This window comes from Triticum aestivum, chromosome 3A (assembly GCF_018294505.1).
Source record: "Triticum aestivum cultivar Chinese Spring chromosome 3A, IWGSC CS RefSeq v2.1, whole genome shotgun sequence".
NCBI lineage: Eukaryota > Viridiplantae > Streptophyta > Magnoliopsida > Poales > Poaceae > Triticum > Triticum aestivum.
Genome location: NC_057800.1, coordinates 126,947,416 through 127,019,504, shown reverse-complemented (window position 1 = coordinate 127,019,504; position 72,089 = coordinate 126,947,416). Strand labels below are relative to the sequence as shown.

The 72,089-nt window shown below is 47.1% G+C and overlaps 1 protein-coding gene across 1 annotated transcript; it reads right to left on the bottom strand.

Moving 5' to 3' along the window:
• Nucleotides 1–37,354: 37,354 nt before the first annotated feature.
• On the bottom strand, nucleotides 37,355–38,235 carry LOC123058116 (late embryogenesis abundant protein EMB564-like). Its single transcript, XM_044480939.1, has 2 exons — nucleotides 37,946–38,235; nucleotides 37,355–37,857 (listed from the first exon to the last, which is right to left on the bottom strand). Exons 1-2 carry the CDS (start codon nucleotides 38,157–38,159, stop codon nucleotides 37,727–37,729), a joined length of 345 nt encoding a protein of 114 aa, XP_044336874.1. The 5' UTR covers nucleotides 38,160–38,235; the 3' UTR covers nucleotides 37,355–37,726.
• Nucleotides 38,236–72,089: the final 33,854 nt, after the last annotated feature.

The window sequence follows — 72,089 nt, the reverse complement described above, 5'->3', positions numbered from 1 at the left end:
AGCTGGAAGGCTCGGGGGCTGGAGTCATATTAACTTCCCCACGAGGTGATAAGTTTTGTTATGTTCTCCGTTTAATGTTCCCTTGCACTAACAATGCAGCTGAATATGAGGCCCTGCTCCATGGTCTTAGGATGGCTAAGGAGATGAATTTAAGCCGGGTTAAATGCTTTGGTGACTCGGACCTGGTGGCTCAACAGGTGTCTGGCACTTGGGATTCCAAGGATCCACTCATGGCGTCGTATCAACGAGAGGTGGACATAGTAGCTGGTCATTTCAAGGGTTATCAGGTGGACCATATAGACCGGCAAAAAAATGAAGTGGCGGACGCTTTAAGTCGCTTAGGCTCTCAACATAAACCGGTGCCGCCTAATGTCTTCCTGGATGTGCTGCATAATCCATCCGTCAAGATACCTACAGAGGAGGATTTGGTTGTTCCTGATCCGGAGGCTCAATTGGTGGTGGCTCTTCATGTTATCCCGGATTGGACAATCCCATACCTGGCGTACATGAACCGGGGCGAGTTACCAGACGATGAAACTTTGGCCCGGCAGATAATCCAGCGATCCAAGTCAATGACCATTATCAATGGGGAGTTGCACCACTCTAGCGTAACAGGGGCGTTTCAGCGTTGTGTGTCTCCTCAAGAGGGCTGTGAGATTTTGCGTGAGATCCACGAAGGAGATTGTGGTCACCACGCCGGTTCAAAATCCTTGGTAGCTAAGGCATTCCATCATGGTTTTTACTGGTTGATGGGTCATGTTGATGCTGAGGATTTGGTAAAGAGATGTGACGGTTGTCAGAAGTTTGCACGCCGCGCCCATGTTCCGGCTCAAGAATTAAGGATGATTCCAATTACTTGGCCGTTTGCAACTTGGGGGCTGGATATGGTTGAGCCCTTTAAGATGTCCAAGGACAAGAAGACCCACCTGCTAGTGGCGGTTGATAAGTTTACCAAGTGGGTAGAGGCAGAGCCAGTCAGTAAGTGTGATGCTGCCACGGCAGTTCAATTCATCAAAAAGGTGATCTTCCATTTTGGTTTTCCACACAGCATCATCACTGATAATGGTACTAATCTGTCCAAGGGTGCTATGGAAGAATTTTGTCAACGTGAGCACATCCGGCTTGACGTATCATCAGTGGTTCACCCCCAATCTAATGGTCAAGCAGAGAGAGCCAATCAAGAGATTTTGAGAGGCATCAAGCCCCGGCTTATGGTTCCTTTAAAGCGGACGCCGGGCTGTTGGGTTGAGGAGTTACCTTCCATGTTATGGAGCATCAACACCACACCGAATAGATCTATGGATTACATGCCCTTCGTCATGGTTTACGGAGCAGAGGCGGTTCTCCCTAGTGACATCCGTCATAACTCGCCCCGTGTGGCGGCTTACGTTGAAGCTGATAATGAGAAAGCACGTCAGGACTCACTGGACCTGTTAGATGAGGAGCGTGACCTTGCAGCGGCACGTTCGGCGATTTATCAACAAGATCTGCGACGTTATCACAACCGTTGGGTTAAGACCAGAACTTTTCAAGAAGGTGATTTGGTGCTCCGGCTCATCCAGGATCAGATTGATATGCACAAGTTGTCCCCACCTTGGGAAGGACCTTTTGTGGTCAGCAAAAATCTGCACAACGGATCATACTACTGTCGGCATTCTGGGAACGGGGGTCCCCAGACTTGCCTGTCTGCGGCCTGCGGCGTGGCTCAAAGGGGGCCCAGCACGGCCCATCTTCATCAACACGGACCCAAGACCCTCGCGAGGGGCCAAGCCTCGCGGGGCGGATGACACGGAGCTTCCTCAGGCACGGCCTCATCAGGCTAGCTCGTGAGGAGGCGGAGAAATCAAGGCGGGGTACCTCACGAGGTGCCCGTGATGCAAGCCATGAAGACCAAGGGTGCCAGGCGGGCGCCAGCCCGCGCAGTCCTCCTTTCCTCTTTGGTGCAAAGGGAGCAAGCGCAGGCGAGAGCATCAAGCAAAGGCACCTGTTTCGGTGCAACGAGACCAAGACCAACCCAACGGTAGTGAGGAAGTCATTGTGGAGTCCAAGCCAGCGTCACCACCAGAGTCTTTGGCAGGCGAGGACCAACTTTAGTCAGGATAAGTGTACCCGATGTTCCCCTTCAAAATGGCCAATTGTTGGCGCCCTTCCCGCTCAATATTTGGAAAGAGGCCCAGGGCCTTTGCCTATAAATAGGACTAGCCACCCCTAGAGGAGGGGGGATGAGATGCGATCAGGTAGATGAGACCAGGGATAAGATCATAGCGGCAAGAGAGAGAGAGGGAAGGGTGACTGAACTCCTCCTAGCAGTTCATCCCCCCAGCCAAGAACAGACCCTCGCGAGGCTGTTCTTCCTTGTATTGCTCATCATCATCAGCCCAAGAGGCAATCCACCAAACCACACTGGAGTAGGGTATTACACCACAACGGTGGCCCGAACCAGTATAAACCCTGTGTCTCTTGTGTTGTTCTTTCCATAGCTTAGATCTTAGCGAGGCGGTGGGGTGCAGGTAGGTAGAAGGCGAAATCTCCACGCGCACCCCAGTGTTCGAACCTCAAGGGTCTGCCGGAACCCGAAACCTGACATTTGGCGCGCCAGGTAGGGGTGCACCGGAGTTTCCCCTTCCGCCACCACCACGACCTGCCCCGCGATGAGTAGCGCGTCGCCCGCTCCGGCCGCCGACGCCAACATGGGGGCCAGGGGGCTCCGAGCCCTGGCCCCAGCTCTGCAACGAGTACGGTGGCCGGACAAGTTCAAGCCAACGACGCCGCCGCGCTACGGCGGCGCGATTGGTCCGCTGGCCTTCTTGCTGGCGTACAAGGAGGCCATCCTCGAAACCGGAGGTGATGATAGGGTCATGGCCAACTGGCTTCCCATGGCCCTGACCGGCGCTCCGCGCGCATGGCTGCTCCACCTACCGGTAGCCTCCGTGGCCTCTTGGGAGGAGCTCCGCGGCCTCTTCCTCGCCCACCATGCTACACCAACACCCCCGGTCGTCGAGGCCCTCCTGGGCGGCTCGCAGGAGCCGCCTACAAGTCACCACATCAAGCCGTTCATCCGCCGGGTCAGCACCGCTTCCACGCGGCAGGGGGCTCTCCCGGATCGGGCGGCGTCTAAGGCTAGTCTGACCTTCAGCTCGGAGGACCACCCCTCCAACTCGGCCTGCTCGGGTGCGCTCCCCATGCTGTGCACCCCCACCATCTGCCAGGTGGCCGTCACCAGAACTCTCATCGATGGCGGCGCGGGCCTCACCGTGCTCTTGGTTGAGGCCTTCAGCCTCCTTTGCATACCCCTGGAACGGCTGCAACCCAACCGGCCCTTCTCAGGCATTGGGGGCGGGTCATCTAGCTCCTTGGGACAGATCCGGCTCCCAGTAACCTTCGGCACCTACGACAACTTCTACACGGAGCTGATCGACTTCGACATCGCCCCCATCGGCCTCCCCTACAACGCCATCCTCAGCTATCCAGCGCTGGCCCAGTTCATGGCCGCGACGCACCCGGCGTACAACCTCATGAAGATGCCCGGGAGCAGCGGTGTCCTCACCATGCACGGGGACACCGGAGACGCGCTGCGAGTGCTCAAGCTCGCCTACAAGACGGCGGCGTCGGCACAGCCCGCCGACTCGGAGACCCCCGAGCCCAAGGGGGCTGCACTCGCCAAGAAGAAACAGTTGTTCACCGAAGACAAGGCAGAAACCAAGCAGATACCCGTCGATGAGGACGGGTCCACCAACGCCACTTTCACCATAGGCGCCAACCTTGAGCCCGAGCAGGAGAAGACCCTGGTCAAGTTCCTGCACGCGAACAAGAAGGTATTCGCTTGGGAGCCTGACCAGTTGGCGGGGATCCCTAGGAGCGTAATCGAGCATCACCTCAACGTGTGCCCCAACGTGCGCCCTGTGAAGCAGAAGGCAAGGCGGCAGTCCACAGAAAAGCAGGCCTTCATCGTCCGAGAGACCCGCAAACTAGAAGCCGCTGGGGTCATTCGCGAGGTCCGATACCCGGATTGGTTGTCCAACCCTGTCGTTGTGCCAAAGAAGGGAGGGAAGGAGTGCATGTGTGTCGACTTCACCAACCTCAACAAGGCATGCCCGCAAGATCCGTTCCCGCTCCCCCGCATCGACCAGATCGTCGATTCAACCGCAGAATGCGACCTGCTATGCTTCCTGGATGCCTTCTCTGGGTATCACCAGATCAAGATGGCGATAGAAGACGTCGAAAAGACAGCCTTCCTAACCCCGTGTGGGGTGTACTGCTACACATGCATGCCCTTTGGGCTGCGTAACGCCGGGGCGACCTTTCAGCGGCTGATGCACATCACCTTGGGCCCGCAGCTCAGGAAGAATGTTGAGGCTTACGTCGATGACATTGTGGTGAAGTCTCGGGAGGTCAGGACCCTGATACAAGACCTGGAGGAAACCTTCGCGAGCCTCAACGCGGTGAACCTGCGGCTCAACCCAGAGAAGTGTGTGTTCGGAGTCCCCTCAGGCAAACTCTTGGGTTTCCCCTTGTCCCACCGAGGCATCGAGGCTAACCCGGAAAAGGTCAAGGCGGTTGAGGACATGAGCCCGCCAAAGACCCTCAGAGAAATGCAGAAGCTCACTGGGCGCGTGATCGTGCTAGGGCGATTCATCTCCAAGTTGGGGGAGCAAGCGCTGCCCTTCTTCCAGCTAATGAAGAAAAAGGGGCCCTTTGAATGGACCGAAGAGGCTGACAAGGCTTTCCAAGATCTCAAGAGATACCTGACCAGCCCTATGGTCATGGTGGCTCCGCGCCCTCAAGAGCCCCTGGTGCTTTACCTCGCCGCCACTCCCTACTCCGCCAGCGCAGCCCTGGTGGCGGTTAGGGAGGAGCGTCGAATCAAAACCACAGTAGCAGCCCGGGACAAGGCAAAACAGGGACAAGGAAGGCCCACAGAAACCACCACCGCGGCTGAGGAGGATCAGCCGCCGCAGAGGAGTGCACCGGAGGTGAAAGAGGCCCCTCTCCCAGATAGCCATCCTCCGGAGGCCTCATCGCCTCAGGAGGCGCCATGGTCTCTGGAGGGCGCCACCAGCACTGACGCACCCAACCTCATTGAGCACCCAGTGTACTTCGTCAGCATGGTGTTGCGGGACGCGAGGGCACGGTACCCCATGCCTCAGAAGCTCCTCCTCGCGCTACTGGTGGCCTCGCGCAAGCTGCGGCACTATTTTTAGGGTCACCCCATCAAGGTCGTCTCGTCATACCCCTTGGAGAGAGTGATCAGGAGCCCTAACTCAGCCGAAAGGGTCGCTGAGTGAAACATAGAACTGCAAGCATTTCAGCTTGAATTCAGCACGACCAGAGTCATCAAGGGAGCAGCATTAGCTGATTTTGTGGCAGAATGGACGGAGGCACCAGGCCTCAAGGCCGACAAGGATCGATCCCTCTCCCTGGGAAGCGAGGCGCCAGAAGGTTGGGTCATGTACTTCGATGGGGCGTTCTCCAGGCATGGCGCTGGAGCTGGGGCGGTGCTTATATCGCCCACTCAGGACAAGCTCTACTACGCTGTACAGCTCTGTTTCCAGCAAGGTGAAAAGGTCTCCAACAACATAGCGGAGTATGAAGGTCTAATAGCGGGCTTGAAGGCCGCAGCTGCCTTGGGGGTGAAACGCCTCACCATCAAGGGTGATTCGCAGCTCCTTGTCAATTTCTCCAACAAGGTGTACGAGCCGAAAGATGAGCACATGGAAGCCTACCTTGCGGAGGTCCGCAGGATGGAGAAGCAGTTCTGGGGGTTGGAGTTGCAGCATGTGCCCCGTGGCACCAATCAGGAGGCCAACGACATCGCCAAATGGGCGTCCAAGCAGTTGCCTCAGGAGCCTGGTGTCCTCGAGGAGTGACTCTTCAGGCCCTCGACCCTGCCGTCATTGTCAAACACGGCTCAGCCTCGGGAGGAGCTCCCCCAGCCACCTGCTTCAGGAGCCCCGGTCTGTGGCCCGGCCTCAGGAGCACGCCTGCTCCTGATGATGGAGCCTCAGGAGGGGGACTAGATCACAGAACTCTGGAGTTACTTAACACAAGGGACCCTGCCGGAGAAGGAGGAGGAGGCGGAGCGTGCGGCACGGCTGGCCACGACATATTGCATCAAGGATGGAGAGCTCTACCGGAAGCGACCAAACGATGTATCCCTGCACTGCATCTCCAGGGAGCAAGGAAAGGAGCTGCTGGAAGACATACACGGCGGAGACTGTGGACGTCCTTCATCATCACGGACCCTGGTCGGCAAGGCGTTCCGCAGTGGGTTTTACTGGCCCATCGCACTCAATGACGCCATCGAACTGGTGAAGGCTTGTGAGGCCCGCCAGTTCCACGCCAAGTAGATCCATCGGCCGGCAGGAGGCCTGCAGACTATACCCCTTTCGTGGCCGTTCGAAGTCTGGGAGCTAGACATCCTGGGCCCGTTTCCTCGGGCGCCCGGGGGCTACCGCTACCTCTACGTCGCCGTGGACAAGTTCACCAAGTGGGCTGAAGTAGAAGCCGTCCGCACCATCCCCGCGGGTTCTGCGGTCAAGTTCATCAGGGGCATCGTGCGCCGGTTCGGGGTGCTGAACCGCATCATCACAGACAACGGTTCGCAATTCACCAGTAACCTCTTCAAAACATATTGTGCTAACCTTGGAACGCAGATATGCTACGCTTCGGTGGCACACTCCCGAAGCAACGGTCAGGCCGAGCGAGCCAACGCAAAGGTCCTGAGGGGCCTTAAGACCAGGACATTCAAGAAGAAGCTGGAGGCCTGCGGCAGAGGTTGGTACGATGAGCTTCAGTCCGTGCTGTGGTCCATCCGCACAACCGCGACCAAGCCGACTGGAGAGACCCCGTTCTTCCTGGTCTACGGAGCCGAAGCAGTCCTCCCTCACGAGGTCAGATGTTGCTCCGCATGGGTCCTGGCGTTCGACGAGGCGCAGCAGGACGCCATGCGGGGGATGGACCTCGTGCTGGGGGAGGAACATCGCCAAGAAGCCGCGCTGCGAGCGGCGAGGTACCAGCAAGCACTGCGACGATACCACTGCCGCAACATCTGCCCCAGAACTCTCGAGGTAGGAGACCTCGTGCTCAGGCAGGTTCTCTTAGGGAGGGACTGCACAAGCTATCTCCCATGTGGGAGGGCCCGTTCAAGGTTGTTCATGTTTCCAGGCCTAGCTCCGCGCGCTTGGAGACTCAGGAGGGGGTGCCGGTTCAGAACGCATGGAACATCCAACACCTCCGGAGGTTCTACCCTTAAAAAGGCCCAGAGCCTATGAAGAAGGCGAATGCCTGTGAAGCTGTCGCGTCTTGGAAAAGGCCCAGAGCCTGTGAAGAAGGCGAATGCCTGTGAAGCTGTCGCGTCTTGGAAAAGGCCCAGAGCCTGTGAAGAAGGCGAATGCCTATGAAGCTGTCGCGTTTTGGAAAAGGCCCAGAGGCTGTGAAGAAGGCGAATGCCTGTGAAGCTGTCGCGTTTTGGAAAAGGCCTGGAGCCTGTGAAGAAGGCGAATGCCTGTGAAGCTGTGGCACTTTGGAAAAGGCCCGGAGCCTGTGAAGAAGGCCAACGCTTGTGAAGCTCGCCGCCCGTGATACTCTCACGTAATAATGAGTTGGGGCTGTACATGCCCCGGAGTCTCAGGTGCGCTGGCCTCAGGCCCTGGGGCTCCCTCCCACACCTAGTGGCAGCACTTAGCTCCGCGCTGGTGAGAAGACATCGAAGACTAGATTAGGTGCTGGACGCGGCTTTTTCATTTGCTTTCCACAGTTGGCTTGTTCATTCTCATCCGAAGTTTTGTTGAAGCTGTCGCCGTCTTTGACTTGTGGTTCTTTGACTTTTCACTCTCCTGCCTCGATTTCTCTTATGCAAGGCCTCGCGAGGGGGGCAGCCGAGCGCCCTCGTGAGTGTTTCCGTCCTATTCGTTCAAAGGTTTCGCGACCTGGGTCCATTACAGGAGCACCCCTCCAGTCTGTGCCCCACAGGCACCGCGACACGATCAAAGGGCCTGGGTCGGTCGCCCCCCCATGGCTGGGGCCGGGAACTATCTACGCGCGCCACGTAGCTGAAGTTACGATAACGGAAGCAAAGCGATGATTAACAGCAATAACCCAAACACGCCCCCGCGGGGCTCCACGCTACTGTCTTTTTACGCAGGAAAAAGGAAAAGAAAGAGCAAATCAGGCACAGCTCGCCTCACACTGGCCTGCAGGGAAGACTCGGGCTGCCTCCGGGGCTCAGGCAGACTCCCTCTCGCGCTTCACCGAGGCGCGACGACGGGCAGGCGCGCTACCACCTTCCAGGTAGGTATGATGGCGTGGAGGCTGATCGCGGCCACCGCTAGAAGAGTCGCTGCCTGAAGAAGAAGGAGAAGCAAGGGGGGATGAACTGGAAGGGCGCGTGCCGTTCCGTACTTATAGCTGGCGAAGGCCAATCGTCGACCTCCACGATCGCAGGTAATCATGACTCGCTTTGCATGCAGGGACTTGTCCGATCCATGCAGTTGCCGAGGCGCCGTGGGGAAGTGGAGACGCCCACGTCCAATCAACTGCCACGCGGCGCCCAAGGCCGCAGGCTGTTAGGGCCCGCGGCGCTTCGCTCTTGCCCTTTCGCCTCCCAGCACGGCCAAGTCCGGGCGCACCTTGGGCCCAGGGGCTACTGTCGGCGTTCTGGGAACGGGGGTCCCCAGACTTGCCTGCCTGCAGCCTGCGGCGTGGCTCAAAGGGGGCCCAGCACGGCCCATCTTCATCAACACGGACCCAAGACCCTCGCGAGGGGCCAAGCCTCACGGGGCGAACGACACGGAGCTTCCTCAGGCACGGCCTCATCAGGCTAGCTCGCGAGGAGGCGGAGAAATCAAGGCGGGGTACCTCACGAGGTGCCCATGACGCAAGACATGACGACCAAGGGTGCCAGGCGGGCGCTAGCCCGCGCAGTGTCCTCCTTTCCTCTTTGGTGCAAAGGGAGCAAGCGCAGGCGAGAGCATCAAGCAAAGGCACCCGTTTCGGTGCAACGAGACCAAGACCAACCCAACGGCAGGGAGGAAGTCATTGTGGAGCCCAAGCCAGCGTCACCACCAGAGTGTTTGGCAGGCGAGGACCAACTTTAGTCAGGATAAGTGTACCCGATGTTCCCCTTCAAAATGGCCAATTTTTGGCGCCCTTCCCGCTCAATATTTGGGAAGAGGCCCAGGGCCTTTGCCTATAAATAGGACTAGCCACCCCCAGAGGAGGGGGGATGAGATGAGATCAGGTAGATGAGACCGGGGATAAGATCATAGCGGCAAGAGAGAGAGAGAGAGAGAGAGAGAGAGAAGGGTGACTGAACTCCTCCTAGCAGTTCATCCCCCCAGCCAAGAACAGACCCTCGCGAGGCTGTTCTTCCTTGTATTGCTCATCATCATCAGCCCAAGAGGCAATCCACCAAACCACACTGGAGTAGGGTATTACACCACAACGGTGGCCCGAACCAGTATAAACCTGTGTCTCTTGTGTTGTTCTTTCCATAGCTTAGATCTTAGCGAGGCAGTGGGGTGCAGGTAGGTAGAAGGCAAAATCTCCGCGCACACCCCAGTGTTCGAACCTCAAGGGTCTGCTAGAACCCGAAACCCGACAACTACCTTATCGATGTTCGAGAGCATAAAGACTCACGTAAATATAGCTCATCTTTGGCATTACATTACTTGAGCCACAGGCTCTTCTTATGTACATAGTTATGATAATGTATATATTATGATCAATATAATAAACCAACGCCTCAGCTAAAGCGGGGTATCCGTTGTCTTCTTATATCATGTGTGGCTACATGGGGGCTTTTGTTCATAAAGCGGAGTCCGGTTTACCCCTTGATTCATCTTATACAGCTTTATATAAAAAAATCACTTGGGGGCTTGGTCGTATTCGAACCATAGCTACACCTCTTGATCGGCTCAAAGCCAAAAGGAAAATTACTTAGGGGCCAAAGAGAGTGTTGCAAAAGAACAACTCAAACATAGGCACCCACTGAGCACAGCTCAAAATATTGCTTGGGGATTCTTTGCTTCGCAATGAACACAGAATCTACACTTGTAATAGGCTATCAAGCCATGGCTTGGAAGCCTGGTGTATACACCTAAAACCCCGGGTTAGCCTACCTTTTTAAGTAAGCCACTCCGTCCAGGTAAACCTGGTATGACCCGTCAAACTTTTGACAAGTCAATCTCATAGACCCTAAACTTGTCAAAGTTAAAACGACGATTGGTTAAAGATTGAGGTCCATCTTAAAAGGCTTTGTAAAATGGTTTAACTCAGCGGCCTGTAGCCCATGAAAAGCCTTGAATTTGGGGCCTGGAAGCCCATGAAAAGCCTCGAGTACAAAGTTTTCACATGCTTTTATTTGCAAAAAAAAATTCTCTTTTGATGAGATTTATTATGGTTTTGATAAACCGGCGTTCCTTGATCCGGTTCAATTTTCAAATACAAGTTGCCAGTGCATGATCAAGCATAAATCCGGTGCTTATTAACACGGTCTGGTTTTCGATTACAAATCGCCAGTGTTACATACGGATAATCCGGTGTTTTTCATAAATCAGTACAGTTTTATCATAAACCGACACAATGTGGAAGGAGTTATCAGTACTCATGATTGGGGTTGTTGCCATCACTACAAAAGTTGGTCAACCAGCATTGTGATTCAATGTCACATGTATCATTTATTTTCATATTTGATTATCTTTTTATAGCCTTGGTTATCAATCCATAGGACATATGTTTGGGCATCATGACCCGTCCGGTGATAAACCGCCCAGACACTTTCAAATTTCTTATATGCAGGAACAATTTAAATAGCACCGCTACGGATTATGAACATAATATCTCCTAAAGCATGGTGGATTCACAATATCAGGCAAAAAAAGTATGCACGATGGCATAGCAGACCAAGTGTTTTCAACTAGCCTATTACAAGGCGTTTTAATGCCCAACAGAATAATTGTTTTCGGCAAAGGTGGCAGTACGCCGAATGCTAAACCGGTCTCCAGATTATGACTCGTCACCAGGCTGAGTTGACAGCTGCGGATCGTCCTGCGCTGGTGCATCTTCCTCCCCTCTACCTAGTGGCTGGAAGTCAATGGTTGCCCAATTGATTCCAGTTAAGGCTTGGAACACAGCTTCGTCACTTATAAGGTTTGAGGGGTCAACATCAGGGGCATAGGTGTGCTTACGGATTGGCGGAATAAGATCTTCTACATCATGTGTCGGCGCAGGATATCTTTTCTGATCAGAATCATAAACCGGCTGATAATGAGAGAGATCTGTTTCATCAGCCAATTTTCTCGCTATGGGGCGCATTTCCCTCGTCAGCCTTCGAAGATCATCATTGTTAAATTCTGAGCCATCTTCCTTCACGCTAGGGTAGCCGCGGCCTATATCTAACAGTTCAAGATCTGGTATCCGTGCCTTCGCCCGGATTAGCGCGGTCAGCGCACCTGACCTGGCAGCTGATCTTTTTAGTTTGTCCAACCGGGCAGGCAACATAGAAAGCTTCTCAATGATCTCTTTTATTAAGGTTGGAGGCGGTTTATTATGCGCAGCGGTGCAAATGGCCCATTGAGCTCTAGAATATAGCTGCTCTATCAGTGTATAGGCAGCCTTCAGCTTCATCCGTATGTCAGAGACCAGATGGGTAATGCGAGTTCCTGTGTCATTACAAGCATCAGTAATCGGCAACCGATGAGATAATTTATATTGAAAAAGCTTCAGGTGAGGTACTTACCAAAAACAGCAGCCGTCATGGCATTGATCTGCCGCTTTAAACCGGTCAGCTCTTCCACCACCGGTTTAAGAGCTGCCTCCACGTCTTCGGCTCTCTTTTGTAAAGTGGTTTTCTCTATGTCCCAGTCTGCCTGTTCCTTCTTCAAAGATTCTTTCAGCTTCTCCATGGTTGCTAAGGCACTAGCCAGTTCTTCTTTGGCTTTGGAGGTCTCTGCTTGCTGGGTTTTGATATTTTCTTGCAGGTCAGCGATTTGGGCTTCCTTTTTGCTCAGCTTAGCCTATAAGAGACAAACATGTTATGCGATGGCAATGAAATTTGGAAGTCCCAAGCGCATAACAAGTTATACACTTGGCACTTGGGGGCTAATGCCTATTTTCTTGATTCTCAGAATTTTTTTAACAAGTCCCAAGCACAATACAAGTATTATTCTTGACACTCGGGGGCTAATGTATGTTTGCTCAAAGTAACACTGGTTAAAAGTGCCGGTTCAGCTTGGAAAGATAAATCAGCCCTTGGGGACTACACTGATGAAAGTTTCAATATTATAAATTAAAAGTACCAGTTCATCCCAAAAGATAAACCGGCCCTTGGAATATAAGCATGAAGAGTTGTGATATTGCAAAGTCCCAGTTTAGATGGGCGCCATAAATCGGCCCTTGGGGGCTACTGGAGTTGGTACTAAAAATTTGGACATAAAAGAGAAACAGTTATGAAGTTACCTCATATCGCTCCTTCATCAGATTCACTAAACTGGCTTCGTAGTCACGGTTAGTGTATAGACGGTTTAAGAAACCAGAATGAAGTTCTTGGGCGTTGAGGTGGGCATAGCTTGACAAGTGTGTGCTCCACTTTCCTTTGCCCATAGCAGAGAGTTCCTCCTTGGCACTATGGTTTGACAATGCAACATGATTGCCAGGGGTGGTGTGGCCAACACCAGTAATTATAACATCATCTTCCTTGTCACCAACAGCCTTTACCGGAGTCGACGATTCATGAGCAGCCTTAAAGGGACTTGACGGTCTATTATCAGTTGGGACCGGGCTTGCCGGTTTATCAATATGACCTGTTACATCAACTTCTGCTTGTTCAACAAAATCATGGTCCTCAAGGGGTGGATCATCAGGCATGGCATCAGCATTGGTTCTTTCCAATTCTGAAGTTCCCTCCGGTTCAACAACCACATGGTCGTCAGACGGTTTATCTACACGAGCCTTCTTGCTAGGTCTGGCCTTGGCTCTGAAAGAAAAAGATATAAAGGTCAGTATAACATGTAAATATAAGGCGTCAAAAGGAGTAGGTTTACAGTGTTTACCCAGGAACAATTTTAAGTGGGGGAAGCTGTGTGGCTGTAGACTCGCCGGATGATGAAAGAAGTGTTCCCTGATAATTTGAATCGGATGGATTAAGAGGCTGTCGGAAATAACCCGCCTTGGGATAAGAAGTATCGGAAGTGTTTGAGACCTCAGATCGACGCTTCTGGCGTGTTCGTTAACCGGCCAAAGTGATTACTTGGCCACCATGTCGGGTTGTGCGGCGAGCTTCGTGTTGCTGCTTCTTCAAAAGAAAGTTTGGGTCCAAGTGAGCTAGGGGGTGAGAAAATCTTACTTTCTGGATTGCTTTATGGATTTTTTGTGTTGGCAGAGGATCTGAACCAGAGGAAAGGATAATTACCTCTGCATCATCAGCTTGGCTGCCTTCGGCGTCATCCTGATAATGATTATTGTCAATGAGGTGTATGAAAAATGAACCAAGAGAGTCAAGTTCTACCTCTGCGTCCGGGTCATCAAGGTTGTCATCAAGGTTTAACCCGATGGGTTCAGCTGCCTTTTTCTTGGCAGGTCTTTTAACAACCTTCGTCTTTGGTCGAGGGGTCTTGGCCGGTTTTTCCTGTGGTTTCTTCTTCTAGAATGGGTCGTCACCCTGTTAAGAGATTAACAGAAGATATAAAATATTACACGAATAAGAATATCAAGTACAAGCAGGAGTAAGGTAAGTCTTACAGCCGGCCGTTTATTGGAAACGCAGAAGAGACTAAGCCCTGTTTTGCTGCAGACAGCCACTGGTTCATCCAACATCTTCTTAACACATTCAGTAACTTCAGCCTCTGTTAGCTGAATATCAATGTGTCATTGAGGATCTTTTAAGTCCCCTGTGTACTAACACATTAAACTGGAGGGACGGCTTAACGGTAAAATACTCCAAGTTATCCAGCAACGAGCAAAATCAACTCCTGTCAGACTGTTAGCCATAAAGGCTCTGAGCTTGGCGAGTTGTGGAGCATATGTGGACCATTCCTTGGTAGTCAGCCGTTGTGGAAGTGGGTGCATGTTGGTAAGACGGTGAGCACGGTAACCCGGCAGAGGGTTCTCCTCTTCAGGGGAAGTATCGTTGTAGTAGAACCAAGTCTGGTTCCAATCCTTAGGATGACTGTGAAGTTTGGCGTGAGGAAAGCTGACGTCCTTCCTTTTCTGAATGGAGACACCACCAAGTTCAGTGTTGGGCCCGTCTACAAATTCAGTACAACGGTTTAAATAGAAAAAATCCCAGAGCAGTTCAACAGTTGGCTCTTCTTGTAAATAGGCCTCAGAGAACACTTGAAAATGGCAAATATTGGACACAAAGTTAGGTCCAATGTCTTGAGTGGATCTGGAAGCTGGCAAGCACATCACGGAAAAACTTGGACCTGAGCAGTTTAAAACCAAGGCTCATGTGATCAACGAATACCACTATCTCGCCATCCTTGGGGGTAGGAGGATTCTCTGGACCAGGAACTCGCTAGTGGATTTTGCTTTGTTTTGGTAAAGCGCCAGTTCTGACACATCTATCTAGCTGCTCCTCAGTAACCCGGGAAGGGACCCAGTTACATGCATAGAACTGTTTGGCCATTTTGAATAAGGAGCTGGAAAAGATTGATGCCGGTTTAAGACTCATGATTAGCAAGCATAAAGCATAGCAGGTTAAGGAAAAAGCATTCAAGCATGCAAAATTGTTATACTGGAGTCTGACAATGGAGGACGTGCAAAGATAAATGAATCGACGGTTTAAGAGGGGACTAATGGTACCTACCGGATTATCATCTTTCAAAAAGCTAAACCGCCTATATTGGTATGAAAGGCACAGATCTAAAATACCTAAGTAAGGGTAAAACAAGTTTTCACAAATTGGTATGATAATTTTAGATCTGCGGTGCGACAGAAAACTAGAATATATTCAGACCTAAACTTCAGGTACTTAAGCAGTTCATCAGGATCAGATGAGTCTTTCTATATGAAGGGGATGCTCTAATTAAGAAAAAGTAGTGCCGACTAAAAAGGCACCGAAAAATATCAGATCTAGCTTGCCATTTGCGCTACTGAGAAGAACAACTCTAGAACTTCAAAGAGCTCCGATGAGTGCAAACCCTAATGATAAGATCTAGGGTGGAAGGAGAGAAGGCTTACCAGTGTCAAAGGAACAGCGGAGAGGCGCCGCAACTTTCTGGTACGATCAGGGTGATGCAGCGGCCGTTGTTGGGGCAGATGCGAAGGTCGACGGCGGCGGCAGAGCTCCAACGTTCGGGCGACGCGAGGAAGAAGACGATGTGAAGGGGCATGAAGGGAAAAATGAAAAGGACCCCTTGTCCTTATTTCTAAGGTGAATGGATAAGCGATAGGCGCGGAAACTGAGGAGCCCAAAAAATGGGTATACAACAAGGTTGTTGCCTCGATTGTTGGAGGATCATTAATGAAGGGTTTCTTCGGTTTTAATAAACAGATGATGCCATGGCGGTTTATCATGATCCTGGAAGATGAAGTCATGGTGGTTTATGAGACTTGCATGAAGGTGCTGAAGAAGAAATTTTCCTAAGTATTGAAGACTGACATGAACCAGTTCAAATCAATTTGGGGCCTAATGTTGGGGATATTACTGCTGGGCATAAACTGGCTAGGAGAGGCCGGATTATCCCCATAATGAGTTATTGTATTTGAAGCCCATGAAGACAAAGATGGTGGCGCTTTATGAAGACCCAGGGCCCAAAGGCGGATTAAGGCCTATAGACATAAACCGACATTGATATGTAAACTTGTGATGTAAGATAGAAAGAGTAGAGACCGAGCTGGACACGTTTATGAGCTGGCCTCGGGATTCTGTAAACCGACGGGCGTAAACCTATGTATATAAAGGGACGAACTGGCGGTAGTTTAGGGACAACAAACAATAACTTGAGAGCCATGCAAAGCGGATTCGCTCCCTGGTCATCGAGCCCCAAGCAATTCCATCACAACTGGACGTAGACTTTTACCTTCACCGTAAGGGGCCGAACCAGTATAACTCCTTGCGTCCCTTGTCCGCTTTAACCCCTTTAAGCTAACCCGTAGCGATGGCTCCACAACTAAGTCCTTTCACGAGGACATCTGCCGTGACAATTCCACGACACTTCCCATTAGCAATCATGTGAAAGAATTGTGTATTATCATCCCCTTGGACGATTTTAGACACTTTTGCTCTAAGCGCCCATTTCATCTCCTTTTCTCTCATGAGGGTTTGCAACTTCTTCTCGGCCTCATTCTTAATATCTCTCTCGGAAGTATTAAGAAGGATCGATTCTGCTTTCACACCAAGTTCATTAATAATTCTTATCAATCTTTCCTTTTCCACTTTATATAAACCACTTTGGTGTTTGGCCCAGCCTCTCAAAAATTGGCGCAGATGCCTAATTTTGTTTTGCCATCTCTCCACACTAGAAGACCCTCCCATGTCTCTGGCCCATTCAGTCGTGATGAGATGGATCTTGCCGAGGAGCAGGAGCTTCAGAGTCAGCGTGTGCCCGAATGCTACGTGCATGCCTGGCTTCCAGTCCGCGGATTCTGTGTTCACCGGTGTCAGATCGTCCCTCTTTCTTTTCTTCTTCTTATTCTTCTTCTTCTTCTTCTTCCTATTGTCGACACGTGGGGTAGCAAGACCAATGGAGGCCCTGAGAAGCTTGGCCAGGCGCTTGACGGCTGCAGGGCATATGCCGTAGTGCGCCCGAAGGATCCTGGACACCTTGACCGGCGGAGATGCCAACGACACGCACACCAAGGTGGCCGGTTCAGGGTGCCTCGCAAAAACGGCGACACACTCCACGGCTACTTGCGTCGTGAGGGAGATGGTACTGAACGCCGCCTCGTCCGGGCTCCTGTTACGGTCTTGCTCATGGAGCTGCGTGGCACCGAGGGGGTCGCCTTCGGCCAGGCACAGGTAGCGCATTGCCTCTTTTTTCTCCAAGTAGCGGTACTGGAAGCAAAGGAAGGTGACAAGACCCTCCAGCGACTGTCGTTCCATAGTCATGGAGTCGACCGTCTCTCGGTACAACGGTATATCAAAGATTTGTCTATATTTTGTGTTGGTCCTCACCCTAGAGATGATCGAATCCTTCACATCATCCTCTTCCTCCTCGATTTCCTCCTCCTCGGGGATGGGTGTGTAGGATATGATGTTGGCGATGATGTTGGACACCGGGTCGAGCAAGCCGAAGCACACGCCGGCCTTGAGGAGGCGTGTGGCCAACGAGGGTATCCTCTCCGCTGGCAGCCGGTCGAGCGCCGCCTTGTAGAAACCGTGGATGCGATCGAGCAAGATTCATATGTCCTGCCTGACGCTCTCAGGCGTGATGCCGTAAGGCCAACTCCAACGTGCGACCCCATCCGGACGTCCGTTTTTCCCGGATTCTGTCCATTTGGGTAGGGCAATGGGGTCGTGTCCAGGCATTTTCTGAGATGCGGTGGCCGTGCTCCTAACATGTGGACGCATCCCAACCGCATCCTGTCTGCGTACATTTTTCTTTGCAAGCCCATATCTTTTTTTCATCATTGATTTTTGATACATGGGAAATACATCACCAAATTTTGACTACTCTTGTAAGGTATCCAAACAAGAACCACAAGAATACATTTTAGAAGGTATCCAACTTGCATGACTGGTCTTGTAAGTTTGATTAGTGCCTTCTCGATGCATTCATTGTTGATCCATGGAGGCTCGATCTTGTGTGCTTCTTTCCTCTTCGAGTGTAAAGAACTAGACGTTGCTTCCTCACATCCACTCTCGTGTCTAGCCTCTATTCTAGCAACAAGTGCACTAGTCTCATCTCTAGCCTCTATGCTAGCTAAAAGTGCACGAACATCTACTAAATTGCGCTCTATCAATATATCAATGTACTCTTCTTTCCAATACCAAAACTTGCATCCATTCTACACAATAAAATTTTTAGGTTAGCACAACCAAAGCTAAAGTAGCACATACCCCATCGTTTGAGCACCTGATGAACACCCATTTGGAATGTTCCGGCGTTGTAGACACGCGATGCAAGACCTTCTTTGGGCAGTCATCGCACTTAATGAGTGGCAACGGTGCGCCAATGAGCTTTAGGGCCAGCACCGAGCCTGGCCGACCGCCATTCATGTATTTGACGGCAGACCACCGACGGTGTAGATCCGAGCAGCTAGAGGAGGAGCCAATACCTGCATGCGGCCTTGCGGCCTTGTGCGGGCCTTCCGGCCTGGTGCCCGGCCAGTCCATGGCACAGTGCGGCCTCCCACAACCGGGAGAGCTCAAGCTTGACCGGATCCGCTCCAAATCCGACCATCGGGTGCGCAAATCAGGAGGCCGTGGTTGGGTAGCTCGGGGGCGTCAAGGGAAAGGAGGCTGGGCGAGCGCACGTCCGAACTGCACAGCTGCAATGGCAGCGTGCAGCGGTGGCAACGACGAGGGGCAAGAATGGAGAAGAGTGGAGGGGGTGTGATACGTCTCCGTCGTGTCTATAATTTTAGATTGCTTCATGCCAATATTGTACAACTTTCATATACTTTTGGCAACTTTTTATACTATTTTTGGGACTAACATATTGATCCAGTGCCTAGTGCCAGTTCCTGTTTGTTGCATGTTTTTTGTTTCACAGAAAATCTAGATCGAACGGACTCCAAATGGGATAAAAACTGACAGAGATTTTTTTTAGAATATATGTGATTTTTGGGAAGAAGAATCAACGCGAGACGATGCCCGAGGGGGCCACGAGGCAGGGGGCGCGCCCCGGGGGGTCAAGCGTGCCCTGGGCCTCGTGGCCAGCCCATAAGGCGGTTGGTGCCCTTATTTCACCGCAAGAAAGCTAATATTCGGATAAAAATCGTGTCCAAAATTCAGCCCAATCGGAGTTACGGATCTCCGGGAATTTAAGAAACGGTGAAAGGGCAGAATCTGGAACGCAGAAACAGAGAGAGACAGAGAGACAGATCCAATCTCGGAGGGGCCCCTCCGCTGCCATGGAGGCCATGGACCAGAGGGAAACCCTTCTTTCATCTAGGGGGAAGGTCAAGGAAGAAGAAGAATAAGGGGGGCTCTCTCCCCCTCTCTCCCGGTGGCACCGGAACACCGCCGGGGCCATCATCATCACCGCAATCTACACCAACAACTTCACCACCATCATCACCAACTCTCTCCCCTCTATGTAGCGGTGTAACCCCTCTTTTACCAGTTGTAATATCTACTTATACATGGTGCTCAACTCTATGTATTATTTCCCAATGATGTATGGCTATCCTATGATGTTTGAGTAGATCTGTTTTATCCTATGGGTTAATTGATGATCATGATTGGTTTGAGTTGCATGTTTTATTATTGGTGTTGTCCTATGGTGCTCTCCGTATCACGCAAGCATGAGGGATCTCTGTTGTAGGGTTTGCAATATGTTCATGATTTGCTTATGGTGGGTGGCGTGAGTGACAGAAGCACAGACCCGAGTAAGTAGGTTGTTTGCGTATGGGAGTAAAGAGGACTTGATGCCTTATAATGCTATGGTTGGGTTTTACCTTAATGATCTTTAGTAGTTGCGGATGTTTTCTAGAGTTCCAATCATAAGTGCATATGATCCAAGAAGATAAAGTATGTTAGCTTATGCCTCTCCCTCAAATAAAATTGCAATAATGATTACCGGTCTAGTTATCGATTGTCTAGGGAAAAATAACTTTCTGGTGTGACAACAAGCTCTCTACTAAACCTAACTTAGTTGTGTCTTTATCTAAACAGCCCCTACTTTTTATTTATGCGCTCTTTATTATCTTGCAAACCTATCCAACAACACCTACAAAGTACTTCTAGTTTCATACTTGTTCTAGGTAAAGCGAACGTCAAGCGTGCATAGAGTTGTATCGGTGGTCGATAGAACTTGAGGGAATATTTGTTCTACCTTTAGCTCCTCGTTGGATTCGACACTCTTACTTATCGAAAGAGGCTATAATTGATCCTCTATACTTGTGGGTTATCAAGACCTTTTTCTGGCGCCGTTGCCGGGGAGCAATAGCATGGGGTGAATATTCTCGTGGGTGCTTGTTTGCTTTATCACTAAGTAATTTTTATTTGTTGTTCTTAGTTGTTTTCTATCTTTAGTTATGGGTAGGAAACGCAAAATACCAAAAAAATTAGTTGTACCTACTACACCAATGGTTGAAGAACCACTCAAAATCTATCACACTCCTGAAGCTTTTTACTTGGTTCATCTTTGATCCCTATATGCTCGTGTTGAAACACCAACTAGCTTAGTTGAGGGAAAATCTTTAGATGAGCATGCTTGTTATGTGCGACACAGCTTATCTCAAAAAGGGAAACTTTTACTGGATCACATTCATCGTTTGCAATGCTATGCTTGGAATTTATGTGAAATATATGATGTTACTTGTTGTTCTAAAAACCCTAAGAAACACCTTCCCTACCAATGTGAGTTTAGTGATAATGGAATCGTATCTTCATATGCTAAGGGTGTTTATAATTACTATGATGTTCAACAAATTGAAGAATTTGTTGCTTTTAAGGGTGCTTATGAAGTTTCTTTTTTGATTGAAAAGTATGATGCTACTCTTTACAAATCTGAAAAATTTGCCATACTTAAATATTGTTATGATAATTATGCTTCTAATGCCTATGTTAAACCATATATTGAGGACTCCTCCGCTGTCCAAGAAGAGAATAATATTTTGCAGGAGTCTATGGAAGAAGAAATTGATGAAACTGTGAGCTCATTGGATGAAAAAGATGATGAGGAGAGCGAAGAACAAAAGGAGGAAAAGCAGATTAGCTATTCGTGCCCACCTTCTAATGAGAGTAACTCTCCAACTCATACATTATTTAGCGTCCCTTCATTCTTACCGAAGGATGAATGCTATGATGATTGTTATGATCCCATTGATTCTTTTGAAATATCCTTTTTTGATGATGCTTGCTATGCTTGTGGCCAAGATGCCAATATGAATTATGCTTATGGAGATGAACTTGCTATAGTTCCTTATGTTAAACATGAATTTTTTTTTGCTATTGCACCCACGCATGGTAGTCCTATTATCTTTTTGAATTCTCCCGACTACACTATATCGGAGAAGTTTGCGCTTATTAAGGATTATATTGATGGATTGCGTTTTACTACTACACATGATTATTTTGATAGATATAATATGCATGTTCTTGCTGCTCCTACTTGCAATTATTATGAGAGAGGAACTACATCTCCGCCTCTCCATGTTTCCAATATGATAAAATTACAAGAAACTGTTTATACTATGCATGGGACTTTACTATGTGTGTATGAATTGTTCTTCTATGACATGCCGATGCATAGGAAGAGATTTAGACTTCGTCATTACATGATATATGTTACCTTGTGCTCACTACTAAATCATAAATCATTGTTAATTAAAATTGGCTTTGATATACCTTGGGATCCGGGTGGATCCATTACTTGAGCACCTTATGCCTAGCTTAATGGCTTTAAAGAAAGCGCTGCCAGAGAGACAACCCAGAAGTTTTAGAGAGTCATTTATTTCTGTTGAGTGCTTTTATATAGTTTAAAAACAAAAAATTAAAGAGGGAAACCCAAAAATTTTCAAAAAGGAAAGTGAAAGTGAGAAAGACAAGCATTGTTGAAGTGGGGGAGCTCCTTGAACTTTGTTCATGCTCACGGAAACTTTGTTAATCTTGATTACAGAAACTTTTCAACAAAAATAATTATCCCCTTGTACAACTCCATTGTATTATAAAAATAATGTGCCAAGATTTGCCTTTAGGATGTTTACATTACTTGTTGGTTTGTGCGGTGCAGAACAGAAACTTTGGCTGTAGTGCGTGTCACAGCCCTGAAATTTGCTTGTCATTAGTTGCATTAAGGCAGTCATGTCATCATGTTTAAATTTCTCAGAAAATTGAAATGGGGATGACAAACCCTAGCACCAAAAATTAAATCAAATAGGGTCAGGTTTAAGCCTTTTCAATAAACCCAAAATGCCTTTAAAAATGTTCATCATTTTTAGAAAAGATTAAAACCTCTGACAAAAATGATGCGCATGTTTCAAGGTCATTCATGGATTTTTGAATTAAATCTTATCATATTTGAATTTGGGCATTTAAACACTATAAATAATTTAAATGCTCAAATAATGCTAAATTTAAATGTGGACCACTGGAATAATCCATAGAGTGTCCACAAATTATTGCAGCATTTTACAAAATGCTTTAGTATTTTTACTAAAGCCAAAACAGCAGCAGAAAAATAGAAAACAGAAGAAAAAAAAATAGGAAGGAAACCCACCTAACTTACCTGGCAGCCCATCCGCATCCCAACACTGTGCAACCTAGCAGCAGCCCAGCCCACCGCAGCCGCCACCGTCTTCAACGTCCTGCCAGTAGGCAGGAGGGCGTGTGCCCGACGCATGCGCGCACACGCCGGCCACCTCCTGCTTGCCTGCACGCCGCTGGATTCACCCGAGGGCGCCACGCACCCTCCCTCGACCCTCTGCACCTCCTCCCTCCTTGCAGCTCTCTCCCCTCCCCTCGCTCTCCCGAAGCAGAGCGGAGCTCGTCGCCGCCGTACGCCGTAGATGCGGCCTCCGTGCTCCCCTCGCCTCCCCGACGTGTCCACAAGCATCGCCACGCCTCCCTCGTCCTCTCCGTCTAGCCACGCCTCGCCGGAGGCCTTGCATCGACGCCATCTTCATCGTCTTCGTCGCCGGCCACCGGAGATGCCTCTCGCCGCCCCGCTCGCTTTGGTGCTTCCCCGAGCACGCCGAGGCCACCTCTGCATCCACCGTGAGCCCCTGCCCCTAACCCCCCTCCTCTATGCCTCAGTTGCGCCCCCTAGCCGCCATCTCCACCGAGCCTGAGCACTCTGCTCCGCCGGCAACGCCGTCGTCGTGGCCACAGCCACGCGGGCTCAAAACCGAGTGCGTCACCACATTTGCCACACTCCCAGGAGGCCGTAGCCCCTCTCCACGCCCATGTTGTGCATCCCAGCACCGAACCCGAGCATGTCCGAGCTCCGGCGGCCACCGCGAGCTCCGTTCCGGCGAGCTCCGGCGCCCCCACGGCCACCCACCTACCTCCCTGGATGCGGGCGAGTCCGGGCTACGCCCCGATGCCCTTAGCCACCGCCCTGTTGCCTTTAGCGCGAGTCCGGCGCGTTGCCGCCGCGGGTTTGGTCGCCGTCGGCCAACTCCGGTGACAGCCGACGCGGCGGGGTTCTGACAGCATTGGTATCAGAGCCTGACTGCTTGTAGGATTACCAAGCCAGACTGGTCGAAGTTGAGTCTAGAAATGCTTTAGTTATATAAGGGAATTGATTGTGGGATGGAACATAAGGCTCTTTTTATTCCTTATATCTCGTGCCCTCTGATCTGAGTCACCCTCTTCTCTTCTACGGGGATTAAGAACTATGCTTCTCATCTTTCTATCAGGATCACGTGTTACTAAACCATAGTTGCCTAGGATTGTTGGATTTAAGCCTCAGTTTAGTTCCTACTACTTCCATATGTTCATAGCTGGCCTCAGAACCTTGATATTGTGTTGTTGAGTGGTTATGCCACCATTTTGCAGGATGTCTCAAATCTTTTGAGCATTTACAGCCGTTATACTGTCCGAGTCATCCCAGGTCTCCAAATAGTCTGATGCAATTGCAAATCCTTTCTTCCCATTTCTGATATCCTTTTGGGCAAGATTAACCACACTAATCGGTGAGTTGAGGCACTCTGTTGCCTCGACATATAGGTTGGAGCTAGTATGATGACCCTAGGTGTTTTAGAGGATCACCTAGTAATCTAGCCATGTCTTGTGTTTCTAGTGTGATGATTCTGGCCATCATTCTTGAAAGCATCCCGTGATGCCATTTAATTAGTAGGTATTCTATTCCTGGGTTTGAACCCGAGATTCACTCCAGTCACCTCCTGTTGATAGTGTTTGCTTATTCCTTTAGGATATTAGTAACCTTGCGACAGTCCTCGAGGTCTGTGGTATTTCCTTCTTCCAAATACCATGAACCATTAAGGCAGAAGTTCTTTGAACCAAAATATCACAATCAGAGTACTCTTGAGGAGTTCTCCATTCATAATTGTGATTCTGTCAGTTCTACCTTTCTGCATGGGTTATCTGGAAGAAACTTGTTAAACTTGGTTCGACATATTAATCTATGCATCCACAACTCAGAAAGATATATGTCCTCTTGAGTTGTCCCTCTTCAATTGTATTCCGACCATCCTCTATCAATTGATAGTCAGGAGTAATTGTGCATCCATGTTATCGATGCTATTATTCTTGTGGTCCATTAAGCCATTCTATTTCAGAATGACTAGGAGAACAAACTCTAGTACCTCATCCATATCCAGGATTGGGTCAAAGTAGTTGTGTTCTGCAGATCAAATGCTAATCCAGCTTTTGCTCTGTTCTACCGTGAAGTATTACCCACTTTATGTCAAGAATATTGTGAGAATTGCACCATCTCTTATGAACTCTTGATGCAGTGATACTTCGCACCATCATCATTCATTTCTCGGTCCTCGTGTTGTTGTAACTAGAATGCCGACAAGTGAACCATGATGTGTGAAATCAATACTCCTAGCAACTGTGTTGCTTGGTAGTTATGGACATTATGATCATTCTCAGCGTGTTGGTTATCGAATCACTATTCTAGGATTGATCGTGCTACCTTGTCCTTATTCCTGGTGCACTATTTGATCTTGGAGTTAGGATTGAATTCATTGCTTATTTGATCATATCGTCTTGCCCTAAAAAGCAAGATTGTTCTCGAGCTTAGTGACATATCGGTGGTTCGTGATTTTCCGAATATCTTCTCGGAGGTATCACCAGGCTGTCACCTGATCGCTATGTTGAGTTCGTGATCAAGTTGGTTTCTTGTAGCCACCCTCTTCTCCAAGAATCTATGTTGGATACCCCTGAGCTAGTTGGTTAAGCTTAACAACAACTTGGAGAGTTGGAAGATAAAAGCTTGTCCTACCACGCTCATCCCTAAGGGATATCTTTTATCTGTGTTGAAGAAAGATAATACCTTCATCGATTGATCCACGTGATCAATTGTCGGCGCTATTGTCTTATCAATCCTTTGATTTGAGTGTGGGCTATCGTCAAATCAAATCAGAACCAACGATGTTCGTAATGTTGTCTTACTCATGGTTGATCCCTCGAGCATACACCATTACATCCTTTGGTCTGACCAATGCTATCACCGTGTTCACATGATGGTGGAAGTCCAGTGATATGGAGATTTCGATGAGTTGTTGTTGAGCCCATCAGCAGCATTTTGTCTCCCCCATGATTCAAGTTGAACATTATACTAGTGTTGGAAACTTTATAAGAATTGCCCTCATGTCCCGTTCATGAAGCATATGTCTGGTTGAAATATGTGACTTCCTCTAATTCATGTGCATCTGATGCAAGTTGCCGCCGTGGATTCGAGAAAGCTTGTTTTGCTTCCTTTGGAGTCATCCCAAGGTAGTCATGCATGTGCGAAGTATTCTATGGTTTGATAGGCTCGCTACCTCCAGTCCATATGTGTCCCTAGCACACCAAGCTACTAATTGATTTGTTCAAGGAGAAGAAGTTTCTTCTTAAGAGCTAGACTTACGCAAGGACTTCGATATCCTCGTTGATGGTTCCCCTTGAACTCGGTAGTGTTTCATTGTAAGACTACAAGGTGACCATGCTTGTCTAGGACAGCGTGTTCACATGCTTGTAGCAGAACCGGCTCATGTTTTGGAGCTTACTACCGTAGTTCATTCCCCCGAGAGTCTCGCAACGTCATCTCGTCGATTTGTGTTGCAAACTTTTGTTCTCCTTTCTAGACTTGATGAGTCTAGAATATCCTGACACCAACCAGATCTGAATCTCAGGCAGATATGATGGTTGGAACACACTCCAAGAACTATAATATTGCTCTCTCTGTAACCGGTAAAGTGGATGTCGTGGCCAACACACCCAGACGGAAGACCTATTATTGTAGTATCTTGATTGAGGAAGTTGGCCACCTCCCCATAAGGATTTCATAGGATTTACTCCAGAAGTTGTTCCTTATGGATCTATTGTATTCCGAAGTCCGACCACTACTTGATGGCTATGTTGATGCTTTAAAGCATGACCGTGGTAACCAGTACATCAAGGAGAACATTAGAAGCGGAATGTTAAATGTCTCTCAGTCGATCATCCAGATTTCTTTCCCTTAGCCTCGCTAAGGTGAAATCTGAGAAAGGGTTGTCCTTCTATGCATCTGCATTGTCCATCACTATTCGTCAAGGTAGTAAGATGTGTTGCCAGGATCCTCGACTCGGATGTTGGTAGAACCTTGATGAATATGGAAATGCTCAAGTTCTTGAGAGCACACGAAATCACTAGGATTTATCGTCGGCATTAATTGGGATATGCTTCCAGTTTCCTCGGTTATGCTATAACCTTTCCGATAGTGGAATCTCTCTCTACTGTTGGGTTCTCCCCAGTTACTAGAATCAATCCCAACATTTGCATTTTGTCCCCAGCTTGCACCCACCATTGTGCCCTTTCACTATGATCCGCCTTCTCAGCAGTTGTTGTCCAAGATCATCTTCAAAAAGTGGACCTACCATGGGTCCCATCCATTTTTCGATGATAAGCAAAATCATCCATTACGTTGTCTTCAACAAGGTAGTCCACATCATCCATTCGAACTCCGCCAAACGATCGTTTGTCATTGACTTAGGCTGGCATAAAGAGTTTCAGTGATCGTTATATCAAAAGTAATTCTTTTTGCCACTTAAGGGAATAGCCCCGTTAGGTAATCATGGCAACTTATCTCCTCGCCGCTTTGACACTCACTCACCATCTCACCTAAGCGTGGGATTGTTGCCTACCAATTTGGACCTTCGTCATATGTCCCTCTACATCCCTTTTGATATGCATGTTTCATGTCTCAGCTCAAGAGATGTTTTATATCTCACCCCAAGAGTTGATCTTGAGTTGCTCGATCTTTGAGAAGATCGATTCATGTAGAGTTCCTGTCTGTCATCATCGTGTTGGATGCAGATCTCGAAAGAAAGGACGCCAAGATCGATCCGAAGCAATGGATCATGAAGATCATGTTAGTTGTGCCCTCTGTCTTCTTACCTCATGTCTTGAATCTCGGGGCGAGATTCTTGTTTAGTGGGGGTGAGTTGTCACAGCCCTAGAATTTGCTTGTTATTAGTTGCATTAAGGCAGTCATGTCATCATGTATAAATTTCTCAGAAAGTTGAAATGGGGATGACAAACCCTAGCACCAAAAATTAAATCAAATAGGGTCAGCCTTAAGCCTTTTCAATAAACCCAAAATGCCTTTAAAAATGTTCATCATTTTTAGAAAAGGTTAAAACCTCTGACAAAAATGATGCGCATGTTTCAAGGTCATTCATGGATTTTTGAATTAAATCTTATCGTATTTGAATTTGGGATGTAAACACTATAAATAATTTAAATGCTCAAATAATGCTGAATTTAAATGTGGACCACTGGAATAATCCATAGAGTGTCCACAAATTATTGCAGCATTTTACAAAATGCTTTAGTATTTTTACTAAAGCCAAAACAACAGCAGAAAAATAGAAAACAGAAGAAAAATAGAATAGGAAGGAAACCCACCTAACTTACCTGGCAGCCCATCCGCATCCCAACACTGTGCAGCCCAGCCCACCGCAGCCGCCACCGTCTTCAACCTCCTGCCAGTAGGCAGGAGGGCGTGTGCCCGACGCGCGTGCGCACGCGTCGGCCACCTCCTGCTTGCCTACACGCCGCTGGATTCACCCGAGGGTGCCATGCACCCTCCCTCGACCCTCTGCACCTCCTCCCTCATCGCAGCTCTCTCCCCTCCCCTCGCTCTCCCGAAGCCGAGCGGAGCTCGTCGCTGCCGTACGTCGTAGATGCGGCCTCCGTGCTCCCCTCGCCTCCCCGACGTGTCCAGGAGCATCGCCACGCCTCCCTTGTCCTCTCTGTCCAGCCACGCCTCGCTGGAGGCCTTGCATCGACGCCATCTTCATCGTCTTCGTCGCTGGCCACCGGAGATGCCTCTCGCCGCCCCGCTCGCTCCGGTGCTTCCCCGAGCACGCCGAGGCCACCTCTGCATCCACCGTGAGCCCCTGCCCCTAACCCCCTCCTCTACGCCTCAGTTGCGCCCCTAGACGCCATCTCCACCGAGCCCGAGCACTCTGCTCCGCCGGCGACGCCGTCATCGTGGCCACAGCCACGCGGGCTCGAAACCGAGCGCGTCACCGCGTTTGCCACACTCCCAGGAGGCCATAGCCCCTCTCCACGCCCCTGTTGTGCATCCCAGCACTGAACCCGAGCACGCCCGAGCTCCGGCCGCTGCCGCGAGCTCCGTTCCGGCGAGCTCCGGCGCCCCCACGGCCACCCACCTACCTCCCTAGATGCGGGCGAGTCCGGGCTACGCCCAGATGCCCTTAGCCACCGCCCTCGTCGCCTTTAGCGCGAGTCCGACGTGTTGCCGCCGCAGGTTTGGTCACCGCCGGCCAACTCCGGCGACAGCCGACGTGGCGGGGTCATTAGTGCTAATCCCCGCCAGTTGGACCTCACCTAGTCACTGACAGCGGGCCCCGCAGCGGGTCAAAGCCGTAGTCAACGCGGGATTAGTTTCTATCCCACTGACCAGTGGACCCCACTGATCAGGTTTGACTCTGACCCGGTCTGTTGACCTGCTGACGTCACAACGATGTCATGCTGACGCAGTTAACCTTTTTCTGGATTTATTCTTATTCAGGAATTCCAGAAATTAGTTTAAACTTCAAAAATTCATAGTAATTCAACCGTAACTCCAAATGAAACAAATTATATATGAAAAATTATTAGAAAAATTCAAGGAATCTGTTTATGGCATTTGCATGCATGTTTGAACAACCTAGGGTTGCTGTACAGGGCAATTTGCATAATTGACATTTAAAATAAGCACATATGGAGTTTGAATTTGAACCCTTGGTTCAAACCAACTTCATTTAATATGATTGCTAGTTGCATTAGCTCAATCAACAGCATATTGCCATGACATTATCATGCATCATAATTGTTGCATTGCATTGATTGTGTTCCTCTTTGTTTGCCGGCATTTGTCCCCTCTCGATAGACGTGGTTCCGACGATGAGTTCGATGACACCGATGAAGAACTATACTATCTTCAGAAGTGTTAGGCAAGCAAAAACCCCTTGTTCATTCTGATACAATCCCACTCTCTCGCTCCTGCTCTCCTTTACTGCATTAGGACAACAACGATTCAACTGTTACATGCTGCGGTAGTTGAACCCCTTTCCTTTGCATGACCTGTCATTGCCACAGTAAATAGATGAAACCCACTAGCATGAGTAGGAGTTGTTTGAGCCCTGATGTGCCTACTCATTCATGTTTGCTTGTCATGCCTGCTATTTCTTAGAGTTGTGTCAGGTCTGATTCATCGGGGATGAATTGGAAAGTTGTGAACATGTCCTACTGTGTGTGAGCTAAGTGTGTGAACACGATTTGGTAAAGGTAGCGGTGAGAGGCCATGTAGGAGTACATGGTGGGTTATCTCATTGAAACCGTTCTCAGGAACTGAGTTCTGTGTTTGTGATCCATGAAACAGCTACTACCACACATTGGGCCCTGAAATATGACCCCTCTCGACTTACTGACCCCTCTCGTCCTCTGTCCAGGAGTTGCAACTAGTTTCTGGTGTTTATAGGATATGTGTTGGCGGTCGTGCGTAGCGCTGACCCTAGGGGTGGGCTATGATGCGGTAGATACACCATGGCACAGTGTACTGGGCACCCGTTTGGTGTCTTGGGAACCCTGCACACATCGTTTGGAGCTGTGAGCGAAACTCCGGCCGGATCTCCTCACGGATGGAACCCGAATAGGCGATAAACATGGACTAGAGACTTGTGCGGTTAGTTAGGTCATGGTCTACACCCACGTCGGCTTTCACTTGAAGTCTGCCGAGCACATGTCGTGTGCAGACGCTAAGTGGTGGAAACATGTGTGACGAAGTACACCCCTGCAGGGTATAAAACTATTCGAATAGCCGCGTCCGCAGTAAAGGACTTCTGGGTTGCCGATAACAGTTCATAGACAAGTGAAAATGGATACTCTAAAACTCGCAAGATAAGTGTGAGTGCTATGGATGGCCTTCTCGTAGGGAGACGGGAGCGGATCCATAGTGGTGTATTGAATGGCGAATATGTGGACTTGTGTGCGCCACCTCAAAAGAGTTACTTGTAGTCGTAGTTTAAGATAGCCACCGAGTCAAAGGTGGCTTGCTGTAGTTAAACTCCACCACCCCTCTTTGTTGATACCGATGCATATGTAGCTAGTTCTGATGTAAGTCTTGCCGAGTACTTTTGTACTCACGTTTGCTTAATTTATGTTTTGCAGAGAGACTTCAGTCTCGCTAGTAGTTTCGCGTGGACTTCGACGTTTAGCTTGATACCTCAGCTATGATCTTGTGCCCTCGGCAGGATCTGGTAGATAGTCAGGCTTCTCAGCCTTTTTCATTTGTAGATGTTTGTACTCAGACATGTTAAGCTTCCGCATGTGCTTTGATTTGTATGCTATGATTGTTGGGTCATGAGACCCATGTTTGTAATATCTCGCTCCTCGGAGCCTAATGAATAATACTTGAGTCGTAGAGTTATGTTGTGATGCCATGTTGTATTTACACATATCGAGCATATTGTGTGTATGATTGAAATGCTTGGTATGTGTGGGATCCGACAATCTAGTTGTTTATCCTTGGCAGCCTCTCTTATGGGGAAATGTAGTCTAGTGCTTCCATGAGCCATAGTAGTCCGCTACAGCCCGGTTCAACGGAGTCCGGCTAGCCCAACACTACTGCTCAGGACACTTGACTGGTCGGCATGTGTTTCACTTCATTCCTGTGTCTGTCCCTACGGGGAAATGTCACGCGGTGACATCCGGAGTCCTGTTAGCCCAGTGCTATAGCCCGGATTCACACGCTGCTGACCGACATGCTCGATGTGATTCATGTATGCCTGTCCCCATAGGTTGGTGCCGCTTTGGGTTCACGACTAGCCATGTCAGCCCAGGTTCTCTGTCATATGGATGCTAGCGACACTATCATATACGTGAGCCAAAAGGCGCAAACGGTCCCGGTCCATGGTAAGGCGACTCCCTTGGGAATACCATGCGTGAGGCCACAAAGTGATATGAGGTGTTACCGGCTAGATCGATGTGACTTGGAATCGGGGTCCTGAAAGTGCACGATTTTAATTTTTTTACTGGAACGTCAAACGGTTCTGAAACTTCTTGCACTGTATTTATATACAATTTTTTTATTTTCCCTAATTTTGACAGAATTTTTGGAGTACCAAAAGTATGGTGAATGTTCAAATTACTACAGACTGTCATGTTTAAGACATATTCTGTTTTTGATGCATAGTTTATTTGTTTTGATGAAACTATCAATTTCTATCAGTGGATTAAGCCATGGAAAAGTTATATTACAGTAGCTACAATGAAAAAACAAAATATGAATTGGTTCGCAATAGTACTTAGAGTAGTGATTTGCTTTATTATACTAACGGATCTTACCGAACTTTTTGTTAAGTTTTGTGTGATTGAAATTTTCAAGTTTTGGGAGAGATCACAATGGATGAAGGAATAAGGAGTTGCAAGAGCATAAGCTTGGGGATGACCGAGGCACCCTGAGGAAATATTCAAGGACTCCTAAGCAACCAAGCTTGGGGATTCCCCGAAAGGCATCCCCTCTTTCTTCTAACAATCATCGGTAATTTTACTTGGAGTTATATTTTTATTCGTCACATGATATGCGTAAATCTTGGAGCGTCTTTTGCATTTAGTTTTCACTTTTCTTTTATGCACCATGCCGGTATGAGATAGTCCTTGGTTGATTTATATAATTCTCACTGCCCTTCACTTATATCTTTTGAGTATGGCTTTATAGAATGCTTCATGTGCTTCACTTATATCATTTGAAGTTTTGATTGCCTGTTTCTCTTCACATAGAAAATCGTCATTTTTAGAATGCTCTTTTGCTTCACTTATATTTGTTAGAGCGTGGGCATATCTTTTGTAGAAAGAATTAAACTCTCTTGCTTCGCTTATATCCATTTAGAGAGATGAAAGGAATTGGTCATTCACATGGTTAGTCATAAAATCCTACATAAAACTTGTAGATCACTGAATATGATGTGTTTGATTCCTTGCAATAGTTTTGCGATATAAAGATGGTGATATTAGAGTCATGCTAGTGGGTAGTTATGGATATTCTCGTAGCATGCATGTATGGTGAACCGTTATGTGACGAAGTTGGAGCATGAGGTATTTATTGATTGTCTTCCTTATGAGTGGTGGTCGGGGACGAGCGATGGTCTTTTCCTACCAATATATACCCCTAGGAGCATGCGGGTAGTACTTTGTTTCGATGACTAATAGATTTTTGCAATAAGTATGTGAGTTCTTTATGACTAATGTTGAGTCCATGGATTATACACACTCTCACCCTTCCATCATTGCTAGCCTCTTCGGTACCGTGCATTGCCCTTTCTCATCTCAAGAGTTGGTGCAAACTTCGCCGGTGCATCCAAACCCCGTGATACGATACGCTCTATCACACATAAGCCTCATTATATCTTCCTCAAAACAGCCACCATACCTACCTATCATGGCATTTTCATAGCCATTCCGAGATATATTGCCATGCAACTTCCATCATCATCATATACATGACTTGAGCATTTATTGTCATATTTCTTTGCATGATCGTAAGATAGCTAGCATGATGTTTTCATGGCTTGTCCGTTTTTTCATGTCATTGCTATGCTAGATCATTGCACATCCCGGTACACCGCCGGAGACATTCATATAGAGTCATATCTTTGTTCTAGTATCGAGTTGTAATATTGAGTTGTATGTAAATAAAAGTGTGATGATCATCATTATTAGAACATTGCCCCATGATCAAAATAAAAGTGGCCGAAAAAGCCCCCCCACAAAAGATAGAGGCCAAGAAGCCTAAAAAAGAAAAAGAAATGAAAAAAGAGAAGGGACAATGTAACTATCCTTTTACCACACTTGTGCTTCAAAGTAGTACCATGTTCTTCATATAGAGAGTCTCTTGAGTTATCACTTTCATATACCAGTGGGAATTTTCATTGTAGAACTTGGCTTGTATATTCCGATGATGGGCTTCCTCAAATGCCCGAGGTCTTCATGAGCAAGCAAGTTGGATGCACACCCACTTAGTTTCAGTTTGAGCTTTCATACACTTATAGCTCTTAGTGCATCCGTTGCATGGCAATCCCTACTCCTCGCATTGGCATCAATTGATGGGCATCTCCATAGCCCGTTGATTAGCCGCGTCGATGTGAGACTTTCTCCTTTTTTGTCTTCTCCACACAACCTCCATCATCACATTCTATTCCACCTATAGTGCTATGTCCATGGCTCACGCTTATGTATTGCGTGAAAGTTGAAAATATTTGAGAACATCAAAAATATGAAACAATTGCTTGGCTTGTCATCGGGGTTGTGCCTGATTTGAATATTTTGTGTGATGAAGATGGAGCATAGCCAGACTATATGATTGTATAGGGATAACTTTCTTTGGCCATGTTATTTTGAAAAGACATGATTGCTTTATTAGTATGCTTGAAGTATAATTGTCTTAATGTCAAATGATAGACTATTGCTTTGAATCACTCATGTCTTAATATTCATGCCATGATTAAATTACATGATCAAGATTATGCTAGGTAACATTTCACATCAAAAATTATCTTTTTTATCATTTACCTACTCGAGGACGAGTAGGAATTAAGCTTGGGGATGTTGTTACATCTCCGTTGTATCTATAATTTTTGATTGTTCTATGCCAATATTATACAACTTTCATATACTTTTGGCAACTTTTTATATTATTTTTGGGACTAACATATTGATCTAGTGCCCAGTGACAATTTCTGTTTGTTGCATGTTTTCTGTTTCGTAGAAAATCCATATCAAACGGAGTCCAAACGGGATAAAAACTGACGGAGATTTTTTTTGAAATATATGCGATTTTTGGGAAGAAGAATCAACGCGAGACAATGACCGAGGGGGGCACGAGGCAGGGGGCACGCCCTGGGCCCTTGTGGCCACCCCGTAAGGCGCTTGGTGCCCTTCTTTCGCCTCAAGAAAGCTAATATCCGGATAAAATCGTGTCCAAAATTCAGCCCAATCGGAGTTACGGATCTCTGGGAATTTAAGAAACGGTGAAAGGGCAGAATCTGAAACACAGAAACAGAGAGACAGAGAGACAGATCCAATCTCGGAGGGGCTCTCGCCCCTCCGCCGCCATGGAGGCCATGGACCAGAGGGAAACCCTTCTTCCATCTAGGGGGAGGTCAAGGAAGAAAAAGAATAAGGGGGGCTCTCTCCCCCTCCCTCCCGATGGCGCTGGAACGCCGCCGGGGCCATCATCATTACCGCAATCTACACCAATAACTTCACCGTCATCATCACCAACTCTTCCCCCCTCTATGCATCGGTGTAATCCCTCTTTTACTCATTGTAATCTTTACTTAAACATGGTGCTCAACGCTATATATTATTTCCCAATGATGTATGGCTATCCTATGATGTTTGAGTAGATTGTCCTATGGGTTAATTGATGATCGTGATTGGTTTGACTTGCATGTTTCATTATTAGTGATGTCCTATGGTGCTCTCCGTGTCGCACAAGCATGAGGGATCCCCGCTGTAGCGTTTGCAATATGTTCATGATTTGCTTATGATGGGTGGCGTGAGTGATAGAAGCACAGACCTGAGTAAGTAGGTTGTTTGTGTATGGGAGTAAAGAGGACTTGATGCCTTATAATGCTATGGTTGGGTTTTACCTTAATGATCTTTAGTAGTTGCAGATGCTTGCTAGAGTTCCAATCATAAGTGCATATGATCCAAGAAGAGAAAGTATGTTAACTTATGCTTCTCCCTCAAATAAAATTGTAATAATGATTACCGGTTTAGTTATCGATTGCCTAGGGACAAATAACTTTTTTATATGACAACAAGCTCTTTAATAAACCTAACTTAGTTGTGTCTTTATCTAAACAACCCCTACTTTTTATTTACGCGCTCTTTAGTATCTTTCAAAACTATCCAACAACACCTACAAAGTACTTCGAGTTTCATACTTGTTCTAGGTAAAGCGAACGTCAAGCGTGCGTAGAGTTGTATCGATGGTCGATAGAACTTGAGGGAATATTTATTCTACCTCTAGCTCCTCATTGGGTTCGACACTCTTACTTATCGAAAAAGGCTACAATTGATCCCCTATACTTGTGGGTTATTAGGGTGCGGCTGGAGGGGGAAGGGGGCGGATAGAAAAAGGAACCCCTGTACCACCGACGGTCGTGTGATAGCCTGGCTTATTAGGGATGATAGACTACTCATATTTTCGGGAGCCCATTCGAACAGAACTTCAAAGTTAAGCGTGCTCAGCTTGAAGTAGTTTCAGGATGGATGACCGACTGGGAAGTTACTTTCGGGTGCGCACGAATGAGGACAAAGTGCACAGAATAGACTAGTATTGATCTGTAGGGCCTGTCTAGATCCCGCTAGGAGTAACGACCACCGACGAGTGTGTTCAGGGCATTACAAATTGATATCAGAGCCGATCCTCGCGGTTACACGGATGTTTACAGACAGATGCGCGGTCATGTTATGCATGACGCTTGTGACCCATCGGAGCACATGGCATGGCACATGTGCCGGACAGGAAGCACAAACATTTGTGTCAAGAGAGAACGTTTATGTGGCCTGACGAGGACGTCGGTTTTTTTTTTGAGTGGGGGTGTATACGTTTATGTCAAGAGAGAACGTTTATGTGGCCCGACGAGGACGCCGGTTTCTCTGAGTGGGGGTGTATGTGATAGCATGACTTATTAGGGATGATAGACTACTCATATCAATAATGAATTCTTTCTTTTCTGAGAGTTCATTTGGACATAACTTTAAAGTTAAGCGTGTTCAGTTTGGAGTAGTTTCGAGATGAGCGATCGACCGGGAAGTTACTCTTAGGTGCGCACGAGTGAGGACAAAGTACACAGAAAATACTAATATTGATTTGTGAACCAGTCTAGATCCCGCTAGAAGTAACGACTACCGACAGATATGTCCGAGGCGTTACAGGGCGAGCAAAGGCAAAGGAAAGACAAACACACACGGCCCGCCCTTTCGTGCGCTGTCCATTACGCTGCAAAAACGACCCAAGTTTGAGTCGGGAGTGAGTCAAAGGTGGACAAAAATGCACATCCCTGCGTTGGATAGTCACGACCCAAGTTTGAGTCGAAAATGAGTCAAAAGTGAACAAAAATGCACATTCCTGCGTTGGATAGTCTGGTATGTCATTTTACCTTAAACGGACGCCTCCAAACAAATTGGGGTCACGTGCTGGAGTTGGCCTAAGGACAGCCTCCGCCACCTAAGGACAGCCTTCGCCGATGCGGCGGAGAGGCTTGCCATGCATCTCGACGGATGCACCAGCCTACGCCCTCCGGCGATGGGGGCGAGGGAAGGAGCGGCGACCGCGATTAGTTTTTTTCCCTCGTTAACCTTTTTTGGTAATTGTTCAGTTAACTTTTTTTTTTGAGAAACCCAAGAAATTGTTCAGTTAACTGGGCGGGAAGGAAATAGCTGACGCCCGGACCAGATCGTCCTCGGCTGTCACCTAGCCCACTAATGAACTAGTACTACGTGGATTGGACTGTGAATGAAGATGCCATCGCTGGCCTGAAGCCCATCTAAATGAGCCTGGTATAGAACAAATCGCCCACAAACACGATCTTAAAATGGAAGGTACCCTAAAAAAATCTGAAACTTCCCACCAAACCGCCGACGCCAATCTGAACCTAAGGCTCGTAGCATAAGTTCATTTCTGGTCAGCAAGCTGCAAAACCTTGTTTAGAAACGTGACGGATTATTTCATCTTCGTTGAGTTTCATCATCGAGAAGTGCCTTCATAATATACTCCCTTCATGGCCGGCTTCATCTTAGGCAGCGCTTTCTCGACGGGGTGGGCCATTCTTGGGCTTTGGTAACGCTTTCAAGGACGTGTTGTAGTGTGTTAATTCTTTTTCTTTGAATGTGTCTTCTTTAGACTGGCCATATTGTACTTGGAACGGTAGTAAAGTAATTTCATGAACAATTGTAAGTAATTGGTACTCTCTCGACTACATAACGAGTACATAGGAATGAGCGTGCGTACATAGGAATGAATCTGTGATTAAAAAAATACTACTATACATCGTTTATTGAATAGAAGTTAGTGTGGAGTTTTCGCAGACACGGCCACTATTTATTTATCAACTCATATATCCGGGGATCATTGGCTACAGAACGTACATACATGCCAAAATTTTGCAGCCAGGGTACATGGATTACGATCGAGCTACATATATAGAGGGGCTACGGCGGCTACAATCCAGGGACCAAAATTTTGTAGCCAGCCGTACGTACGCCATGTCCGTGCGAGCACGAAGACATGCATGCATCAACGCTACTACGTAAGCTGCATCCTTCAACCTAGCCTACTACCACGTACACCCATAGCACTACGTACTAACTTACAGTACATCCACACGTACGATATATATATATATATAGGAGGGCCGGCCTGTGAGGCCGTACATCGTCTACCTCGCTCGATCATTCGCGCCCGAGATCCTTCTTGACCTCCTTGAGCTTCTTCTCGTCCGGCTCGATCACCACCCCGCCCTCGCCCTCTGCGCGCTCGTTGCCGGAGCCGGTCGCACGGCTCAGCCCGCCCTTCTTACGCCCTGCAGCACGCATGCACAGCAGCACAAGCAGATCAACACAAAGTTAGAGCAACACCACATACGCCAACGCATGAACGCACGCACGTACCTTCCGCCAGGCGCTCCTGCGCCTCGAGGGTCTTGCCGCCGGCGCCGCTCTTGATGACGGTCTCGCCCTCCTCGCGGGCGCGGCGGTCCAGCTCTGCCCGGATCTCCGGGTCCTGCAGCTCCGGCGCCTTCTTCACCTGCTGTGTCCGGTTCTCCGAGTCCTGGATCTCCGGGTCCTGCTGCAGCTCCGGCGCCTTCTTCTCCTGCTGTGCCATTGCTCGCGGTCTCTGCTCGGTAACAAGTCTTTGAAGTCTGTCTCCGCTAGCCTGCTGGTATGCTCTGCTTCACCACTGAGCGGAGGCCGCTTATATAGGTGGTGCACGGCGGTGCGGTCCGTGTATACGTGGACGGTGCATGCTGCCGGCCGTGGTGCGCTGTTACCTCGGCCTTTCACCGCGGGCCGGCGTGGCGAACATGCATGGGGCGCGCGCCACGTTTTGATGGGAAGTGATTTCACTGCGAGCACGTAGCGGCTACCGTGGTCAAACGTTGCCGTAAGTTCGTGTGCCGGGAACTTACGTGGAGGCTCCCTTCTGGAAGCCGGCAACATTGCACGCTACTGGTCCGTGTGCACGAGGCGGTCGGTAGATGATCATTTGGTTTTGCATCATCGGCTTCAGCACGTTGGGTACTTTGGTTGGTCGTGAAGCATGACGGGCGCCAGGATGACAGTTTGTGTTTTTGCTGGAGCTACTCCATAAACAAACTGTTCACAGCTGTATAGACGTGACGCAGGGGAAAAAACGACTTACCCCTTCGTCTCTCCTCCCCAAGTGAACACACGATTAGGTTCCTGCCTCCATGCCACCGACCTGTCTCGTCTTCTGCGGCCTTAGGGCTGTGAGATGTGGTGAGTTTCGGCCCTTATCCACTAGAGGACTCCGTTTTTATATTTTTTTTGAGATTTGCTAGGATTTGTGTCGTGTTCATGACGATGAGAAGGCGACGGCTTGCTGAAGATAGAATAACGTTGTCTCACCTTGTCTGTGTCTCGATAGTGTGTCTATCATTGTGAGAGGGTGTGCGAAGGTGTGTCTTCGATGGACCTTGTGGGATTCGGTCGATGGTTGTCTTTATGTCGGATCCAGGAATTGAACTTACCCGGGACGAAACATTTAAGGTCTATAATTTTTGTAGCATACAGATGCAAGTCTGCTCAACAGAAACTCATAGGATTGAAATATGAAGCCAAAGAACATAACTAATGGTGCAGAATAATTCAAGGTTCTTGACAACTAGCTGATCTAAGCATAAAATATCAGGAAAAAAACATAAACGTCACAGAGAACCACTAACATGGACTCCCAGGCCGTGTTCTGTTAGCGCACGTATAAAACCAAATCGTTTTTCTGTTCAAATAGACCGACTAAAAACGTTTTGTGTCTCTCGTCCAAAACAAGTCGATTAGTGAGACGTGCCTTCAGAAAAAATTGAGATGGACAAATAGATAAGTAGTACTAGTATTTATGGCGCACATCACGGCTTACCCAGGGCGGCCGACCATACCAGCCCCTACAGTGGCACCGCCACTACAAGTAGAGGAGTTCATCAAGCTTTGGTTGATGATTGGAGAGGGGGGTCTCAATCCTATGATAAAGACCAAGTTCAATGGCATTGGACAGGAAGCGAAATCTACATGACAAAGGTCGGCAAAAAAGGCGATATGTTCTGGTTTTTATAAAAAAATAATTTCTAGTTGATTTGGAAGGCTCAGTCAAAGAACAAGGTCAGATTAGATGGCTAGTTAGCGATGCATGTCGACTGCTCACTTCGGACAATCTCCTTTGTTTGGGAGGGAGCGGAATCTGCTCCATGTGTGGTGTTTACGCCGAGACGGAGATTCACCTTCTACTTTCTTGCAGCTTTCCTCGTTAGGTATGGCATGGCATGGCCTCATGGTTGGTTGCCATGGCTTGGTTCCGGCAACGGAGATTCAAATAACCAAGGTCACTGGATGGTGAAGGCGTACTAGATCATAAATTTCAAAACTTTGAAGACTGGAATCCGACAAGATTGTTTTTTACTACACATGATAGATTTGGAAGGACAAAAATGATGACACCATCTTCAGAATCAAAGAGCCCATTAGAATGTGGCAACTCGCTTTTTAGCTATAGCAATTCAGGGTTTTGGCGGTTGATGTGAGAACTCTTTCTCCGCTTTTTATCTAGGCAAAGGCTAAGTGTAACTACTTTTCTCTCCTGCTGAGAGAAACGACCGCACACCTGTTATAAGACATGTGTTAACACACATAACGCACTCATATGACTCATTTATGTATCTTCATCTTTTTTACTACTCCCTCCTTCCCATACTGTTAGGCGTATTAGTTTTCAACATGAAGATTAGAGCAAGTCCATAGTTAGTTTGTTACTTGACCCGTCGTACAACTTGGCAAAGAGGGAGGCAGGTGTCGATGTCAAAACCGGCGGATCTCGGGTAGGGGGTCCAAACTGTGCGTCTAGGATCGATGGTAACAGGAGATGGGAGACACGATGTTTACCCAAATTCGGGCCCTCTCTATGGAGGTAAAACCCTACGTCCTGCTTGATTGATATTGATGAATGTGAATATTACGGGAGTCGATCTACCACGAGATCGTAATGGCTAAACCCTAGAAGTCTAGCCTATATGGGTATGGTAATGAGTACATGTGGTGTCCTTTCCGGACTATCCTCTTCGGTTTATATAGACACCGAGGGGATCTAGGGTTTACATGGAGTCGGTTACATAAAAAGGAATCTTCGATCGCCAAGCTTGCCTTCCATGTCAAGTAGAGTCCAATCCGGACATGAGTATGATCTTTGATCTTCACAGCCCATTAGTCCGGCCCACGGATAACAGGTCGGACGCACGAGGACCCCTTAGTCTAGGACTCCCTCAGTAGCCCCTAAACCTGGCTTCAATGATGAGAAGTCCGGCGCGCAGATTTGTCTTCGGCATTGCAAGACGGGTTTCATCCTTCCGACCTCCAGCATAGTCTTCGGACGAAGTAAGTATATCCGGACCTGTGTATATAATGGCAGAAAATATAACACTCCACGAGCCCAACTTGTTGATAACTGTTCATGACATCGTATCATGTCTGCTCGGTTGCTATTTCCAACCGTCAGCTGGTGAGCCGCCCCACGTCTCGGGGTGAGGTTTTACTGGCACGTCTTGCCAGGGCAGAGATCGTGTCCCTTTATTTACGGGATTTTCATTAATGCAGGCGTGGGTAACCTAACCGTCCCCTGGGTACAACTCCTTGGTGATAGGTAAGTTTAGAGACCCTGGGGGAGACGCACAATATTCGGGGCCTTTATATAGAGACCCAGTCTCGTTTTCTTTCCTTGCGCTTGCTCCTTCCGCAACCCCTGTGACGGTGTCCTGGACTAGGGGTACTCACCACGTCGTCTCCCGATCTGTTAGATTGGGCCGAGGACCCTCATGGCCATATACTCATGGGCCAGTTCGAACAGATGTCGCATACATGGAAGATTCCACAAGACTTGGTGATCAAGACAAAGACTCCTCCCCACCGGCGTATTCGGCTAGGACTCTTGTTATCCTAGGCCTCTGGTGCATTATATAAACCGAGGCCAGGCTAGTCGATAGATCATATACAACAATCATACCATAGGCTAGCTTCTAGGGTTTAGTCTCTACGATCTTGTGGTAGATCAACTCTTGTAATACTCATATCATCAATATCAATCAAGTAGGACGTAGGGTATTACCTCCATCAAGAGGGCCCGAACCTGGGTAAATATCGTGTCCCCTGTCTCCTGTTACCATTGATCCTAGACGCACAGTCCGGGACCCCCTACCTGAGATTCGCCGGTTTTGACACCGACATTTGTGCTTTCATTGAGAGTTCCGTTGTGTGATCGGCAAAAGGATCAATGGCTCGCCCGCAGGTCAACTGCGACGCCGACATTTTCGTCACCGGCTCGACTGGTCACCTTGACTCGACCGAGGACCGTGCTCCATCTCCGATTGTCATGTTCGGACGCGGGACTTCTTCAACATCAACTCCGGTCTCTATCATGATCATAGAGGAGTCAGCCATGGAGCTCGAGGGCTCAACGTCAACATTGCCCTCGGGCGGCCGTGCTGTTTTTATGGACAACGAACTTGTATTCGCCGTCACCACCTCCTCGAGCGTCGGTTTGATGATTTCTTCGGTCAAATAGTGTGGAATTACGTCTACAACAGTCATGCACAATTTCGTCGAGTTCCGATGGAGGAATCTCCGACAATCTACGATATACCGGAGCCCTGTCAAATCTGGACAGGAATCTGGATGAGTTTAGGGCGTGGTCTCCAGAGCCCAGCTCGGAGGTCCTTTGGAAGATCCAACCGTTCATCTACTGCAGAATTCCCATATCTACCACCCCTCCAAATTTTAGCTCGATCTGACAGTTCAAACTCCGGGAACCTTCCGATGAGTGGGCCAATTTTCGGACCCGTTTTCTGCGCGAATACGGATCCGACCCGAATTCATGTTTCTTTATGAACGTGATATTGGACAACCTTTTTAGAGGAATTCTCTTCTAGGGTATTGTGCGTTGTTTTTAAACATGTGCCCGTAAATTTTTAAGCCTCCCCTAAGGTCATCTTCATCATCATGCTGGTATCAAACCAGTCCGGCAATATTGCTCCAAGGCTGTCGACCTGCGCTAGACACGTCGTCACTTTGTTGAGCCGAGCTCAACTTCTTCGGATCATCATCTCAGCAAGCCGAACAAGAGTTCGGAATCGCGAAGGATAAATCATCACCAACATGTCCGCCCCACGGATTACACGGAGCGGGCATACCGGCATCGCCACACGGTCACTTCATCAAGCCGGCATCGACCACGTCACGACCTACATCGGCAGGGCCGCACTATTGCTTCTTCAAGCTGGTGTCCATCACGCCGACCTACTTTGACTCATCGGCTGACATCGAGGCTTCGACATCTCGGCTGGACCGGGGGCTTCGCCATCTCTTCATCAACCTACTCTGGAGACTTCGGTGTCACTAGCCGACCAGCTCCGTCACGTTAGCTGGACCGAGGGCTTTGCCTCGGCGAGCCAACCTTTGCCAGCATCGCCATATCGTCGCTTTATCGCTCATCAGGCAATGGGTGTGCGGATCGAGTCCCAATTTTCGGAATCACCTTTCTTCGGATTGCTACAACAAATAAACCAGGTGCTATTAATCCTAGTATTTTTTGCTTGTCCGGGTTCATTTTTCTCAAGGAATTATTACTCTAGTTTGTTCATCATATATACACAGGTCTATCAAATGATGACCGCATTAACGAAGGTCGCATAGTGGTTCGGTCAGTTTCCGTACATGGTCCGATGAACGCCGCATCCGGAACTCGGACCGACCTGTGAATTCAGGCTTTGCCACGCCTTTACCACATCACGCCGATGCCCTACATCGACAGTGACTTCGGCGCCAGGCCATATTTCTTTCTATTACTCACTTTGCATAACTTATTTATTATGCAACGATTTTTTTAATTATTATTATTGCTATTATCTCTGGTTTGCACTATTTTTTGTGCACAGGAAAATGATCCGGGTTGGGCAGTATCGTCAACTCGGCGTACTGACATACCACGTCACCTCGGCTGGACGGGGGGCTTCGTCAACACTTCATTACCCCATGCTAGGGACTTCAGCATCACTCTGCCGGCCCGCATTGACCGTGCTATGTCACCACTTCGGAGTGCCGAGCTCTTTGCTCCGCCACCTTGGGACCGGCTTGGGGGATGGAATCTTGTCCCGCATCAAGCTCGGGCCGCGTCATCAATATCGAACACATTAACCAGCTAAGTTGCCTTCATGCTCAAAGTTTTAAATTTTTAACTTGTGTTTGGTTCGATCAATCATTATACCTTTTTGAAAAAAGTTGCTTGTAGAGAATCTCCTTGTCCAAACTTTGTTTGTGACACACAAATTCAAATACCTCGTTTACTTGGGGGCTCCCTTGATGGAGCTTTTCCTCTTGTATATGATTATACTTGTACGGCTTCGTTCCTTGTTCGTGTATTATGCCACAATATGCACCATATTGACCTAAGCGATTTGCAAGCTGGGTTGCCTGGCTCCTGTGCTTACCCCTATGTTCCCGATTGTTCGGCTAGGGAGTAAAGGGAGCACCTCTGCGATTGTCACGACTGGGTCATCCGAGCTCTGACCTCAGACTGGGTGAAGCTGAAAGCTAGCGCTCTTATTGTCTTCAATCATGGTCGGCACACAACGGAACTCATGAGTACAAAAAATCTATTGCACAAGTCTCATAGTAATAATGAGCACCGAAGAAAGGTATTGGTGGGGGTACTATTTTCTTCGAAGATGCTTCTTACACTTCGTTAGTAATATAGCATAAGTTTCCTAAGCGTGCTTTGTCTATTACAGCCTTTATGGCATGATTGCCTGGTCATCGGAAACACCGTTGATATTCTCGACAAGCAGAGTACATGACACTTTTCGGCCGTTGGCCGAAGAGGGAGAAGCCGACGGTCGGTTAAGACGCGTTTAAAGTTCGGGTGAACACAAATATGATATAAGTACTTCGGTACATACAATCATTATACATAAAATTCTTACCCAAGTCACTTGGGGGCTCTTAAAATTTATATATGAGTTGTAAATGTGTTTTCTTCTTTGTCGTTGTCAAAACACGATAGAAGCACAATTTTTTCTTTCTCCTCCAATTTCCGGATTGGCACCGAACACTTGATCTTGTTTGGACGTCATGTTTTTACTGACGTTTTTTGGTTTTCCAAGCTTTTTGGCACTTTTAAACTATTTGTGTGTTTCCAGCACAAGTCAGTGCAATATTGGACACCTTTATAGATTCGGCGAAAACATTCTCGGATCTCACTATATATGCATTGGTTTCGAATTGTGTCTTCGGTCAATAGTTGGGTTGTCCGGCTCCTGCGCTTGCCTCCTACGTTCCGCTTTGTTCGGCTAGGTGTGCAAAGGGAGAACCACTGCTGAAAGTGCTAGTGATCGACTAGAGGGGGGGTGAATAGGCAATTTTTATGAAAGTATTCAAAACATGGAAGTTTCGAAGACAAACGATAGAAATAAACCTATAACCATATAGCGGAAGGTAGACCACTAAGCAAGCCATAGTCAAGTATTCAATGAAGTGAAAGCACAAAGACTAATAGCAGCTAGGCAGTATAGATCAGGATGGAAGATAGTATGAAGCCAATCAGAACAAGCAGTCATACAGTGAAGACAAATAGATAATGCAAACAGGCAATGACTTCACAAGGAACAATCTGCAAATAAAGAGATGGGAAGGATAGAACCAGTGGCTCGTTGAAGACAATGATTTGTTGGACCAGTTCCAGTTGCTGTGACAATTATACGTCTGGTTAGGGAGGCTAAGATTCAACTCAGAAGACTGCGTCTTCACCTTATTCCCCTTGAGCTAAGGACACCCAGTCCTCGCCCAATCACTCTGGTAAGTCTTCAATGTAGACTTCCAAACCTTCACAAACTTCGTTCACCGGCGATCCACAATGACTCTTGGATGCTCAGAACGCGACGCCTAACCGGCTGGAGGATTCACAATCCTCAAGTGTAATAAGTCTTCAGATCACACAAACAGGAAGACTTCAGTGATGCCTAACACTCTTTGGTTCTGGGTGTTTAGGGCTTTGTCCTCGCAAGGAATTCTCTCTCAAAGGCTTCGAGGTGGGTTGCTCTCAAACGACAAAAGCCGTACACTAACTCTGAGTAGCCAACCAATTTATGGTGTAGGGGGTGGGCTATTTATAGCCACTAGGCAACACGACCTGATTTGTCCGAAATGACCCTGGGTCACTAAGGAATTGACACGTGTTCCAACAGCCAGATTTCAAACACACACGACAACTTTACTTGAGCTACAAGCAACGCCGACTTATCCAGCTCTGGATAAAATTTGCTCTCATTGTCTTCGCTCGAAGACATAGGATTTTGGTTAAGCATCACTTCATTCATTCTGACTGGTTCACTTGGACTCCACTTAACAGTACGGTGGTTCCTATGACTCAACAAAGAAGAAGAAAAAACGACGAAACAACTAAGTCTTCGCGCTCCATAGTCTTCACGCGATGTCTTCTCTTGTCATAGTCTTCAATGTGAATGTCTTCAAATACCACCTTTGACTTCAATGTCTTCATAAATTTCTAGGGGTCATCTCTGGTAGTAAAACTGAATCAATGAGGGACTTCTACCTGTGTTATCCTGCAATTCTCACAAACACATTAGTCCCTCAGCCAGGTTTGTCGTCAATACTCCAAAACCAACTAGGGGTGGCACTAGATGCACTTACAATCTCCCCCTTTTTGGTGATTGATGACAAACTGGTTGAAGTTTTCAACGGGGAATAAAATATGTGAAATTGTAAAGGATAGGGTATTGTCTTCGTAAGTGGCAAAGGCTCCCCCTGAAGATGTGCATATAAGTAATTTGCTTTTGGAACGCAAATGCACATGGCAGGTTGTACTTGTGGAGATCCTTTTCAACTTATGATGACAATTCATCATGCATGATTTGATATAACGAACATAATGACATGCATAATGAAAAATGGACGTCTGCAAAATGACCTAAGTGCGAAAGTTATCATCGCAGATGCGGAATTTATCATCGCATCACAGAATAGCAAATAAGTAGCAGACGACCATCGAGTTTAAGTGTTACAACTCAAAGAACCAAATGTATCAAAAAGCGAGAGTTGTAAGCACTTGGAAAAAGTAGCAAAAAGTAAAGCAACCACCCATATGGACCTGCTTGAAGACTATCAACTCATATGCTTCTCCCCCTTTTGTCAGTAAGGACCAAAAAGGTTTGAAGACATAGAGCGCCTACTCGTTCCCATGAGGTGCAGGCGAAGCAGCAGGGTCGTCGTTGAGGTTCGGTGGTGTAGAAGAACTCGGTGCAGTGTCGACACGCGCTGAAGTTGGAAGAGGTGAAGTGGCATCATCTTAGTCATCGATGACTCTGGCATTCACCGTCGCAGCTCAGGACGAATAGTCAGAGTCTTCAAGTGAGGGAGTCCGACACAAGTGAGCATTCCTTGGAGGAGTTGAGTCAAACTTGAATCTTTCTGTGAAGCCATCGTCTTGCAGATTAGCTTCAGCACTAAGCAATGTCAAACTCTTCCAAGACCTCCGACAGGTTTCATGTGTGACAAGGGCATTCTTGGTGGCAAGATTGCGAATGCGATTGACGTCCACCAAGAGGCTTTGCATCTGACGCTTAAGCTAGCTGTGATGCTTATCCTGTTTCTGATGTAGCACGACAAGAAGCTCTCGGTCATTGAGAACACGAGATCGCTTCCGAGGCCTTTGGGCAATGGTGCTTCCAGTGGCATCAGTTTGAGTGCGAGGGGCACGTGTGTTACCAGCCAAGGGATAAACACGAGAGACTACCTGAACTCCTTCAATGGGCTGGGTGAAGCTTTGACGATCAGCATTGTGAAGATAAATTGGATCCTTAGCAAGCTCTGGGTAAATAGCTTCAACAGACAGATCAACATCTGGCAAGAATACAAGATGATTGCGCACAAACGGCTGATAGTTGAAGGAGATTGAAGCTTGATAAGACGCATTACCCATGGAGCATAGAACTTCAGACCAAAAATGTCGGAGCCAGATGCAGCATATTTCCTGATGAAGAAGTCTTGAGCATTGAAGCTGATGCCATTGAAGATATAGAAAACCAAAGTCTTCATTGCTCCTTCAAGCTTCGCTACAGATGAATGTCCTTTGACAGGCCATAGAGTCTTTCTGATGATATGGTAAATGGTGCGAGGCAGATACTCTAGGTCTTCAACAAAGAATTCAGATGGGTATTCAGCGTCGTGAGGCAAAGGCTTCATCATGCTCAGCATTTGGCTCATGTTGGGTTCTGACTTCTGAAAAATGCTCTCCAAAGAATTCTGGTGTTGTTGACAACCTGGTTCATAGTATTCACCAGGAGTGGGCAGGGCTTTGAGCTCAATGATATCAAGAGCTTTGGCTTCATGATGGACATTGCTTGTCATCCACTCAAGGACCCAAGTCTTTGGATCCCTGTTGTAGCCTCGAATGTGAAGAGTTGCATAAAACTATAATAGAAGCTCTTCATTCCAGTGTTCCTTGTTTGTGACAAATTGTAGGAGTCCAGCGTCTCTGAAGCAATCCAACGCTTCTTCTAGATAGGGCAGGACAGCTATAGCTTCAGTGTCGAGACGCATATGTGGAAATATGCGCCCTTGATTGTATAAGGCGCATGAATAGTAGTTGCGCTGCTAATAGCTCCAGAACCGATTCGATGAAATGCGAGGTTTGGAGTAAGGGTTCTTGGCGCTGTTGAAGTAGGTGTTATGTGCCAAGAAGCCATTCACATTGAAGACCCCAGGTGAGGTTGCAGTGCCTGGGAATCTTGGAAGTCTTGGCTTGGGATTCTGGACTTGAGGCATGTGCTCGACATGATAGTCAAATTATGGACCCGCAGCAGTTGGAGGAACCAGAATGGGCCATCGGACCATAACAGGCTGACCACGATCAAATGCCAGCTCAACAGTATGAGGTCTTGGAGGGGGTACATGAGCATTGGCATTTTCGTTGACATGGGCTGCAAGTGGCACAATAGCTTCAGGAGGAACGATTATGTCCGGTGATGCATTGGCTTCAGGCAGCGGATTTGCTTCGGGTGCTGCATTGGCTTCAGGTGCATTCACTTCTGGCTCCACATTGGCTTCAGGCGCCACATTAGCTTCAGCCATGACAACGTCATTGGCTTCTGTGTTGATGTTGGTGGCCGCCTCAGTATTGGTAACCTCCACTTCATGAGCTGGAGGGTCGGACACGTTCTCCTCGAGAACAACTTCAGGGTTGGACGGGGGTGTAGCAACTCTTTCTTCATCACGTGGTTCTACTTCTTCATCGGCTGATGCAGCCGGAATATCTTCAGCCGTTTTGGCTTCAGACTCAGAGGTGTTCACAGTTGGAGTGGCTTCTGGGAACACTTGACGTGCAATAGATTGGTGATGCACTTCTCCTTCTAGAATGCTTGGAAGAGTGACTTGGGGCCTTGGTCCTTTGCGAAGCCTGCGTAACGCTGGCGATGCCTGTGGAGATGGAGTTGGCTGGGCCTCAAAGTCATCGTCACCTTGCACTGGTGAGGTGACATGTGGTTGGGGAGTACTTGGGGTGTCTTGTTGTTGTGGGTGATCATCCCATGATGCATCCTGAGCAGTTGGCGTCAGAGGACAACCAATGCTGATGAGCTTGTTGTGCGTGAGCACAGGCGATGATACCAAATTGTGCTTGATCTAAGGAAGGACTTCATCATCTTCAACATTGTCGTGAGGACAAATGTCTTCAGCTGCGATGGGGTCAACAACTGGATTGTCTTCAGCTTCAGGAGCCTCTGTGGAAGCAGGCTCATGAACTATCAACTAGCGCTCTCGATGTTCAGACGCAGGACGAGCCACTGAGACTGGCTCGACAACAAGGGGCTCTGTGGGAGCAGCCCGGTCTCTCTTCTTTGTTTTCCTTTTCTTGGTTGGGGGAGCATCATCAGTGGTGGCTTTGGTCTTGCGCTTTCTGGCTTCGGCTTTAGCTGCTCTAGTTCTCTTGAATTCTGAAGCCACTGTGGGGACCTTAGGCTTCGAGCCTGTCATACTGGCTGGGAAGACAATGCGAGGTTCTTCCTTCCTTGATGCTTCTGGTTCTGCCATAGCTGGCTTCTTCTTCTTCTTGGCGGCCATTCTAGGGTCGATGCCTGGTCGCCCCAAGGCCTTGCGCTTTTTAGCTTCATTGTAGCCTTAAACACATTTGGCAGCAAGATTCTTCATGCGCTCACGAGAACCTTTTGCTTCTTCTCGTTTCTTGTGGAATGCCTCCTTGAGCTCATGCATCTTGACCTTGAAGTTTTGAATGTCTTCAACATTGAGCTTGGCCATGTGCTTCTTGAACTGAGCCTTTTCATAATCGATCTTATGCTTCAGCTCAACAATTTTCTGAGCTAGAGCCAGCTCAGGAGCAATGGCTCCATGGAAGGAGACGCTGAGGTCAATGGGAAGTTGAAGATCATCAAAGCTGACATCTGGGCAGTCAAATCACTCATCAATAAACTTGTTTAAGATTTCCACATCAAAGAGAGGAAGATCACTGAAGATTTCCGCCTCTTGCTTGCTCTTGATCAACTGCTCAAGAGCGTCATCGCCAAAATCATCGTCGCTGGACAGATCAATGGCGTCATTCTCGTTTCTCAAAACAGCAGTAGGGGTTAGTGCTTGACTAGTGGGTTGCATGGACTTTTTCAACTTGGCGAACTTGGAGATGCGTGAGAGATCTTCAGACTGCACACTGACTTCAGGAGGTGCAGTGGCCGAAGGCTTCGCCCGTGAGACCTTTGGTGCAGATGAGGGCTTTGAAGCCTTTGGTACTGAAGAGGGCTTTGAAGCCTTGGGTTTCATTTGCTTCACAGGCTTTGGTGGTGCAGGCGCTTCGTCAGAATCAGCGTCGTCTGCGGGTTGATCCACGTCTGCCCCTTGAACCTTTATGTGAGTGATGAGACCTTCTAAGTTGTAGAAGAGCCCAACCAGATTGGGTTCAGCTTCGCGTGTGCCATCAACACGTGGCGCAGAGGGGCCTGGGTTGAAGTCTAATCCCAAAGACTTCTTGTTTTCCTTGGCCGAGTTCTTTGCAAACTTATAGTTGCGCTTGAAGAGATTATCTTCTCGACACCATAACAGAGAGGATGGGTCGGCATTAGCAGGCTGAGATCCACGAATCATGCAGGGGTAGAAGCCTTGAGCAATAGCTTCGGACTTCGACTTGGGCTAAAGACCTTTGTATATTATATCTCCCCAGGGGCCCTTGATGGCACTCTTCTCAGCATATTCGTCGGTGACGAATCTGTACTTGAACCATTCCTCTGCCCAATGTCTTTGGATCCATTGCATTCGGTTCTTGCGTTCTCCATAGGTCTCTTCTGGATCTGACTTGTATAGCTCATAGAGATCCGGTGGCAGGTCCTTAGCAGTGTTTCCACGGCGCTGTCTGCCGCCCTTCCTGACTGATTTTTCTGTTGCCATGAATTTTAGACTGGAAGGCTTCAACACTATCAAAGTCTTCTGTCTACTGGTCAAACAAGAACTGGCTTCAGGAGAATTTATATGTTGCTGTAAGAACTCTGCAAATGAATGCAGACTATGAGAACCAAGGGATTCTCCCATGGACATGTACCTGTGACAGCATTAGAGGTGCGAGGGAAGGGGAAGAGGTCATATGCATTCTCAGAAGATTTTGAAGATAAATCAGTTTAGAAGACATTTACCTCATAGTGCGAAGACATTCACTCATATGTAGAGAGTTGGTTCCAGATTCGTACGAATCCATGAATAAGTACAAGTGAGGAATCTAACTACTTTGTGAAGCATAAGTGAACATACTAGGCATGCTATGAGATGCAGAATGAGATAGATCCAACTTGTGGGAACAGAAACCACTTGTGGTTGAAAAGGATGAATCTATCAGATCAAAAAGACAGTAAAAAGAGGTTTTATTTACCACACGAGGAACTGCTAGACGGAGTGGGAGAGGAGGCCGAGCAGTTCGATCTTCCGTGCCCTAACTTGGCGACGGAGGACACCTACGGCGACAGCGGAGAACACGATGTCCATGGCCGGCGTGAGGACGGCGTCGGTGAGGTCGCGGCAGCTAAGCGCTTCGTCGCCGGCGTCGTTGAGGGCTAGCGGTGGCGCTAGGGTTTGTGCGAGAGTGGAAGAAGAGATAATGACTAGGGTGAGGCGTGTATTTATAGACACAGGGACAGCACAACGTTATTACGCAGGTGCCCCTCGCGGTTCACATCTGAAGGACACGTGGAGATCATGCAACACATTGGAGGTTGTTCCACGTTCCCACGCATGCCTGGATTGTCGGGTGGTCATTCCCACTTCTCCAGGTTTCAGGTAAAAAGGATTGAGCATTGAAAACAGATTAATGTTTGTCTCTGTGTCTCCTGCTGACAAGGACTCAACAAAGACATTCGACAGTTTCAATATAATGCATATGATTTGGATAGATAGACTCGAGACGGGAGCATAGAAAGGTTGAGGTCTGATCACATTCACTTAGTTCAAAAGATTCAACGTGAAGACATAGCTATAAGTGAATGTTGTAGAGGACAGAAACTAAATCAGTACATTTGAAGATAAACATGAGGTCATGTTAACATTGAAGACAAACAAAATGTGAAGACTTGCAAATGTAACGCCATGAGAAAAACACTTCTAAAGGAAGAATTTGGTGGTGGCATTACCCACCGTATAGGAAGTATTAGACCCAGACACGGCGCACAATTATCGTGGCGCTCCGAAGTCAAATTCCACGTTAATGTATTCACACTTAGAATGTAAGTCTTCATTGATTGGAGATATACTTTACTTCGTGTGTTGCACATCTAACTCTTCTACATGCATAAGTATTAGGATGTGTGCCTGATCACAAAACATTTGAGGATTCCAAGATATTTAGCTCACACCGTAACTTGCAAAACCTTCTCATCCAAGGGCTTTGTGAAGATATCTGCCAGTTGCTCTTCAGTGTTGACGTGTATGATATCAATATCTTCCTTCATGACATGATCTCTGAGAAACTGGTGACGAATTTCAATGTGCTTTGTCTTCGAGTGCTGAACTGGGTTGTTAGCAATCTTGATGGCGCTTTCGTTGTCGCAGTAGAGTGGCACTTGCTTGAGATGAATGCCATAGTCTTTGAGTGTTTGCTTCATCCATAGAAGCTGAGTACAGCAAGATCCAGCAGCAATGTATTTAGATTCAGCAGTGGAGAGAGATACACAGTTCTTCTTCTTTGAAGACCAACATACAAGTGATCGTCCCAGAAAGTGACATGTGCCTAATGTAGACTTGCGATCCACCTTGTCACCAGCATAATCAGCATCCGAGAATCCAACTAGATCAAACTCTGAGCCCTTTGGATACCATAATCCTAGTGTTGGGGTGTGAGCCAAATATCGAAGAATTCGCTTCACAGCTAAGTGATGCGATTCCTTTGGGCCCGCTTGGAATCGGGCACACATGCAAACACTAAGCATGATATCTGGCCTAGATGCACATAAATAAAGCAAAGAACCAATCATGGAGCGGTATACCTTTTGATTGACCTCTTTACCATTGTCGTCGGGACCCAGATGGTGTTTAGCTGGCATTGGTGTCGTGTAACCTTTGCAGTCTTGCATTCCAAACTTCTTTAGGCAATCTTTGAGGTATTTCTCTTGACATATGAAGATGCCATTGCATTGCTGTCGTATTTGAAGACCAAGGAAGAACTTCAACTCACCCATCATGGACATCTGATATTGCTCTTGCATCATGTATCCAAACTCATCACTGTATTTCTGATTAGTGCGGCCGAAGATAATGTCATCCACATATATTTGGCACACAAACAGTTCACCATCATATGTCTTCGTGAAGAGCGTGGGATCTAGGGAACCAGGTTTGAAGCCTTTGCTCTTCATGAAGTCCTTGAGTGTGTCATACCAAGCACGAGGGGGTTGTTTGAGGCCATACAGTGCCTTGTTGAGCTTATACACCATGTCAGGATGTTTTGGATCTTCAAAGCCAGACGGTTGTGCAACATACACTTCTTCTTCAATCTTGCCATTGAGAAAAGCGCTCTTCACATCCATTTGATACAGAAGAATATTATGATAATTTGCATAGGCCAGCAGTATGCGTATAGCTTCAAGCCTAGCCACAGGAGCAAATGTTTCATCGAAGTCAATTCCTTCAACTTGAGTGTATCCTTGAGCACCGAGATGAGCTTTATTTCTGACAACTTGACCATGCTCATCTTGCTTGTTGCAATATATCCATTTAGTGCCTATGATATTGTGCTTACGAGGATCAGGACGCTCGACCAGTTCCCATACATTATTCAGCTCAAATTGTTGAAGCTCTTCTTTCATAGCTTGAATCTATTCAGGTTCCATGAAGGCTTCATCAACTTTCTTGGGTTCAGATATTGAGACGAATGCGAAGTGCCCACAGAAATTTGCTAGTTGTGTTGCCCTTGAACGAGTGAGTGGACCAGGTGCATTGATGCTATCAATTATTTTCTCAATCTGTACTTCATTTGCAACACGAGGATGAACATGACGAAGATTTTTTTCTTGCTGATCATTGTCATCATTAGAAGGATTGTCTTCAGGCTGAGCATTGTCTTCAGGTTGATCAGGTGCAGAGATGATGAGTTCCTCTTCGGGCTGTGCTTCAGACAGTATGATTTCTCCAGTTCCCATAAGCTTGATGCTCTCTTTGCGATGGATGGAACTTCATCTAGCACATTTGGCAGGTGCTCTCTTTGCGAGCCGTTAGTCCCATCGAACCGCACATCCATAGTTTTAACCACTTTATAGTGAAAGAGGTTGGAGACTCTGTAGGAGTGTGAATCCTTTCCATATCCAAGCATAAAACCTTCAGTGCTTTCGGTGCAAATTTTGAAGTGTGATGTGGATCCTTGATCCAGCACCTGGCACCAAATACTCTGAAGTAACTGACATTTGGCTTCTTACCAGTGAGGAGCTCATAGGATGTTTTGTTCAGAAGATAAACACGGTTGATGATATGTCATGCAGTATCAATGGCTTCAGGTCAGAACTTTCTTGGAGTCTTGTATTCATCGAGCATCGTCCGGGCCATCTCAATGAGTGTTCTGTTCTTGCATTCCACGATGCCATTCTGCTGCGACGTGTACGGAGCTGAGAACTCATGAGTGATGCCCAAAGTATCAAGATAAGTGTCGAGGCTGGTGTTCTTGAATTCAGTGCCATTGTCACTTCTGATGTGCTTGATCTTGATGCCATAGTTGTTCATGGCTCGATTGGCGAAGCGTCTGAAGACATCCTGTACTTCAGTCTTGTAGAGGATTATGTGCACCCATGTATATCTTGAATAATCATCAACAATGACGAAGCCATAGAGACAAGCATTAGTAGTAAGGGTAGAGTAGTGAGTAGGGCCGAAGAGGTCCATGTGCAGCAGTTCGAAGGGTTGAGTCGTTGTCATGATTGTCTTCGAGGGATGCTTGGCCCTCGTCATCTTTCCAGCTTCGCAGGCACCGCATAAGTGATCCTTCTTGAACTTGACGCCCTCGATGCCTATGACATGCTTCTTCTTTGAAAGAGTATGCAGGTTCCTCATGCCAGCATGCCCTAGCCTTCGATGCCAGATCCAGCATTCTGAAGCTTTTGCAAGAAGACATACGGCAAGCTGTGGTCCTGCTGAGAAATCTACCATGTACAAATCATCTTTTCGATACCCTTCAAAGACTAGAGACTTGTCATATTCCATTATAACAAGGCAACGATATTTTCCAAACATCACAATCATGTTTAAATCGCAAAGCATTGAGACAGACATTAAGTTGAAAACAAGGGATTCAACAAGCATCACTTTATCCATGTGCTGATCCCTTGAGATTGCAACTCTACGTAGACCCAATACCTTGCTTTTACCAGTATCAGCAAATGTGATGTGACTCTTGTCAGATGGACGTAAGGTTGAGTCCATGAGAAGACTTTGCTTGCTACTCATGTCATTAGTACATCCACTATCAATAATCCATTCTGAAGCAGCTAGTGTCATACCCTACAGTGCAGTTAGGGGGATAGGCTTCATGAAGAGAATTGTGAAGCATAAACATTTGACGAGCAAGTGGATTATGAAAGCTTAGATCGAGGTTAGGACTGATAGGGCAAGTAGCAAGTGACTCGGGAACAAAATACATAATAAGACCATTTGGGCATTTGATCTTGCTCCCTACAAGATGTTTAAGGTCCCCAGCAATAGCTTCAGACGCATTTGATTTTCGGCTGGAGACCCTTCCCTGCAAAAAAGATAAGCTTTCTTAGCCACCCACATCTTCAATGGTGGCTTCAAAGCAATGAGTCTAAGTGCAGCATCTGAGAACTTTAGCTTTGGAGCCCTAGCAAATAGTCTTGCAGGTGGACAATAGTACTCATAAGAATAAGCAGAGTAGTTCTTGGTCTTATGAACATGGCGGTTTGATGAAACGCGCTCATATTCATAGGCCTGAGTATGGTTTCCCTGCAAAACATTTGCGTTAGTGCGACTCAGGTGAGTCCTCTGTTTGTATGAAGACTTTGGACCATATGAAGCCCGCGGTCTAGGGTTTGTCTTCTTCACTTGTGGTGTCATGACGACATACACAGGAAGATTTTCCAGACACTTTTTCGGCACCCAGACTTTCTTCATAGGTGGCCCATACCTGCAATTAGTACCAATATACCTGGCAAACACTTCACCATTCTGATTGTTAAACAGTTTATAGTTTGCATCAAAGGATTCATAAATAACAATGGGATTAGCACAAGTGAAGCCAGATAGGGTGGATGGATCCACTGAAGGTTCCTTTGCAACAACCCATGTCGTTTTGGGGTACTGCTCAGGTTTCCAGTAAGAGTCATCAACATTCATTTTCCTTCCGAACCCAACACCCTCTTTCCTAGGGTTTCGGTTCAGGATCTGCCTTTTGAGGACATCACATAGTGTCTGATGCCCTTTGAGACTTTTGTGCATCCCTGTTTCAAGCAATGTCTTCAACCTAGCATTTTCATCAGTAATAGCAGTGGCATCCTCAGCAGAGGGGTTAGTTACCACATCAACGGTTGAAGATATTGCAACAGTAGCAGCAGTAGAACATCCAGCAACAGAAGTAGCATTGTCACACTCAATGCATTTAAGACATGGTGGTTCAAATCCTTCCTGAGCGGAACTGATCTGTTTGGCGCGAAGCGACTCGTTTTCCTTTTGAAGATCTTCATGAGACGCTCTCAATTTCTCAAGATCTTGCTTCCTTTGAAGATAATCATATGAAAGGTTTTCATGAGTTGTTGAGAGCATTTAATGACGACTTTCAAGTTCCTCATACTTAACATGAAGATTTTTTATGTCTTCAATTAAGAACTGAGATCAAGTCATTTCAGCGTCTAACAGGTCATCGCCTTTGTCTAACAGTTTTTGAATATGTTCCATAGCTTTCTATTGTTCAGTTGCAATTTTAGCAAGTGTTTTGTAGCTGGGTTTGGAACCACAATCAGAGTCATCTTCACTGGATGTTTGATAGTGAGTAGTGCGTGAGTTTACCTTGGCACCGCGTGCCATGAAGCAGTAGGTGGGAGCGGAGTTGTCCTAGTCATTAGCATTGGCGTCAGTGATGAAGTCATTGTCTTCAATGTTGAAAATGGACTTGGCAACGTAGGCTGTAGCCAGACTTGTAATGCCAGAATCGGACTCCTCCTCAGACTCCACCTCCGCCTCCTCAGAAGCAGACTCCTCCTCTGAATCCATTTCCATGCCAACAAACGCATGAGCCTTGCCAGATGAGCTCTTCTTGTGTGATGAAGACTTTGATGAAGACTTGGAAGAAGACTTTGAGTATTTCTTATTCTTCTTGTCGTCAGAATCATATTCCTTGCTCTTCTTCTTGTTGTTGTTCTCATTGTCGCACTGCGGACACTCAGAGATGTAGTGACCGGGTTTCTTGCACTTGTGGCATGTTCTCTTCTTATAGTCATGAGCAGAAGTTTCATCATTCCTTGAGCTGGATCGTGAGCACTTTCTGAACCTTTCTTCTTGGTGAATTTCTGGAACTTCTTCACAAGCATAGCAAGCTCCTTTCCAATGTCTTCAGGATCATCAGAACTGCAATCAGATTCTTCTTCGGATGAGGAAACAGCTTTTGCCTTCAAAGCACGAGTTCTCCCATAGTTGGGACCGTAGATGTCTCTTTTCTCAGAAAGCTGAAACTCATGTGTGTTGAGCCTTTCAAGTGTGTCAGACGGATCGAGTGTCTTGAAGTCAGGGCGTTCTTGAATCATCAGGGCTAGGGTGTCAAACGAGCTGTCAAGTGATCTCAGGAGTGTCTTGGCGACTTCATGCTTGGTGATCTCAGTAGCGCCGAGGGCTTGAAGTTCATTTGTGATGTCAGTGAGTCAATCAAACGTGAGCTGGACATTCTCATTGTCATTTCTCTTGAAGCGGTTGAAGAGGTTGTGAAGTACACTGATTCTTTGATCTCTCTAGGTTGAGACACCTTCGTTGACCTTGGAGAGCTAGTCCCAGACTAGCTTCGATGTTTCCAGAGCACTCACAGAGCCATATTGTCCTTTGGTCAGATGACCACAGATGATGTTCTTGGCAGTGGAATCCAGTTGAACGAACTTCTTGACATCAGCAGCGGTGACACCTTCACCAGCCTTGGGGACGCCATTCTTGATGACATACCAGAGGTCGACATCAATGGCTTCCAGATGCATGCGCATCTTATTCTTCCAGTAGGGATATTCAGTTCCATCGAAGACTGGGCATGCAGCGGAGACTTTGATTATCCCTGTAGTCAACATAGCTAAAACTCCAGGTGGTTAAACCGAATCACACAGAACAAGGGAGTACCTTACTCTGATACCAATTGAAAGTGCTAGTGATCGACTAGAGGGGGGTGAATAGGCGATTTTTATGAAAGTCTTCAAAACATGGAAGTTTCGAAGACAAACGATAGAAATAAACCTATTACCATGCAGCGGAAGGTAGACTACACTAAGCAAGCCATAGTCAAGTATTCAATGAAATGAAAGCACAAAGACTAATAGCAGCTAGGCAGTATAGATCAGGATGGAAGATAGTATGAAGCCAATCGGAACAAGCAGTCACACAGTGAAGACAAATAGATAATGCAAACAGGCAATGACTTCACAAGGAACAATCTGCAAATAAAGAGATGGGAAGGATAGAACCAGTGGCTCATTGAAGACAATGATTTGTTGGACCAGTTCCAGTTGCTGTGACAACTATACGTCTGGTTAGGGAGGCTGAGATTCAACTCAGAAGACCGCGTCTTCACCTTATTCCCCTTGAGCTAAGGACACCCAGTCCTCACCCAATCACTCTGGTAAGTCTTCAAGGTAGACTTCCAAACCTTCACAGACTTCGTTCACCGGCGATCCACAATGACTCTTGGATGCTCAGAACGCGACGCCTAACCAGCTGGAGGATTCACAGTCCTCAAGTGTAATAAGTCTTCAGATCACACAAACAGGAAGACTTCAGTGATGCCTAACACTCATTGGTTCTGGGTGTTTAGGGCTTTGTCCTCGCAAGGAATTCTATCTCAAAGGCTTCGAGGTGGGTTGCTCTCAAACGAAAAAAGCCGTACACTAACTTTGAGCAGCCAACCAATTTATGGTGTAGGGGGTGGGCTATTTATAGCCACTAGGGAACCCGACCTGATTTTTCCGAAATGACCCTGGGTCACTAAGGAACTGACACGTGTTCCAACGGTCAGATTTCAAACACACACAGCAACTTTACTTGAGCTACAAGCAAAGCTGACTTATCCAGCTCTGGATAAAATTTGCTCTCATTGTCTTCGCTCGAAGACATAGGATTTTGGTTAAGCATCACTTCAGTCATTCTGACTGGTTCACTTGGACCCCACTTCACAGTACGGTGGTTCCTATGACCCAACAAAGAAGAAAAAACGACAAAACAACTAAGTCTTCGCGCTCCATAGTCTTCACATGATGTCTTCTCTTGTCACAGTCTTCAATGTGAATGTCTTCACATACCACCTTTGACTTCAATGTCTTCATAAATTTTTAGGGGTCATCTCTGGTAGGAAAACCGAATCAATGAGGGACTTCTACCTGTGTTATCCTACAGTTCTCACAAACACATTAGTCCCTCAACCAGGTTTGTCGTCAATACTCCAAAACCAACTAGGGGTGGCACTAGATGCACTTACAACTGCGATTGTGCTTCCAGCTCACATGGTTAAGCACCTTAGTGGAGAAAGCCGAAAACTGACTGTCACAATAAGCGTAAACTGGTCAGCGATCCGATGACGGTGTTAAATGACGGGCCATTCATAACAATGGCCGAAGTTATTACGGCTTGACCTCGACTACCGGGGGCTATTAACTGGCCTCCCAAACTAAATCCTCGATATTTTGCTCTTACATTAGAGCTGAGGTTTCATGATCATGCTTAGCATGACAACTCAAAGAAAGGAACCAATAGCGAGACTATTTTATTTGGAAGACATTTCTTATTTTAAACAGTAATATAACATATCTCACTGCGTACCTTTGTTTATAAAACCGTATGGCCAGATTGCCTTGTTTGTCGTAAATCTTTGCCCTCATAAAGGCTTTATAAAGTAGGACAAACACTCCTCGGCTACTAGCCGAAGAGGTGGAAGCCGATGGTCGGTCAACAAAGTTTTGTACAATGCAGATCCAAGCATTAAGGATGTAAAGTACTTGGATACATAGAGTCATTACACATAATTTGTGATTTTACTATGGATATCGATCCTTAATTCGGCCACCCGTGCCCGGATTAAGGCTCGGGGCTACTGGTCTTCGGGCTTATTATTTACAAATATTAAAGTGGCACATCGATCCCCTGATCTGGTGTTGCCACCTGACCAGTGTCTCGGGGGCTACTGCATTGCCTGTCCAATGCAGAAAATTTTAAGTGCAATACAGTTTCCAAGGAGATTATGATCCTCAGGTTGGTCGGCCGCACCCAACCTGAGTCTCGAGGACTGAGCACACCGCTTTTTGTATCCCGAAGTATTCTGCCGAGCTAGGACTTGATCCTCAGGCTGATTTTGCAAATCAACCTGAGTCTTAGTGGCTACTGGGATAAGTGGTCTTACATCATCCTTCAAGTGCATCTCGGGTTTTAAACCGATACACACGTTGAGGGTTACTGGCTATATATCTCGGCAGAGAATAAATTGCACCAATCAAAAATATTGACAAAAAATTGGCCCACAGTCGGGGTGGTGCACCACCTCGGAAGCAGTCCGGCATAAAGCTCGAGCGCTAGTGGATGGCTCCATAGAGGGCATTTCCAGCATTAAGCTAGGCTAAACTCCTTCAACTTTTTTGGACCAAGATGATCTATGACATCTTGGATATAGTCCAACGTTGGAGCTTGGACACAGTCTGGCGTTGGAGCTCGGATACATTTCGGCGTTGGAGCTCGGAAGCAGTCCGGCATTTGTGGTCGGCTGCAAAAGATACCTCAAATGCAGTCCGGCGTTAGAGCTCGGATGCAAGAGGACACTGCTTCCCGGGAACAACTTCAAACCCGAGGTGTGGCATAAAAATAACAAAGCATTGATAAAGGCCGGAAACTTAAAGGGGCTCCTCAGATACCCAACGTGTAAACTCATCGAATGCATTTTGGCGATCCTTAAGATCGAAGATGAGAAGATTTGTTGAACCATTTTTCAAGACCGACAACCGAAGATGAAGAACAGTTCAGAAGAATCGAGGAGCGTCCCTAACTTCAAGACCGGTTCAGGGGGCTACTGACGGTGTCCTGGACTAGGGGGTACTCACCACGTCGTCTCCCGATCTGTTAGATTGGGCTAAGGACCCCCATGGCCGTATACTCATGGGCCAGTTCGGACATCTGCCGCATACATGGAAGATTCCACAAGACTTGGTGATCAAGACAAGGACTCCTCCCCACCGGCGTATTCGGCTAGGACTCTTGTTATCCTAGGCCTCTGGTGCATTATATAAACCGAGGCCAGGCTAGTTGATAGATCATATACAACAATCATACCATAGGCTAGCTTCTAGGGTTTAGCCTCTATGATCTCGTGGTAGATCAACTCTTGTAATACTCATATCATCAATATCAATCAAGCAGGACGTAGGGTAGTACCTCCATCAAGAGGGCCCGAACCTGGGTAAATATCGTGTCCCCTGCTTCCTGTTACCATCGATCCTAGACGCATAGTCCGGGACCCCCTACCCGAGATCCGCCAGTTTTGTCACCGACACCTGGCCACCCCAAGTTCCAACCCTCGGGTTCCAATTGCCACCAGCCCTAGTCATGTCTGGATCCAACCACCAGGGCCGGTGGATGGCTTCTTCTGTCACAGAGGAGGATATTGCGAAGCTCCGCGCAGTGAGGTATCTGACCTCGGAAATCCAGCATAAGGGCAGGTCATACCAACCCCCATATTTGGCGAGAGGGTAGTATTTGTATCCCACTTTCTTCACGGGCTAGGGTTTGCGCTTAACCCCTTCGTTCGGGGGGTCATGTTCTACTATGGGCTAGATTTTCACAATATGGCCGCGGACTCTATTCTCCTCATCTCGACATTTATCATCACGTGTGAGGTGTAACGCCCTCGATGCGGCTATATCTCCCACGTGTCGAAGCACGACTTAGAGGCATAACCACATTGAAAGCAATGTCGCAAGTGAGGTAATCTTCACACAACCCATGTAATACATAAGGGAAAGAGATACATAGTTGGCTTATAATCGCCACTTCACATAATTACATGAATAAAGCATTACATCAAACAAATACAATCAAGGTCCGACTACGGAACCAAAATAAAAGAAGACTACCCCAAAAGCTACACAGATCCCCGATCGTCCCGACTGGGCTCCACTACTGATCAACTAGAACGAAACAATACAAATGACAAGATCTTCATCGAGCTCCTCCTTGAGCTGGGTTGTGTTATCTGCACGGTAACCTCGGCACCTGCAAGCTGGTTTTGGAAGTATCTGTGAGTCACGGGGACTCAGCAATCTCACACCCTCGCGATCAAGACTATTTAAGCTTATGGGTAAGGTAAAGGGTATGAGGTGGAGCTGCAGCAAGCGACTAGCATATATGGTGGCTAACATACGCAAATGAGAGCGAGAAGAGAAGGCAAAGCACGGTCGATAAAAGTATGATCAAGAAGTGATCCTAGAACAACCTATGTCAAGCATTACTCCAACATCGTGTTCACTTCCCGGACTCCGCCGGAAAGAGACCATCACGGTTACACACGCGGTTGATGCATTTTAATTAAGATCAACTTCAGGTTTTCTACAACCGGACATTAACAAATTCCCATCTTCCCATAACCGCAGGCACGGCTTTCGAAAGTTCAAATCCCTGCAGAGGAGTCCCAACTTAGCCCATCACAAGCTCTCACGGTCAATGAAGGATATTCCTTCTAGCGGGAAGACCTGATCAAACTCGGAATCCCGGTTACAAGACATTTCGACAATGGTAAAACAAGTCCAGCAACACCGCCCGAATGTGCCGACAAATCCCGATAGGAGCTGCACATATCTCGTTCTCAGGGCACACTCAGATAGGTCAAGCTACGAGTAAAACCAGCCCTCGATTTTCCCCGAGGTGGCCCCACAGGCTGCCCGGTTCGGACCAACACTTAGAGAAGCACTGGCCCGGGGGGTTAAAATAAAGATGACCCTTGTGTCCGCGAAACCCAAGGGAAAAAGAGGCTAGGTGGCGAATGGTAAAACCAAAGTTGGGCATTGCTAGAAGAGTTTTATTCAAGGCGAACTGTCAAGGGGTTCCCATTATTACCCAACCGCGTAAGGAACGCAAAATCCGAGAACATAACACCGATATGACGGAAACTAGGGCGGCAAGAGTGGAACAAAACACTAGGCAAAAGGCCGAGCCTTCCACCCTTTACCAAGTATATAGATGCATTAATTAAATAAGAGATATTGTGATATCCCAACAAGTAAACATGTTCCAACAAGGAACAACATCTCCATGTTCCAATAAGGAACATACTTCAATCTTCACCTGCAACTAACAACGCTATAAGAGGGGCTGAGCAAAGCGGTAACATAGCCAAACAACGGTTTGCTAGGACAAGGTGGGTTAGAGGCTTGGCTCAACAATATGGGAGGCATGATAAGCAAGTGGTAGGTATCATAGCATAGGCATAGCAAAAGAGCGAGCAACTAGCAAGCAAAGATAGAAGTGATTTCGAGGGTATGGTCATCTTGCCTGAAATCCCGCAAGGAAGAAGAACGAGTCCATGAGGAAGACAAATGGACGTAGATGAACGAATCCTCACAACACGACATTATCGGAACCAACCCGAAGAAGCAACACCGGAAAGAAGCAAATAATCATGGTAAACAAACAACACATAATATGATGCACAACCAAGTATGATGCATGTCCGGTCTAAAGAGGGCATGGCATGGCAAAGTGCACAAGCAATCTTACAAATTTAAGTGGAGCTCAATATGCATCGGGATGCATATTGACAAAACACCACATTCCATTATTTAGTTCTCTCTCATTTATGTACTCAACAATATTAAATGTTGTTAACCATGGCAAGAGGGTGAAGAAAAGTAAAACTACCTATCTAGTCAAGTTTAAATGAGGCCGGAAGTAACAAACAACAATTCCGGTAAAACCCCATGAGCATATTATAGATTTGGTACTGTTCTACCCTAAGCCATATTTTAGAGTTGTTAAACATGCAAGATGATGCCACCATGCTAAGCTAGGCAAAATTCTACCCCATTTACATATGAAGTTTGTTAAAAACCGAGTTACGGTTAAATAGTTATGAATTAAAACATTTTAGCATGGCATAGGAGCAAATTTAAACAAACATCATTTTAAATATTTTAAACATGGATGAAAACGACAAATTATTAAACTAGATGAAAAAACTAAGCAAGTTTCATATTAAGTTTGTTTTAATCCGATGCACGATTGGGGAGTAATAAAATGCATGATGTTTAGGGGCTATACTATAAAACTGGCAAAACTCTAGGAAATTAGACAAATTCGCAGCAGGGAAAAAATAGTCACGGCCTGAAACTACCTAGCCCAAACAAACATAGGAGAGAGGCCGTGCCCTACAAACATGGGCCAAGGCCCGGTTCGGTGTTGGGCTGGATGCGGTAGGCGGATGGGCCGGTCGCTGCAGGCTGAGGAGGCTCGCTGGGCCTTGTGCAAGGAGGCCCAGGCGCGGGCGAGGTGGAGATCCAGCGGGAGCCGATGCAGGCCGAGGCGAGGCCGACCCAGGCGAAGTCAACGCAAGCGGGCGAGGCACTTGATCTGTGGTAGGGGAAGCAGAGGCCGTCGACGACGTGGACTTGTGGCGGCGCCGAGCTTAAGCGAGGTCATGGGGGCGCGGGACTTGGACGCGGGGCTCCGGGGCGGCACGTCGGCAGATCCGGGCGTGGGGAAGGAGGCAGCGGCGCGCGGCTCATCTGCTCGTCTCACCGGTGAGAGGATGCAGCGACTGCTGCTGTGGACTGAAGAAAAAAGAGAGAGAGGTTCAGAGAAGGTTCAGGGGAAGGAAGCAAAGAGAGACAACGGACAGGGGACTCCGGCGGGCAGGTGATGGTGACGAGGTGCTGCAGCGCCGCTTGCATAGGCTCCTCATGGTCGCGGGGTCCGAGCGAACCAGGGGCACGGGGACGAGGGGCTCCGCGGGGAGGAGCTGCGGCTTCGGAGGCTCCAATCAGCGAGGAGACAGGAGGGAAGTGGGTGGAATTTTTTGGATCTGGCTGGTGTTGTGTGGTTGGCTCGATGTGGACTCCGAGGAGGATTTAGAGAGAGGGTGGCGGCGGAAGAAGTGGATGGATGGGACAACTCTCCTCAAAATTAGGGTTGTTATCTATATATATGTTGTTGGATTAGGTTAGGGGCTATCTAGACCCTACGATCGCAATCGGACGATCGCGGATAAAATAGCTAGGGAGTCCAAATAAGAAAACAGTGACGTTTTGTAGATGTTTGGGATGATCCGGATTCAACGGTGACGACTGCCTGGGTTGGGTCCGGGACAGTTTCGGACACGCACGCGAGGAGGTCCGATGCACTATGTGTTGGAAATATGCCCTAGAGGCAATAATAAAAGTATTATTATTATATTTCCTTGTTCATGATAATTGTCTTTTATTCATGCTATAACTGTATTATCCGGAAATCGTAATACACGTGTGAATACATAGACCACAATATGTCCCTAGTGAGCCTCTAGTTGACTAGCTCGTTGTGATCAACAGATAGTCATGGTTTCCTGGCTATGGACATTGGATGTCGTTGATAACGGGATCACATCATTAGGAGAATGATGTGATGGACAAGACCCAATCCTAAGACTAGCACAAAAGATCGTGTAGTTCATTTGCTAGAGCTTTGCCAATGTCAAGTATCTCTTCCTTCGACCATGAGAGCGTGTAACTCCTGGATACCGTAGGAGTGCTTTGGGTGTATCAAATGTCACAACGTAACTGGGTGACTATAAAGGTGCACTACAGGTATCTCCGAAAGTATCTATTTTCTTATGCGGATCGAGACTGGGATTTGTCACTCCGTGTAAACGGAGAGGTATCTCTGGGCCCACTCGGTAGGACATCATCATATGCGCAATGTGACCAAGGAGTTGATCACGGGATGATCTGTTACGGAACGAGTAAAGTGACTTGCCGGTAACGAGATTGAACAAGGTATTGGATACCGACGATCGAATCTCGGGCAAGTAACATACCGATAGACAAAGGGAATTGAATACGAGATTGATTAAGTCCTTGACATCGTGGTTCATCCGATGAGATCATCGTGGAACATGTGGGAGCCATCATGGGTATCTAGATCCCGCTGTTGGTTATTGACCGGAGAACGTCTCGGTCATGTCTACATATCTCCCGAACCCGTAGGGTCTACACACTTAAGGTTCGATGATGCTAGGGTTATAAAGGAAGTTTGTATGTGGTTACCGAATGTTGTTCGGAGTCCCGGATGAGATCCCGGACGTCACGAGGAGTTCCGGAATGGTCCGGAGGTAAAGATTTATATATGGGAAGTCCTATTTTGGCCACCGGAAAATGTTCGGGATTTTTCGGTATTGTACCGGGAAGGTTCTAGAAGGTTCCGGAGTGGGGCCCACCTGCATGGGGGGACCCACATGGACGTGGGTAGTGGGGGCAAGTCCCCACACCCCTGGTCAAGGCGCACCAAGATCCCCCCTTAGAAGGAATAAGATCATATCCCGAAGGGATAAGATCAAGATCCCTAAAAAGGGGGGATAACAATCGGTGGGGAAGGAAATAATGAGATTTCTTTCCTCCCACCTTGGCCAACGCCCCAATGGACTTGGAGGGCAAGAAACCAGCCCCTCCACCCCTATATATAGTGGGGAGGCGCATGGGAGCTATACATGAAGTTCTGGCGCAGCCCTCCCTCTCCCAAGTGCTCCTCCTCTCTCGCGGTGCTTGGCGAAGCCCTGCAGGATTGCCACGCTCCTCCACCACCACCACGCCGTTGTGCGGCTGTTGGATGGAGTCTTCCTCAACCTCTCCCTCTCTCCTTGCTGGATCAAGGCATGGGAGACGTCATCGGGCTGTACGTGTGTTGAACGCGGAGGTGCTGTGCGTTCGGCACTTGATCATCGGTGATTTGAATCACGACGAGTACGACTCCATCAACCCCGTTCACTTGAACGCTTCCGCTTAGCGATCTACAAGGGTATGTAGATGCACTCTCCTTCTACTCGTAGCTGGTTTCTCCATAGATAGATCTTGGTGACACGTAGGAAAATTTTGAATTTCTGCTACGTTCCCCAACAGTGGCATCATGAGCTAGGTCTATTGCGTAGATTCTTTGCACGAGTAGAACACAAAGTAGTTGTGGGCGTTGATTTTGTTCAATATGCTTACCGTTACTAGTCCAATCTTGTTTCGACGGTATTGTGGGATGAAGCGGCCCGGACCGACCTTACACGTACTCTTACGTGAGACAGGTTCCACCGATTGACATGCACTTGGTGCATAAGTGGCTAGCGGGTGCCAGTCTCTCCCACTTTAGTCAGAACGGATTCGATGAAAAGGGTACTTATGAAGGGTAAATAGCAATTGGCATATCACGTTGTGGTTTTGCGTAGGTAAGAAACGTTCTTGCTAGAAACCCATAGCAGCCACGTAAAACATGCAACAACAATTAGAGGACGTCTAACTTGTTTTTGCAGGGTATGCTATGTGATGTGATATGGCCAAAAGGATGTGATGAATGATATATGTGATGTATGAGATTGATCATGTTCTTGTAATAGGAATCACGACTTGCATGTCGATGAGTATGACAACCGGCAGGAGCCATAGCAGTTGTCTTTATTTTTGTATGACCTGCGTGTCATTGAAGAACGCCATGTAACTTACTTTACTTTATTGCTAAACGCGTTACCCATAGAAGTAGAAGTAGTCGTTGGCGTGACAACTTCATGAAGACACGATGATGGAGATCATGATGATGGAGATCATGGTGTCAAGCCGGTGACAAGATGATCATGGAGCCCCGAAGATGGAGATCAATGGAGCTATATGATATTGGCCATATCATGTCACAACTATATAATTGCATGTGATGTTTATTATGTTTATGCATCTTGTTTACTTAGGACGACGGTAGTAAATAAGATGATCCCTTACAAAATTTCAAGAAGTGTTCTCCCCTAACTGTGCACCGTTGCTACAGTTCGTCGCTTCTAAGCACCACGTGATGATCGGGTGTGATGGATTCTTACGTTCACATACAACGGGTGTAAGACAGTTTTACACAGCGAAAACACTTAGGGTTAACTTGACGAGCCTAGCATGTGCAGACATGGCCTCGGAACACGGAGACCGAAAGGTCGAGCATGAGTCGTATGGTAGATACGATCAACATGAAGATGTTCACCGATGATGACTAGTCCGTCTCACGTGATGATCGGACACGGCCTAGTTGACTCGGATCATGTGATCACTTAGATGACCAGAGGGATGTCTATCTAAGTGGGAGTTCATAAGATGAACTTAATTATCCTGAACATAGTCAAAAGACCTTTTGCAAATTATGTCATAAGCTCGTGCTTTAGTTCCACTGTTTAGATTGTTCCTAGAGAAAATATAGTTGAAAGTTGATAGTAGCGATTATGCGATCAGTAGAAAGCTTATGTCCTTAATGCACCGCTCAGTGTGCTGAACCCCAACGTCGTTTGTCGATGTTGCGAACATCGGACATACACGTTTTGATAACTACGTGATAGTTCAATTAAATGGTTTAAGTAGAGGCACCAAAGACGTTTTCGAAACGTCGCGGAACATATGAGATGTTTCGAGGGCTGAAATTGGGATTTCAGGCTCGTGCCCACGTCAAGAGGTATAAGACCTCCGACGATTTTCTTAGCCTGCAAACTAAGGGAGAAAAGCTCAATCGTTGAGCTTGTGCTCAGATTGTCTGAGCACAACAATCACTTGAATCGAGTGGGAGTTGATCCTCCAGATGAGATAGTGATGTTTCCCCAAAGTCATTGCCACCAAGCTGCTAGAGCTTCGTGATTAACTATAACATATCAAGGATAGATATGATGATCCTTGAAATATTCATGATGTTTGACACCGCGAAAGTAGAAATCAAGAAGGAGCATCAATTGTTGATGGTTGGTGAAACCACTAGTTTCAAGAAGGGCAAGGGAACAAAGGGATACTTCATGAAACGGCAATTCAGCTGCTGCTCTAGTGAAGAAACCCAAGGTTGAACCCAAACCCGAGACTAAGTGCTTCTGTAATAAGGGGAACAACCACTGGAGCAGCATTACCCTAGATACTTGGTAGATGAGAAGGCTGGCAAGGTCGATAGAAGTATATTGGATATACATTATGTTAATGTGTACTTTACTAGTACTCCTAGTAGCACCAGGTTATTGGATACCGGTTCGGTTGCTAAGTGTTAGTAACTCGAAATAAAAGCTACGGAATAAACGGAGACTAGCTAAAGGTGATCTGACGATATATGTTGGAAGTGTTTCCAAGGTTGATATGATCAAGCATCACACGCTCCCTCTACCACCGAGATTGGTGTTTGCATTGAGCATAGACATGATTGGATTATGTCTATCGCAATACGGTTATTCATTTAAGGAGAATAATGGTTACTCTATTTTTGAATAATACCTTCAATGGTCTTGCACCTAAAGGAATGGTTTATTGAATCTCGGTCGTAGTGATACACATTTTCATGCCAAAAGATATAAGATAGTAATGATAGTACCACTTACTTGTGGCACTGCCATGTAAGTCATAATGGTATAAAACGCATGAAGAAGCTCCATGTTGATGGATCTTTGGACTCACTCGTTGTTGAAAAGTTTGAGACATGCGAACCATGTCTATTGGTGTATATGCATGAAGAAACTCCATGCAAATGGATCGTTCGGACTCACTTGATTTTGAATCACTTGAGATATGCAAATCATACAACATGGGCAAGATGACTGAAAAGCCTCATTTTCAGTAAGATGGTACAAGATAGCAACTTGTTGGAAGTAACACATTTTGATGTGTGCAGTCGAATGAGTGCTGAGGCATGCAGTGAATATCATTATGTTCTTACTTCACAGATGATTCGAGTAAATGTTGAGTATATTTACTTGATGAAACACAAGTCTGAATTATTGAATGGTTCAAGTAATTTCAGAGTGAAGTAGCAGATCATTGTGACAAGAGGATAAAATGTCTATGATATGATCATAGAGATGAATATCTGAGTTACGAGTTTTGGCACACAATTAAGACATTGTGGAAATTGTTTCGCAATTAATACCGCCTGGAACACCATAATGTGATGGTGTGTCCGAACATCATAGTTGCACCCTATTGGATATGGTGCGTACCATGATGTCTCTTATCGAATTACCACTATCGTTCATGGGTTAGGCATTAGAGACAACCACATTCACTTTAAATAGGGCACCACGTAATTCCGATGAGATGACACCGTATGAATTATGGTTTAGAGAAACCTAAGTTGTCGTTTCTTAAAAGTTTGGGGCTGCGGCGCTTATATGAAAAAGTTTCAGGTTGATAAGCTCGAACCCAAAGCGGATAAAATGCATCTTCATAGGAAACCCAAAACAGTTGGGTATACCTCCTAATTCAGATCTGAAAGCAATATGGATTGTCTCTAGAATCGGTTCCTTTCTCGAGGAAAAGTTTCTCTCAAAAGAATTGAGTGGGAGGATGGTGGAGACTTGATGAGGTTATTGAACCGTCTCTTCAACTAGTGTGTGACAGGGCACAGGGAGTTGTTCCTGTGGCACCTACACCAATTGAAGTGGAAGCTTATGATATTGATCATGAAACTTCGGATCAAGTCACTCCCAAACCTCGTAGGATGACAAGGATGCGTACTACTTCAGAGTGGTACGTAATCCTGTCTTGAAGGTCATGTTGCTAGACAACAATGAACCTACGAGCTATGGAGAAGCGATGGTGGGCCCAGATTCCGATAAATGGCTTGAGGCCATAAAATCCGAGAGAGGATCCATGTATGAAAACAAAGTGTAGACTTTGGCAGAACGGCTCGATGGTCGTAAGGCTAATGAGTACAGATGGATTTCAAAAGGAAGACGGACAATGATGGTAAATGTCACCATTAAGAAAGCTCGACTTGTCGTTAAGATGTTTTCCGACAAGTTCAAGGAGTTGACTACGATGAGATTTTCTCACTCGTAGCGATGCTAAGAGTCTGTTGGAATTATAATAGCGATTACTGCATTATTTATGAAATCTTGCAGATAGGATGTCAAAACATTGTTTCCTCGACGATTTTAATGAGGAAAGGTTGTATGTGATACAACCAGAAGGTTTTGTCAATCCCGAAAGATGCTAATAAGTATGCAAAGCTCCAGCAATCCTTCTAAGGACTGGAGTGAGCATCTCGGAGTTGGAATGTTTGCTTTGATGATGATCAAAAATTTTGGGTTTGTACAAAGTTTATGAGAAACTTGTATTTCCAAAGAAGTGAGTGGGAGCACTATAGAATTTCTGATGAGTATATGTTGTTGACATATTGTTGATCAGAAATGACATAGAATTTCTTGAAAGCATATAGGGTTATTTTGAAAGTGTTTTTCAATGGAAAGCCTGGATTAAGCTACTTGAACATTGAGCATCAAGATCTATAAGGATAGATCAAAATGCTTAATAATACTTTCAAATGAGCACATACCTTGACATGATCTTGAAGGTGTTCAAGATGGGCCAGTCAAAGAAGGAGTTCTTGCCTGAGTTGTAAGGTACGAAGTTAAGACTTAAAGCTCGACCACGGCAGAATAGAGAGAAAGGACGAAGGTCGTCCCCTATGCTTAAGACGTAGGCTCTTCAGTATGCTATGCTGTGTACCGCACCTGAAGTGTGCCTTGCCATGAGTCAGTCAAGGGGTACAAGAGTGATCCAAAAATGGCTCACAGGACAGCGGTCAA

Bases quoted from the DNA above. Each gene is read 5' to 3' on its own strand.
- LOC123058116 (XM_044480939.1), bottom strand. From the start codon at position 38,159: ATGGCACAGCAGGAGAAGAAGGCGCCGGAGCTGCAGCAGGACCCGGAG. The intron at 37,858-37,945 runs GTACGTGCGTGC...TGCGTGCTGCAG, and splicing joins GCAGGAGCGCCTGGCGGAAG to GGCGTAAGAAGGGCGGGCTG.